The following is a 72089-nucleotide window of genomic DNA, read 5'->3' on the forward strand; positions in this document are numbered from 1 at the left end:
AAAAAAAAAAGGGACAGTTTGCACTGATCACTTTTTTCCTTTTCACTAGTGATTGACAGGGGCAAGAAGGGGTGATCAAAGGGTTAATTGGGTGCTGGGAGGTGATCTGGGGGCTAAGTGTGGTGTAGTGGGTACTCACAGTGATGTGTGCTCCTCTGCTGGAACCAACCGACCAAAAGAAGGAGCAGAGGAGCACAGCAGCCATATAACCCCATCATATTTACTAATATGATGGGCTATGTGGCTTCTGATTGTTTTTTTTGAAAATCATCAACCTGCCAGCCAATGATCGTGGCCGGCAGGTTGATGACGAACTTCTTCTTTGAATTTTGCCGGCCCGCGAAGGGCATGCGCGGGCCGGCTTCCCCGGAAATCTCGCGTCTCGCAAGAGGACGCACCGGCGCGTCCACCCAGAGCTGCACGACCGCCGAGAAGACGCAATCCTGCGTACGGCGGTCGTGAGGAGGTTAAAATAAATAAACTAACTCACCTGGGGCCGCACCGCCAATTAGGCGAAGTGAGGCAATCGCCTTAGGCGGCGCGACCCTGTTAACAAGTGGGAGGCGGCAGCAGCAGGGCAGGGAGGACAGCGATACAGATGGATGCGTGCGGGGCAGGGGAGAGGCGTCTCCCTTCCCCGCTCCTCTTAGGCTGCAGGCACTAGGCGTGATGACGTCATTGTGCCGTCTGAGCGTTACAGAGCGGGACACGGGCCGGAAGAGCCCTGCATTGCATCGCGGTCAGCCTCAGGTAAGTATAAGTGTTTATTTTTTTTATATGGTACACAATGCAGAGAGGAGCGCTATGGGAGCATCTAGGGAACTCTCTACTGGCACATTATTGGAGGGCACTATGTGGGCACAAAAGTGGTATTTTATATGGGGGGCACTATGGGGGCATCTAGGGGCACTTCTTTCTGGCACATTATTGTGGGGTCCTATGGTGGGCACAAAAGTGGTATTATATATGAAGGCCATTATGGGGAAGGGGGGGGGGAGGAATCTTATAAGGGCATCTAGGGGAACTTCTTATTGGGGGGCATCTACTGAGGGCACAAAGAAGGGGTATTTTATATGGGGGGGCTCTGTATAGGGGCATTTTATACTTGGACATATTATGGGGGTACTATGAGGAAAGAGGAGCACTATGAGGGCATTTACTGGGAACACTAAGAAGGGGTATATTATACTGTCAAATTATGGGGGACACTGAGGGCATCTACTGGGGCATTTTATACTGGTACATTATGGGGTCACTATGGGGAAGGGGGGAGAGGAGCACTATGGGGGCATTATATGGGATATTTCATACTGGCACATTATGGGGGCACTATGAGGACATTAGCTCAACTGGGGGCATTAAAAGGGGGTATTTTTTGCACTGGCACACATTATAAGGAGGCATTTTTTGTACTTGTGCTCATTTTAACCCGTTAGGGACTTAGGGCGTACCGGTACGCCCTGTTTCCCGAGTCCTTAAGGACCCAGGGCGTACCGGTACGTCCTGTGTAGTTTTGATCACTTCCGCACAGCCGGCAGTGATCGGAACAGGGTGCCTGTTGAAATCATTCAGCAGGCACCCTGTGACAATGCCTAGGGGGTTCCTGTGACCCCCCCGCATCGCTACAAACCGCAGGTCAATTCAGACTTGCGTTTTTTAGCGCTTATGCAAGTTTCTGATCCGCAGGGATCAGAAACCCCAAAGTGCCTATATTTCTATGTTAACCCCCCCCCCTGCAGCCCTCTGTGTTTTTGTGCCTGCGGGTGCAGCGGGGGGAGGATTGCGGGCGGTGCGTGAGGCGGACAGGAGGCGTGCGGCAGTGTGGGGGTCGGGTGAGCGATCTTCCGCCTGCCCCCCCGTTTATTTTCAGCATGGCCGAGCAGTTGAATCAGAGTGTCAGCTCATTGCTGAGACTCCGATTCAAACAGCAGACATCTGTGCAGATGTCCGCCGTTTTAACCCCTTCCATGCCGCGGTCCGTAGGGACCGCAGTATGGAAGAGGTGAAGAGGGAGGGAGCTCCCTCCCTCTCCCATCGGGGGGCTGCTGTGCCTTATGCAGCCCCCAGACAGGATGGGGTTGACAGAGGGAGGGAGTCCTCCCCTTCCCCGTCTGCTCAGTTGTGGCAGACGGGGAAGGTTCCCATGGCAACAGGACGCCTTCTCAGGCATCCTGCTGTCCATGGTGCTGAACAGATCTGTGCTAAAGGCAGAGATCTGTTCAAAGTGTGAATAAAATACAGTGCAGTACACTATATAGTGTACTGTACTGTATTATACAGATATCAGACCCACTAGATCTTCAAGAACCAAGTGGGTCTGGGTAAAAAAAATATTTATCCCTGATTAAAAATAAAAAAATTAAATTCCCTACACATGTTATATATAACCGCGTCCGTAATGACCCGATCTATAAAACGGTCATGTTACATTTCCCGCACGGTGAACGCCATAAAAAATAAAAACTATAATGAAATTGAAATTTTGCTCACCTTACTTCCAAAAAAAGGTAATAAAAGTGAACCTGCTCTATAAAAATATCACATGATCTAACCCCTCAGATGAACAACGAAAAAATAAAAATGGTGTAAAAAAAGCCATAATTTTGTCACCTTACTTCCAAAAAAAGGTAATAAAAGTGATAAAAAAAGACGTATGTACCCCAAAATCATACCATTAAAACAGTCATCTCATCCTGCAAAAAATGAGACCCTAACTAAGACAATCGCATAAAAAATAAAAAAAACTATGGCTCTCAGACTATGAAAACACTAAAATGATTTTTTTTTGTTTCAAAAATGATATTATTGTGCAAAACTTAAATAAATTTAAAAAAGTAAACATATTAGGTATCCCTGCGTCCATAACAAGCGGCTCTATAAAAAATAGTACATGATCTAATCTGTCAGATGAACGTTGTAAATAAAAAATAAAAACGGTGCCAAAACAGGTATTTTTTGGCAAATTTTCAATTTTAATCAATTTTTTCCCATAACAAAGCAAGGGTTAACAGCCAAACAAAACTCAATATTTATTGCCCTGATTCTTTAGTTAACAGAAACACCCCATATGTGGTCGTAAACCTCTGTACGGGCACACGGCAGGGCGCAGAAGGAAAGGAATGCCATACGGTTTTTGGAGGGCAGATTTGGCTGGACTGTTTATTTTGACACCATGTCCCATTTGAAGCCCCCCTGATGCACCCCTAGAGTAGAAACTCCAAAAAGTGACCCCATTTAAGAAACTTCACCCCTCAAGGTATTTTTTGTTACTTTGCTTCACAAAAAGTGTAATATAGAGCAACCAAAAATCATATGTACCCTAAAATATTACAAAAAAACTGCCACCTTATCCCGTAGTTTCCAAAATGGGGTCACGTTTTTGGAGTTTCTAATCTAGGGGTGCATCAGGGGGCTTCAAATGGGACATGGTGTAAACAAACCACACAGCGTTCCTTTCCCTCTTCGCCATGACGTGGGGCCGTAGAGTGGTGTACGACCACATATCGGGTGTTTCTGTAAACCGCAGTCAGGGCAATAAATATAGAGTTTTGTTTGGCTGTTAACCCTTGCTTTGTTAGTGGAAAAATTGATTAAAATTGAAAATTTGGGAAAAAATTTAAATTCTGAAATTTCATCTCCATTTGCCATTAACTCTTGGGAAACACCTAAAGGGTTAATGATGTTTGTAAAATCAGTTTTGAATACCTTGAGGGGTGTAGTTTCTAGAATGAGGTCACTTTTGGGTGGTTTCTATTATGTAAGCCTCACAAAGTGACTTCAGACCTGAACTGGTCCCTAAAAAGTGGACCAGTGCACAAATTTTTAAGATTTGCATCTAAACTTCTAAGCCTTGTAACTTCCCCAAAAAATAAAATGGCATTCCCAAAATGATCCAAACATAAAGTAGACATATGGGGAATGTAAACTAATAGCTATTTTTGGAGGTATTACTATGTATTATAGAAGTAGAGAAATTGAAACTTGGAAATTTGCTAATTTTTCAAAAATGTTGGTAAATTTGGTATTTTTTTTTATAAAACAAATGAATTTTTTTGACTCCATTTTACCAGTGTTATGAAGTACAACATGTGAGAGAAAAAAAAAACAATCTCAGAATGGCCTGGATAAGTAAAAGTGTTTTAAAGTTATCAGCACATAAAGTGACACTGGTCAGATTTGCAAAAAATGGCCTGGTCCTTAATGGGATTCTGTCACCAGGTTTCACCCCCTCCAGATAAAAATATGGTTATGTTCAGGGAGCTTTAACCATTCCTAATGTGGTCTTATAAATGTAATCTGTAGGCTCATTTTGCTAAAAATACGATATTACTAACCTGTCATTCATAAAAATAAGGTGCCCAAGGGGATGTAAATGGATCCAAGCTCCCGCCCGCACCCGCCGCCGTTCGTGCCCAGCTCCGCCTTTCCCGACCTCAGCGCCGCCTCATAATCTTCTGTGACGACTCCCGCTCTCCCTCCCTCCTCCTCCTGCTGTAACATCGCTGTGACGCCTCCTCCTGCTGTAACATCGCTGTGACGCCTCCCCCTGCTGTAAGATCGCTGTGACGCCTCCCCCCTCCTCCTGCTGTAAGATCGCTGTGACGCCTCCCCCCTCCTCCTGCTGTAAGATCGCTGTGACGCCTCCCCCCTCCTCCTGCTGTAAGATCGCTGTGACGCCTCCCCCTTCCTCCTGCTGTAACATCGCTGTGACGCCTCCCCCCTCCTCCTGCTGTAAGATTGCTGTGACGCCTCCCCCCTCCTCCTGCTGTAAGATTGCTGTGACGCCTCCCCCCTCCTCCTGCTGTAACATCGCTGTGACGCCTACCGCTCTCCCTCCCTCCCCCCTCCTGCGATGTTACAGCAGGAGGAGGGGGGAGGGAGGGAGAGCGGGAGGCGTCACAGAGGATTATGAGGCGGCGCTGAGGTCGGGAAAGGCGGAGCTGGGCACGAACGGCGGCGGGTGCGGGCGGCAGCTTGGATCCATTAACATCCCCTTGGGCACCTTATTTTTATGAATGACAGGTTAGTAATAGGGTATTTTTAGCAAAATGAGCCTACAGATTACATTTATAAGACCACATTAGGAATCACTAAAGCTCCCTGAACATAACCACATAACCATATTTTTATCTGGAGGGGGTGAAACCTGGTGACAGAATCCCATTAAGGTGAAATAGGGCCGAGTCCTTAAGGGGTTAAGGGGGCATTTTTCTACTGTCACATTATGAGGAGAATTAGTACTACGGGGGGGCATTTTGGTGGGCTTTATTACTACTCGGGGATTGTGGGGAACATAATTACTAGTATAGGCAGTATGGGAGCATTATTACTTCTGGGGCACAGTGGGGACATGTTGGGGGCACTGTAGGAGCAGTATTACCACCAAGTGTGCTCTGGCAGAGAATTATTTGTTGGGACTTTTGAGAGCACCATAGGGGCACCCTGGGTTTATCTGTTTCTGCAGTATAATACTGGGGAGCACAGCAGCACAGTATTGGGGGTGGTAGGAGGATTTGTCCAGAAGATGAGAGGATGATGGAAAAGTAGTAAACTAAGATGTTTTTGTCAAACTGCAGAGACGAGAGATGGCTGAAAGAAATCATCATGGCGGTCTGTACTGACTGCAGAAGATGAGGAAAGAGAACATCTACATCAGAGGAGACATCACTGGATATAAGAGGTATGGGGCATATACCCTGTATGTTCTGTAGTGATATATGTAATGTTAGGAGGGAAGGGGTTAGATTGAGAATTCAATTTTCACCTCAGGCAGCAGAAAGGTTAGGTGCACCCCTGAACTTACCTCTCCTTCTCTGCCGCTCCACTCCAGGTCCGGTGGTCTTCCCTGCATTCTCAGCTCCTGGTCTTCTCAGGGCCAGTGCTGCACTGTGAACTGACCACCTGGAGCGTCAGGTCATAGTACACGCACTACGTCCTGACTGCTGTACACAGTCAGGACAGTGCGGCACCCGATGAAGATCAAGCAGGGCTAGGTGAGTGTCGACAGCGCTTCACTCCCTCCGCCTCCTGCAGACTAATGAGCGCTTCCATAGTATAAATGAAAAATACAGCGCCACTGGCCCCTGTGGGCTCCCTCGCTTAGGTGTCCGGTCGGAACTGGGACCGCTGAAACCCCTATAGCTACGCCACTGGGTGCAGCACAGTCCTGTTCAAGAGAATGAACCTCGGGCTGCAATACCAAGCACAGCCACTTTACAACAGACAGCGCTGTGCTCGATACGCTGAGGAGGTTGCAACCTCTTGAAACAGCTGATCGGCGGGGGGTGCTGGGAGTCAGACCTCCACTGATGGCCTATCCTGAGGAAATGTCATCCGTATTTTGCCTACCAGAAAACTCCTTTGGGGGACATTCGTTCAGGGCTTTATGCTGCCTGCATTTAAGTGCGGACTCTGCCCCAAAAGTCCGGCAGTGGCCAAGTGGTATCTGCCTCTCATTGTTTTCAATGGGAGTCAGCGCTGAAGTTCGCACAGCTGGCAGTTTAAAGCTGTGACTGCGCCAAAAGGGGACATATCTTGGCATGGTGTCTGGACAGATGGCGCTTGAATCTGCACTTTTTCGCGGTTTAGCGCCATTCAAAAGAACTACACCATGAGCGGGTCTGCAGCATCTAAAATGAACAAACATGGCTGTTACTGCCTCAGAGAACAGCATCAAAATCTGCAGCGTGAACGTAGGCGTAACGCCTCACAGTTATTTTACGTAATTACCTCTCTGTGGTAACATTTTGGGGAAGGCCCTTTTCTGTTCCCGTGTGAATGTGCCTCAGTCCATGAACACATGGTTGGCTGAGTTTGGTGACCGGTCCGCACAGAGCCCTGACCTCAACCCCATTAGGATGAATTGAGAGCCGAATGTGAACAATGCCCTCTAGCCCAACATCAGTGAATGATCTCACAAATGCTCTTTTGACTGAATGGACACAAAATCCGACAACTGTCTGACAACCAGCGTGTATCCAGCATAGGAACTGTGTCTCCGTGTGTTGGATGGTTGTTTCAGCAACTGTCACAGCCACCATAAAGCTGTGTCTCTTCATGTCCGATTCGGTGGGAGACCATCCTTTTCACACTACACGATTCTTAAAGGACCCCTGTAGCTATGACACTGGCTGACCTGTTACATGCGCACTTGGCAGCTGAAGGCATCTGTGTTGGTCCCATGTTTATATGTGTCCGCATTGCTGAGAAAAATTATGTTTTAACTCTTAGGATACTGGAGTTTTTTTCATTTTCATTTTTTTCTTTGTTTGCAGCAAAACGGAGTCCTTTATTCTCCGGGTCAGTACGATTACAATGATACCACATATGTATAGGTTTTTTATGTCTAAATAGTCTAAAAGTATATGTAAAGTTTATTTTTACATCCCCATAACTTTTTTTATAGTTACATCTACTGAGCTGTGTGAGGGCTCATTTTTTGCGGCACAATCTGTACTTTTTATTGATACCATTTTAGAGGGTGTGTGACTTTTTGATCACAGTATATTATATATTTTTAGAAAAGAGAAGCGATGGAAAAAATGGCAAATTAGCCATTCGCCGTATTTAAAAAATATTTTCATATTTTAATAGTATGGGAGTTTTCAGACATGGTGATGCCCATGATGTTTATATTTTTTTGTTATTTATGTATTTTTTTATTTTACAGAAAGGGGGCTGATTTAAACTTTTATATTTTTTACAATCTTTTATATATTTTTAAAGATTTTTAATTTTATTTTTTATTATTTTGAAGCTCGCATTTGAGCCTACAATATTCTTTTATTTTAATTCTGAACAATCATGGGTCTTTTAGATCGACTATTTGTACAGAATTGCTCATTTCCTTTCTTGGCCTGCCACCTGCTGGCCAAAATAAGAATTGCAGCTTCAATACCCTGGGTCTCTTCAGAGAGACCCAGGGCATTGAATTCAATTACCAACATCCTCATTTATCGCAGAAAATACCGGTAAGTAGCCCGGGAGCGCAAGCTTTCAGGTTTTTCACCCAATAGATCACGGCATTTAAAGGCTTTAATGACCGCGATCGGCATTATTGCTGGTAACAATCATTAGCCGCGGGTCTCTGCTGTTTGAAACTGTGGAGCGAGCGCCATGTTTGGACTCGGCTCCAGCGCTGTATCAAAGGGTTTAATATATGCAAATGAGCCTCTAGGAGCAACACAGGTGCATTACTGTTGCACCTAGAGGCTCTGCTCTCTCTGCAACTACCTTCTGCACTTTATTTGACAGATGCCTTCAGCTGCCAAATGCAGACAGGTAACAAGTCAGCCAGTGTCATAGGATCACATCCGCTGAAGCTGCCCTTTAAATGATATGGGATTATTATGCAGGATATCAGAGTTGCAGTATAGTCACAGACAGGCTGCAGAGCCTAGCCCCTATTTCCTTTCCTGTCCCAGTTTTTAGGATTGGCTTGTAGCCGCCTTTGCTGACAGCTGCGGTCCCACAGGGTGAGGCTCAGGGCACCTCCGGGAGCGGACGGCGCGGTGACCACGCTCAGCCCCTGTGACTACAGATACGGGCGGCGCTCGGCGTGACGTCATCAGCGCTGCGACGTTCTCCTTACACGGCCGGCCAGTGAATCAGTGCGCTCCCGCCTGGGCTGCAGTACGAGCCGGAGCTGCGAGGTAACAATAGCGGGGCAGAGGAGGCCGGGGGACAGTGCTGGGAGGGATGGGGGTGATAGTCCTGCCGGCTCTGGAGACATGGACGGGAGCGTTATAGTGCCCCCTCCCCCCACCCGGCATATCATAACATGTATGACACCCTGTCATCCATATGTACCGGGGACATGTATGTAATGTTACCTGTGTACGTACACTTCTGTATACAGGGGGTCATGGCCATTGTATACCCATCTACCCTCATAGATAGAGAAGGGTATAGGACCCGGGATATATATATATATATATATACACAGACATACATGACGCTAGATACCCTGTATTTACTATATGTAGATATGTACACGCACATACATGACGCTATATACCCCTGTATTTACTATATGTAGATATATACACCTGTATTTACTATATGTAGATATATACATGCACATACATGACGCTATATACCCTGTATTTACTATATGTAGATATATACACGCACATACATGACGCTATATACCCTGTATTTACTATATGTAGATATATACACGCACATACATGACGCTATATACACCTGTATTTACTATATGTAGATATATACAGACATACATGATGCTAGATACCCTGTATTTACTATATGTAGATATATACACGCACATACATGACGCTATATACCCCTGTATTTACTATATGTAGATATATACACGCACATACATGACGCTATATACACCTGTATTTACTATATGTAGATATATACACGCACATACATGACGCTATATACACCTGTATTTACTATATGTAGATATATACACGCACATACATGACGCTATATACACCTGTATTTACTATATGTAGATATATACACGCACATACATGACGCTATATACACCTGTATTTACTATATGTAGATATATACACGCACATACATGACGCTATATACCCTGTATTTACTATATGTAGATATATACACGCACATGCATGACGCTATATATCCTGTATTTGCTATATGTAGATATATACAGACATACATGACGCCATATACACCTGTATTTACTATATGTAGATATATACACGCACATACATGACGCTATATACCCTTTATTTACTATATGTAGATATATACACGCACATACATGACGCTATATACACCTGTATTTACTATATGTAGATATATACACGCACATACATGACGCTATATACACCTGTATTTACTATATGTAGATATATACAGACACATACATGACGCTATATACACCTGTATTTACTATATGTAGATATATACACGCACATACATGACGCTATATACACCTGTATTTACTATATGTAGATATATACACGCACATACATGACGCTATATACACCTGTATTTACTATATGTAGATATATACACGCACATACATGACGCTATATACACCTGTATTTACTATATGTAGATATATACACGCACATACATGACGCTATATACACCTGTATTTACTATATGTAGATATATACACCTGTATTTACTATATGTAGATATATACACGCACATACATGACGCTATATACCCTTTATTTACTATATGTAGATATATACAGACATACATGACGCTATATACCCTGTATTTGCTATATGTAGATATATACACGCACATACATGACGCTATATACCCTGTATTTACTATATGTAGATATATACATGCACATACATGACGCTATATACCCTGTATTTACTATATGTAGATATATACACGCATATTCATGACGCTATATACCCCTGTATTTACTATATGTAGATATACACTTACATACATGACGCTATATACCCTGTATTTACTATATGTAGATATATACACGCACATGCATGACGCTATATATCCTGTATTTGCTATATGTAGATATATACAGACATACATGACGCTATATACACCTGTATTTACTATATGTAGATATATACACCTGTATTTACTATATGTAGATATATACACGCACATACATGACGCTATATACCCTGTATTTACTATATGTAGATATATACAGACATACATGACGCTATATACCCTGTATTTGCTATATGTAGATATATACAGACATACATGATGCGCTATATACCCTGTATTTGCTATATGTAGATATATACAGACATACATGATGCTATATAAACCTGTATTTGCTATATGTAGATATATACATGCACATACATGACGCTATATACCCCCTGTATTTACTATATGTAGATATATACACGCACATACATGACGCTATATACCCTGTATTTACTATATGTAGATATATACATGCACATACATGACGCTATATACCCTGTTTTTACTATATGTAGATATATACACGCACATACATGACGCTATATACCCCTGTATTTACTATATGTAGATATATACACGCACATACATGACGCTATATACCCCTGTATTTACTATATGTAGATATATACACGCACATACATGACGCTATATACCCCTGTATTTACTATATGTAGATATATACACGCACATACATGACGCTATATACCCCTGTATTTACTATATGTAGATATATACACGCACATACATGACGCTATATACCCCTGTATTTACTATATGTAGATATATACACGCACATACATGACGCTATATACCCCTGTATTTACTATATGTAGATATATACACGCACATACATGACGCTATATACCCCTGTATTTACTATATGTAGATATATACACGCACATACATGACGCTATATACCCCTGTATTTACTATATGTAGATATATACACGCACATACATGACGCTATATACCCCTGTATTTACTAAATGTAGATATATACACGCACATACATGACGCTATATACCCCTGTATTTACTAAATGTAGATATATACACGCACATACATGACGCTATATACCCCTGTATTTACTAAATGTAGATATATACACGCACATACATGACGCTATATACCCCTGTATTTACTAAATGTAGATATATACACGCACATACATGACGCTATATACCCCTGTATTTACTAAATGTAGATATATACACGCACATACATGACGCTATATACCCCTGTATTTACTAAATGTAGATATATACACGCACATACATGACGCTATATACCCCTGTATTTACTATATGTAGATATATACACGCACATACATGACGCTATATACCCCTGTATTTACTATATGTAGATATATACACGCACATACATGACGCTATATACCCCTGTATTTACTATATGTAGATATATACACGCACATACATGACGCTATATACCCCTGTATTCATTTAAGCACATGGTCCCATAATATGACTGCTGTATCCGACCACATAGTCAAGGGTTGTTTGTAGTCTGTTACCATGACGACCCTTGGGTCTGCACAGGAGCTATAGAAACGAAACAGTAGGAGAATTATAGTTTATGCATTGATTTTCCTCACTTATATAGCGCTGACATATTCCGCAGAGCTGTACCGACCTCCTCATCGCTTGCTGCCTCCAGTAGTGGTCACAGCCTAATAATTGGTTTTGTGGTTTTTAACACAAAATTCATCAAGGCTAAAAAAAAATAACCTAAAGAATACTCCGACCTCTGCATTACTGTCTGTAACCCTGGGTTCATACCTGAGCGTTCTGAAAGGAGCGCTCTGTATGCGCGATTGTACGGGCATTTACCATCGCGCATACAGAGACAAGCGAACGCCCATTGTCGCGCATTCCCGAAAGTCTATGTACGGGAACGCGCGACAAAACGCCCCAAAGAAGCTCAAGAACTTTTTTGAGCATAAGGCGTTTTTCAACGCGTTCAAACGCGCTGTAAAACGCTCACATGTGAACCAGGGCCATAGGGAAGCATTGGTTTTCATGTGTTGAGCGTTTTACAGCGCGTTTGAACGCGCTGTAAAATGCTCAGGTGTGAACCCAGTGTAAGGCTCCATTCACACGTCAGTATATTTTCTTTCCAGATTTACGTTCCTTTTTTTTTGTGGATCCGTGTTCCGTTTTTTTTTTTCAAAAGTGCATCCGCATCTTTTCTGTGGTTACGCAAAAATCAGAAAAAGAAGGCGGAAAATGTCACATGGGGCAGGATTCCTTTTCTATTTCCTGCAGATCCGCAATTCATGATCCACAATTGCGGATGACATTTGACATCTTTCCGCATGTCATCCGTTTTTTTGCGGACCCATTCTCTTCAATGGGGCGACGGTCCACAATTTGCGGACAAAAGTAGGACATGCGGTACTTATTTGACGGATCCGCATTGCGGAACGGTACGGAATTGCGGATGCGGACAGCATACTGATTGCTGTCCGCATCTTTTGCGGCCCCATTGAAATGAATGGGTCCGCATATATTCCGCATCTTTTCCGCATTTTTGCGGAAAAAAAATGCGGACGTGTGAATGGAGCCTAAGACTATAAATTATCCGCTGTTGATTGGTCACAGGAGGGAGATTTATCAAACCTGGTGCACAAACACGGTGGCGGGTTGGATTGGCCACTGCTACCAATCGGATTGCGTTTTTCATTTTTAAGGGGGGGGGCGTCTGATAGGTGAGAGCCTGGAGCTGATTGGCTTCTAACCAGTTTGACCTTTTCTGCTTCCTTGTATGTTCAGAACTGTAGAACCAAAGAGGACGCCACCAGCGGAGAGGCCGCGATCCTATACATCTGGTAAGACTACGGACGTCGTCACCTCCTGCTACATATTTTCTGCGCCCCGTGATTAGTCCTCATCCAGACTTGTAAGAAATAGGATTTAAAAAAATCCTCACGTGTTTTCTGCTCTGTTCTTTTGTTGTTTTTTTTGCACTCATGTACAATTCACTGTAAGTGAAGTCTGTGTCGATTGTGTTTAGTTCTGCGCCATTGGAGCACCACCATGACCTAAACCTGCTTAAAATCCAGTCCTTTTTTTTAATTTTATTCAGACACATGAGCTGCAGCTCTGTCCCTACCTTATGCTTTACACTGCAGCACGTTTTATATCAAACTTTGTGGCTACCTGCCTCTTTGTGCTGTAAATAGGGTTCCCAGCCCCGTCGTCTTTAAAATCATAAATCACAGCAGAAGGTTTCTTTTGTAGATTTTATTTGCAATGGATTGCGGCGTGAGCGCTGCACTTATAGCAAGGACACAGCGATTATTAATGCTAAACATTGAAGATGCTTTGGCATTTCACTTAAGGTGGGGGGGGGGGGGGTGGCTAGGGGATAATGTAATGGTTAAGTGGTGCTGTAGGAGACTAGGTCACTAGGCAATCCCCTTGGTGCTCCAAACACCTCATTAGCATATGTATCTACAACGGGGCCTCCAATTTGAGATCCATTGGTATGGTTTAACTCCGCATGATGAATCCTAACAGGGAGTATGTCTTGTTTAATAGGGTTGCCCTAACGTTCAGCGCCATACATGTACGGCGCACTGATCGGGCGGGTGCAGGAGCTGCGCCCATCCGATTTGTGGCAGGGGTCCGGCAGTCACCGATAGCTGGACCCCTGATGTATGTGCCGGCATTGGTAAAATCACCGATGCGGCGCATTAACCCAGGGCTGACCGCAGCACATGCGATGTCCCTGCAAGGAGGGAGCAGCCTTCGGGTCCTTAGGCATCGTGGCTGCCATCCCTCTTAGGGTCAATTCACACATCCGTGGTGTGTTGCGGACCCGCAACACACCCGGCCGGCACCACCTATAGAAATGCCTATTCTTGTCCGCAGCTGCGGACAAGAATAGGACATGTTCAATCTTTTGCGGAGCTGCAGACCGGAAGATCAGGGCCGCGCTCCGCAAATGCGGATGCGGACAGCACACTGTGTGCTGTCCGCATCCATTCCACCCCTATAGTGAATCAATGGGTCCTCACCCGTTCAGCAAAATTGCAGAACGGATGCGGACCCATTTGCGGACGTGTGAATGGTGCCTTATCCTGTGAGATCCAGCCCCCTGGATTACAGTCTGTAATACACTTACAGCCAATGCATCACAATACAGAAGTATTGTGATGCATTGTAAAGGGGATCAGACCCCCAAAAGTTGATGTCCCAGAGTGGGACAAAAAAACTAAGTTTAAATAATGAAGTTTTCAAAAAAAATAAGAGCATCTTTTCCCCAAAATAAAGTAAAAAAAAAAAAAATAGGGAAAAAAAGAAAAGTAAACATATTAGGTATCGCCGCTGTATTTGAGGCATGGGGGTCTCATCTGAGGTTTGAATGGGGGGAGGTCTTATTTATATTGGGGGTCATTCACATTGGAGTCTGTGGGTCTGCTCTGAGGTCTTATAGGGGTATGATTAATATTGGGGTCTGATTGAGGGTCTTATTAATATTGGGCGTCTTATTGGGGCAGTGAGCTGAGGTCTGATTAACATTGGGGGTCTGATTGCTGGTCCGATCTGAGGTTTAATGAAAAATATCTTTTTTTTTTTTTTATTCTCCTCCTCTAAAACTTAGGTGCGTCTTATGGGGAGAAAATATGGTACTCCGCTTTTCTTTCTTGACTATATAATGTGTTAAATGTAAAATGGTGTTCACACATGCACTTAGGACATTGTATGTAGGGCTGGGAGATTAATTTGTGTTTTAGTGCCCCATGATATGTACCATATGATTTTTTTTTTTTTTTTTTTAAATAATCGTATTAATTTTTTTCTCTACCACCTGTTTGACATGGCAGTACTTTTCGGATGGGGTGACAGTCACCTGCTGTCCCTGTCATTAGACACACAGCACAGTGCATTACGAGTAAGAGGAGACGCTCCCCACATGTTAAAAGCATTATGGCTGCTACCTGAGGTTTGGCTGGGTAACTACTCGGATGCCAGGGCACCTACTGGGAGTCATGTGAGGCAGGAGGACCAAGGAGGCGACTTATCTAGGCCAGAGAGGAGCGTGCCTGGGGCTGTGGGGTGGGAGCAGGTCATGTCCTAGTGTTGTACTGGCAGGGCCTGGGAGGTGTGGTGACTGGAGACTGCCGTCATCCCAGTGCTGGGAACTGCTCCAGTGTGGTAATAAAGGTGTTACATCATCCTGAGCTCACTGTATACATACATTATGTGTACCTGTGTGCAGTTTTACACATACAGACTATATGTTGGTAAGATGTGCATATGTAAACGTTTCTCTGTGTGTGCATGTAAGTAAACGTGTACACACAGTTGCAAGAAAAAGTATGTGAACCCTTTGGAATGATATGGATTTCTGCACAAATTGGTCATAAAATGTGATCTGATCTTTATCTAAGTCACAACAATAGACAATCACAGTCTGCTTAAACTAATAACACACAAAGAATTAAATGTTACCATGTTTTTATTGAACACACCATGTAAACATTCATAGTGCAGGTGGAAAAAGTATGTGAACCCTTGGATTTAACCTTCTTTAGCAGCAATAACTTCAACCAAACGTTTCCCGTAGTTGCAGATCAGACGTGCACAACGGTCAGGAGTAATTCTTGACCATTCCTCTTTACAGAACTGTTTCAGTTCAGCAATATTCTTCGATGATAGCAATCCGGCCAGGCCCTGACGCAGCAAAGCAGCCCCAAACCATGATGCCCCCACCACCATACTTCACAGTTGGGATGAGGTTTTGATGGTGGTGTGCTGTGCCCCTTTTTTTCCACACATAGTGTTGTGCGTTTCTTCCAAACTACTCAACTTTGGTTTCATCTGTCCACAGAATATTTTGCCAGTACTGCTGTGGAACATCCAGGTGCTCTTGTGCAAACTGTAAACGTGCAGCAATGTTTTTTTGGACAGCAGTGGCTTCCTCTGTGGTATCCTCCCATGAAATCCATTCCTGTTTAGTGTTTTACGTCTCATAGATTCGCTAAGGGATGTTAGCATATTCCAGAGACTTTTGTAAGTCTTTAGATGACACTCTAGGATTCTTCTTCACCTCATTGAGCAGTCTGCGCTGTGCTCTTTCAGTCATCTTTACAGGACGGCCACTCCTAGGGAGAGTAGCAGCAGTGGTGAACTTTCTCCATTTATAGACACTTTGTCTTACCGTGGCCTGATGAACAGCAAGGCTTTTGGAGATACTTTTATAACCCTTTCCAGCTTTATGCAAGTCAACAATTCTTAATCGTAGGTCTTCTGAGAGCTCTTTTGTGCGAGCCATCATTCACATCAGGCAATGCTTCTTGTGAAAAGCAAACCCAGAACTGGTGTGCGTTTTTTATAGGGCAGGGCAGCTGTAACCAACACCTCCAATCTCATCTCATTGATTGGACTCCGGTTGGCTGACACCTCACTCCAATTAGCTCTTGGAGATGTCATTAGTCTAGGGGTTCACATACTTTTTCCACCTGCACTGTGAATGTTTACATGGTGTGTTCAATAAAACCATGGTAATTTAATTCTTTGTGTGTTATTAGTTTTAGCAGACTGTGATTGTCTATTGTTGTGACTTAGATGAAGATCAGATCACATTTTATGACCAATTTGTGCAGAAATCCATATAATTCCAAAGGGTTCACATACTTTTTCTTGCAACTGTATATGTGTCAACCCATAGAATAAAATGCTAGTTATGCGTTGCCGTGAGTTTAACGGTCAAAAAACAATGGAGGAACTGCTCGATATGTTATATGTACCCCAGAATGGTGTCACAAAAAAATGTAATTTGCCCCACAAAAATCAAGCTTTCATATGGCTACATCGGCAAATAAATAAAAAGGTTATGGCTGAAATAGAACGTTAAAATATACCGTTAGAAAATGACATTCTTTCAGTTGGTTTTTATTACAAGAGTTCTTTTTCTTTTAATGTATTGCTGCTTTTTTCTGTAGAGCACTTGTCAGCTTTGCTGTTCAGATTGGGGCAGGGTCAGCGGAGGCGTCATATTATCATAAGAGAATAGGAGCTTAATAAATGCCTGAGACAATCCCTTTAAAGGCTATGTACACCTTATGGGGGCTTTTTTTTTTATGATTGCATTTTACAAATTTTAAGCTAAAAATCTTTTACAAATATTCAGCTGTTCTGTCACAAAGGGTTAGCAGTTTAGCTGTGCGCATCCTACTTTCACTTTGTGCCAGTCATGTAATAAACCTTATCTCTTTAAATCACTGTGAAAGGTGCACCACACTGATATGCAGCTGACAACCTCAGGCTGATGTTAAGAACTGAGACTTTAGCCAATGTATTCCACTCAGGAACACATCGGTGCCCCTTTTGCACCACCGTCAAGGTATCTGAGTGTGACATGGGTTCCTACCACTAAACTACCTATGGTGTGTGAACACTGTCTGAGAGGTGCTAAGTCTCAGTTCTTAACATCAGCCTGCAGGGATTAGCCAGTGTTGCCAGTTGCATATCATTGTGGTGCACCTTTCGCAGTGATTTATGTATTTTTATATTTGCATCCACACATTATCCCATCTTGTGTAGGATGCCTTTGTGGTGCATGTGGTCCGCTGCTGACATCCTGCATTTTTGCTGGGGAATGCCATTAGCAACGGATCACGTGCGGAGGAATTGCTCCCCCGGTTATAAACACGCCCCAGTTTTTTTTTTTTTTTTTTTTTTTTTTTAGCATTTCCTCCCATTTAGGCCACTTTATTTAAGTGATTTTTCTTGAACTATGTTTGGAATGTGCCATTGCGTACTGCTGGTAGCGTTCTGTTGCACCTGGTGGCCTGTGTCACATGACCTGTTATAGGCGGGGCTTACAGCCTTCAGACCGTGGAGGAATTGCGTTTTTTCTTTTTTCCACTTCCACCCCATTTGGAATTTTTTTCCCCGCTTCCCACTGCATTGTATGCCATATTAAATGGTGGCATTAACCTCCTCAGGACCGCCGTACGCAGGATTGCGTCCTGGCGGCGGCCCTGCTCTTCTGGGTGGACGCATATACGCGTCCTCCCGCGAGAGCCGAGATTTCCTGTGAACGCGCGCACACAGGCGCGCGCGCGCGCTCACAGGAACGGAAGGTAAGCGAGTGGATCTCCAGCCTGCCAGCGGCGATCGCCCGCTGGCAGGCTGGAGATGTGATTTTTTTTTTAAACCCCTAACAGGTATATTAGACGCCGTTTTGATAACGGCGTCTAATATACCTGCTACCTGGTCCTCTGGTGGTCCCTTTTGTTTGGATCGACCACCAGAGGACTCAGGCAGCTCACTAAAGTAGCACCAAACACCACTACACTACACTACACCCCCCCCCTGTCACTTATTAACCCTTTATGAACCACTGATCACCCCATACAGACTCTCTGATCACCCCCCTGTCATTGATCACCCCCCTGTCATTGATCACCCCCCTGTAAGGCTCCATTCAGACGTCCGTATGATTTTTACGGATACATGGATCGGATCCGCAAAACACATGCGGACGTCTGAATGGAGCCTTACAGGGGGGTGATCAATGACAAGGGGGTGATCACGCATATAGACTTCCTGATCACTTCCCTGTCATTGATCACCCCCCTGTAAGGCTCCATTCAGACTTCCGTATGATTTTTACGGATCCATGGATACATGGATCGGATCCGCAAAACACATGCGGACATCTGAATGGAGCCTTACAGGGGGGTGATCAATGACAGGGGTGATCACACATATACACTCCCTGATCACCCCCCTGTAAGGCTCCATTCAGACGTCCGCATGTGTTTGGCGGATCCGATCCATGGATCCGTAAAAATCATACGGACGTCGAATGAGCCTTACAGGGGGGTGATCACCCATATACACTCCCTGATCACCCCCTGTCATTGATCACCCCCCCTGTAAGGCTCCATTCAGACGTCCACATGTGTTTTGCGATCCGATCCATGGATCCGTAAAAATCATACGGACGTCTGAATGGAGCCTTACAGGGGGGTGATCAATGACAGGGGGTGATCAGGGAGTGTATATGGGTGATCACCCCCCTGTAAGGCTCCATTCAGACGTCCGTATGTGTTTTGCGGATCCGTAAAAATCATACTGACGTCTGAATGGAGCCTTACAGGGGGGTGATCAATGACAGGGGGGTGATCAGGGAGTCTATATGGGTGATCACCCCCCTGTAAGGCTCCATTCAGACATTTTTTTTGGCCCAAGTTAGCGGAATTATATATTTTTTTTTTTGTTTGTTTTTTCTTACAAAGTCTCATATTCCACTAACTTGTGTCAAAAAATAAAATCTCACATGAACTCGCCATACCCCTCACGGAATCCAAATGCGTAAAATTTTTTAGACATTTATATTCCAGACTTCTTCTCATGCTTTAGGGCCCCTAAAAAGCCAGGGCAGTATAAATACCCCACATGTGACCCCATTTCGGAAAGAAGACACCCCAAGGTATTCCGTGAGGGGCATATTGAGTCCATGAAAGATTGAAATTTTTGTCCCAAGTTAGCGGAAAGTGAGACTTTGTGAGAAAAAAAATAAATAATCAATTTCCGTTAACTTATGCAAAAAAATAAAAATTTCTATGAAGTCGCCATGCCCCTCATTGAATACCTTGGGGTGTCTTCTTTCCAAAATGGGGTCACATGTGGGGTATTTATACTGCCCTGGCTTTTTAGGGGCCCTAAAGCGTGAGAAGAAGTCTGGGATCCAAATGTCTAAGAATGCCCTCCTAAAAGGAATTTGGGCCGCTTTGTCCATCTAGTCTGCAAAAGTGTCACTCATCTGGTATCGCCGTACTCAGGAGAAGTTGGGGAATGTGTTTTGGGGTGTCATTTTACATATACCCATGCTGGGTGAGATAAATATCTTGGTCAAATGCCAACTTTGTTTAAAAAAATGGGAAAAGTTGTCTTTTGCCGAGATATTTCTCTCACCCAGCATGGGTATATGTAAAATGACACCCCAAAACACATTCCCCAACTTCTCCTGAGTACGGCGATACCACATGTGTGACACTTTTTTGCAGCCAAGGTGGGCAAAGGGGCACACATTCCAAAGAGCACCTTTCGGATTTCGCAGGCCATTTTTTACACATTTTGATTGCAAAGTACTTCTCACGCATTTGGGCCCCTAGAATGCCAGGGCAGTATAACTACCCCACAAAGAAGACACCCCAAGGTATTTTGTGATGGGCATAGTGAGTTCATGGAAGTTTTTATTTTTTGTCACAAATTAGTGGAATATGAGACTTTGTAAGAAAAAAAATAAATCATCATTTTCCGCTAACTTGTGACAAAAAATAAAAAATTCGAGGAACTCGCCATGCCCCTCACGGAATACCTTGGGGTGTCTTCTTTCCAAAATGGGGTCACATCTGGTATCGCCGTACTCAGGAGAAGTTGGGGAATGTGTTTTGGGGTGTCATTTTACATATACCCATGCTGGGTGAGAGAAATATCTCGGCAAAAGACAACTTTTCCGGTCATTTTTTACAGATTTTGATTGCAAACTTCTTCTCACACATCTGGGCCCCTAGAATGCCAGGGCAGTATAACTACCCCACAAGTGACCCCATTTTGGAAAGAAGACACCCCAAGGTATTTTGTGATGGGCATAGTGAGTTCATGGAAGTTTTTATTTTTTGTCACAAGTTAGTGGAATATGAGACTTTGTAAGAAATAAAATAAAAAAAAATCATCATTTTCCGCTAACTTGTGACAAAAAATAAAAAGTTCTATGAACTCACTATGCCCATCAGTGAATACCTTAGGGTGTCTACTTTCCGAAATTGGGTCATTTGTGGGGTTTTTCTACTGTCTGGGCATTGTAGAACCTCAGGAAACATGACAGGTGCTCAGAAAGTCAGAGCTGCTTCAAAAAGCGGAAATTCACATTTTTGTACCATAGTTTGTAAATGCTATAACTTTTACCCAAACCATTTTTTTTTTTTACCCAAACATTTTTTTTTTTAATCAAAGACATGTAGAACAATAAATTTAGCGAAAAATTTATATATGGATGTCGTTTTTTTTGCAAAATTTTACAACTGAAAATGAAAAATTTCATTTTTTTGCAAAAAAATCGTTAAATTTTGATTAATAACAAAAAAGTAAAAATGTCAGCAGCAATGAAATACCACCAAATGAAAGCTCTATTAGTGAGAAGAAAAGGAGGTAAAATTCATTTGGGTGGTAAGTTGCATGACCGAGCAATAAACGGTGAAAGTAGTGTAGTGCAGAAGTGTAAAGTGGCCTGGTCATTAAGGGGGTTTTAGCTAGCGGGGTTGAAGTGGTAAAGAAAGTACAACTTGTCCCGCAGAAAATAAGCCCTATACGGCTATGTGAACGGAAAAGTAAAAAAGTTATGGCTCGCGGAAGATGTGGAAGAAGAATGAAAACGCTAAAATGGAAAAAAACCTCCGGTATTCCTAAGGGTTAAAGGGGTTGCCCAGTATTTTTATATTGATGGCCTTTTCCTAGGTTAGGTCCTTGATGTCTGGTTGGTGGGGGTCTGGACATAGCTGGTTATTGCAGTGCTGCTCCCATTGAAGTGAATAGGAGCTGCAGTAATCGGCTGCATCCACTGTACAATGGATAAAGCGCTGGAATCCCAACCGATCAGATATTGATGGCCTATCCTTAACATAGGTCATCAATATAAAACTGGGCAACCCCTTTAAGGTGCCATGCCAGGACATGTTATTGGGGCTGTGCTACACTGCGGGCACTTTATTTGTAACTGGCAAGCTGCCAGCAAGACCTGCAAGCATCTGGCCGTGTGATCATGTACACACTGATAGATTGGCATGCTCGGCGTCCTTTCAGGATCTCATATTCTGCTGCTCCGAAGGTAAACTGCGATGAAATGTTTGCTCCTATCAGCTGTGCGTTATATTCTCACTTGGCCCCCGAAATGGAAGCTGTCTGTCACTATTCAGATGCAGATGCTTACAGGAAATTGTGCTCTTCACTCCTAGAAGGCCGGGGGCACACAGGGTCTTAGTGCCATCTGTTATAGTACTTGGATACAGAGGCTGTGCCCGTCAAGAGGTGTATATGAAGCATAGTAAGAAGGAATTATCACACACAACAGTAATGTAGTATAGGCTCTGAATTAGCTTTTTTGCATTCATTAACTCTATTCCTGGTGCATTTTGGCCACTAACGTTCCTCAATTTTTTTTTTTTTAATGTTTTTTTGGGGGAATTTAAAGAAAATGTGTCACCAAAAATGTTATCTGCCAGTTAAAACCAGATAGTAGTATATCTTTTTTTTTTTTTTTTTTTTTTTATAATCTGTTTTTATTTTCTGAATACAATTATTCTTTTTAATTGTATTGCCTGAACCTGATTATGGGGGCGGCCATCTCGCCTGAGCTGTTCTTAACATTTAGAAACCATTAAAGGGAATCTGTCACCTATTTTTGACCATATAAAACCGTTACCATAGCAATGTTCAATAAAGTGCCTTTATTCCTGCATGTGTCTTTTTTGTTTTATTCAACTTTTCATTCTTATTAAAAAGCGATTTGTCTGATATGCAAATAAGGTCTCAAGGAGCCCAGAGGGGCATTATTACTCTGCTCTAGTGCCCAGTAATGCCCCCCTGCAGTGCCCAGACGGCCTTTCTTCCAAGCCCAGCACGCCTCCTAAGAAATAAATGTCCTCCCACATACTTGCCGAACGGCGCCGCCCCCTCCCCACTACGTCATTTAATTTATTCACTGCATCGGCCCTCGCTTCCTCCTCTCTTGGCCTATGGCGCCGCCCCCTCCCCACTAGGTCATTTAATTTATTCACTGCATCGGCCCTCGCTTCCTCCTCTCTTGGCCTACGGCGCCGCCCCCTCCCCACTACGTCATTTAATTTATTCACTGCACCGTCGTGCTTCCTCCTCTCTTGTCCTCCGAAATCCCGTGCAGGCGCAGTATCGGTGAGTGCCTGCGCCTGCACGATACTGCTGCTCCAGAGGGCAACAGCTTCACTAGTGTCACTGGGCATGCGCCGAGCCCAGTGACGTAATCGGAGCGCTGTTGCCTCTGATAGATTCTAGAGGAGGAAGCGCACAGGAGAGGACCAGCTTCAGGCAGTACCCACATAATATCCCCGAAAAAGTGCCCTGAAAAAAGAAGTATAAAAGAGGATGTGGACACATATGGGGTATATGCTATGATGCGGACACGTCTGGGGGTACATGCTATGATGCGGACACGTCTGGGGGTACATGCTATGATGCGGACACGTCTGGGGGTACATGCTATGATGCGGACACGTCTGGGGGTACATGCTATGATGCGGACACGTCTGGGGGTACATGCTATGATGCGGACGCGTCTGGGGGTACATGCTATGATGCGGACACGTCTGGGGGTACATGCTATGATGCGTCCGGGACAGAGCGAATTTGTCGGGACTATTTCTGAAAATCGGGTACAGTCCTGGCAAATTAGAGGCGGGTGGCAACTATGTTTTAGGAGAGGGAAGAAAGTCCTGCCAGACACTTCTGGGGACAGCTTATCTCCTGTGGCAGTTGGAGAGAGCAGAGCCTCTAGGTGTAAGGGCAACGCCCCCATTGCTCCTAGAGACTAATTTGAGAGAAAAAGGCTGTGGCCCCCTTTTGCTTTTGGTGCCTGATATGCTAATTAATAGCATTGATACAGGGGGAGGAGAACCAAACCCGAGTTTGGGAAATGGTTTTTTACAGTATAAATCAATTTCTGAAGTTATTATGCGAAGTCTCGCGAGACTTCACAAAGTAATTACTTCGGCTCATCGGAGCCAATACATTCTAATACTGTACGGAGCACTCGCTCCTTACAGTATTGAAACAAAGTTTTATGCAAATCAACTTCGGCTGTTTCATCCACAGTCAATTGGCTCATCCCTACACATGACTTTCTCCCATGCCTCCTCTGCTTCACTTAGATGGTCATTGGCGAACTCCAAACGTTCCTGGACATGTGCTGGCGTGAGCAGGGGGACTTTGCGTGCCCTGCAGGATTGTGTGCTCCAGCTCTGTTCAGGTCATTGACCAGGTCCTCCCATGTAGTTCTGGGTTGATTCCTGACCTTTCTCAGAATCATCCTTACCCAACGAGGCGAGCTCTTGCCTGGAGCCCCAGACCGGGGGAAGATTGACAGTCATCTTGTGTTTCTTCCATTTTCTAATAATTGTGCCAACAGTTGTTGCCTTCTCACCAAGCTGCTTGCCTATTGTCCTGTAGCCCATCCCAGCCTTGTGCAGGTCTGCAACTTTGTCCCTGGTGTCCTTAGACAGCTCTTTGGTCTTGGCCATGGTGGAGAGGTTGGACTGTGATTGACTGAGTGTGCGGACAGGTGTCTTAATACAGGTAATGAGTGCAGAGTAGGAGGGCTTCTGAAAGAAAACCAACAGGTCTGTGAGAGACAGAGTTCTTACTGGTTGGTAGGTGATCAAATACTTATTTCATGCAATAGAATGCAAATTAATTATTTGAAATTCATACAATGTGATTTTCTGGATTTCTTTTTTTTTTTTTAGATTCTGTCTCACAGTTGAAGTGTACCTACGATAAAAATTACAAACCTCTCCATTCTTTGTATGTGGGAAAACCTGAAAAAATCACCAGTGTATCAAATGCGTATTTTCCTCACTGTATCCTTAAATGTCATTTTCTCCACTTTATTTTCTAGACTTCCTTCATTATACTTCATTCATCACCTTGTGAAAATATGCCTGTGAAGAAAAAGAGAAAATCCTCCGCTTCCGAAGAACTGAACCTGAAGAAATGTAGAATAACTGGGTATGATGATGCTGCGTCGTGCTGGTTTGCGGTCGTCACAAGGGTGTTGTTCGCTGAATACTTTGTTTTCTCTCAGGTATTGCAGGACTCAGACATCGAATAGAGTAATCAATGAAGACCTGTTCTCCAGCAAGAAGTGCCTGGCGTGGTTTTACGAGTATGCAGGTCAGTGTGGTGGTAACGGTGGAAGATGCTACTTTCCATGCACTGCACCTGCCATATTAAAAGAACAGGGTGTTGTAGGTGGGGGGCTTTAATAGTACTTCTGCCAATGAATCCAGGTCTGTAGTTTGTGTGTAGATGCCCACCCCAATTCCCCCACTGTGTGCCCACAAACCGGCATTGGAAACATAACGAGGACTCATGAACCTGCTCACGTAATGGAGTGGACCTAAGGAGAAGTCCCCTCAACGTATTCCATGTCCAGGCATCACTTAAAGGGGTATTTCTATCTGGACATTTATGGTATATTTACGGGATTTCTTAATAGGTGCATATGGGACCTGCTTCTGTCTGGGAAAGAGGGTCCCGTTGTGCACCACCAGAAATGGACACCATAACAGCATTTGGAGATGAGCTTTACAGCAGCCACCAAGGGCTATAGACAAAATGGACAGAAGGGGACTCATTGACTTCTGTGGGAGAGGTTTCTAGGCATGCTATGTAACTTGTGCAGAGGTCCGGAGGGAGTAGTTAAGACATTGTGAATTGTGGATCCCGTGTTATTAATATATAGGGGATACCTGTCATTGTAATCCTGGCTGTGATAAGGAGATCACTGAAGAAAAGCCATCTGCACAGAGCAAGAATAGGCGCCTATTATTAGGCTTAGTGGCCATGCAAAAACTCCAGAATATTCGATATTTTTTTTTTATATAGATAATGACTTCAAATATTAAAAATAACCACCAAAAATTGTTTTTAATATTTTAAAATAATATTTAAACAATAGGTCATTTTCTGATGACACATTCCCTTTAAAAATAACTTCATTTTTTTTACTCAAGCTTTCTAAACCACCTGCACTGCAGTGAGATTGAGCCATTTTTGTGTCTTTTTTGAAAGTCACATTTGATAAATCCGCTGCCCAGCTAACACTCTCCTACCCACTTTTAAAAAAAAGCTGTGGTGTTGCAGATGGCTGTCCATCCTGGTGGTTTTTGTACCCCCTTGTGTACATATAGTAATGAATGGTCACCTCTCTGCTATGTAGATAGCTAAATGTTATTATGCTATATAAATTCTTCTTTACTCGCACAGGTCCAGATGAGATTGTTGGTCCAGAAGCTATGGAAAAATTCTGTGAAGACATTGGTGTTGAACCAGAAAATGTAAGTACCGTAATGCACATATTTTGTTATTTTAAGGCTGTGAACACCTTTGGGGGAAAGTTTGACTGCTTTTTACTCATTTTGGGCCAAAAATCTTTTTTAGTTGGTCCTTATTAGACACTTTCAGCAGTTTTTGTACTAAGGGTTAAATTTCCGCTTAGCTGTGGAACATCTTACTTTCAGTTCTACACTGAGTCCAACCATGTTGCTGTTCTGAAGGCTCAGTCTGTAGCCCTGATCTCTGAACTCCTGACCACTCATTACACTCATTTAAGTCATACTCTTCTAAAATTAATAATCGCGGAGGGAGTTGGGAGAGAGAGCTGTCAGCTGAACGATTGCTTGGGCGACGGCTATTAAATATGTATGGGCAGCATTACACAGAGAACGCTATCAATCACTGATACCACCTCCCCTGTGTACAGCTATGAGTGACTGACAGCCATCTCTGTATACACACACAGGGAATGCTATCAATCGCTGATACCACCTCCCCTGTGTACAGCTATCTCTGTATACACACTTGCACAGAATGCTATCAATGACTGATACCACCTCCCCTGTGTACAGCTATCAGTGACTGACAGCCATCTCTGTATACACACTTACCCAGAGAATGCCATCAATCAGTGATAACACCTCCCCTGTGTACAGTTATCAGTGACTGACAGTTATCTATGTATACACACACAGAGAATGCTATCCATCACTGATAACATGTCCCATGTGAAAAATGAAATCCATAATAGAAAACTATATATCAATCTGCTCAGCTCCTCCTGCTCTAACATGCACTGCATTTTGTGGTGACAGGTCCTTTTTAAATACCCACAAATATGTGCTTTGAATTACTACTACTTTGCCATCAAATAACATTTTCATCTAAAATGAGGGAGGGTGAGAAATCGGTCCCATACTAAAGTCATATTTTATCTCCTATACCAGGCCATATTTAGTCCTTTTAAATAAAAACTCTTCCTTACAATTATATGGCATCATCTACAGATCCCTTCATAATATAACATTGCCACCTTGTATGGCTCAGAAGTTCACAGACACATAATATGGCTTGTACATAAGGTCTAACTATAAATCCTTGAGTTATTTCTTCTCCCATGATCTCAGAAGCGTTCTGGTGGCAACAAAGCTAGCTGCTAATTACAGCACCCACACGAGGGAGCGAGTGGTGTACAGCACCCACACGAGGGAGCGAGTGGTGTACAGCACCCACACGAGGGAGCGAGTGGTGTACAGCACCCACACGAGGGAGCGAGTGGTGTACAGCACCCACACGAGGGAGCGAGTGGTGTACAGCACCCACACGAGGGAGCGAGTGGTGTACAGCACCCACACGAGGGAGCGAGTGGTGTACAGCACCCACACGAGGGAGCGAGTGGTGTACAGCACCCACACGAGGGAGCGAGTGGTGTACAGCACCCACACGAGGGAGCGAGTGGTGTACAGCACCCACACGAGGGAGCGAGTGGTGTACAGCACCCACACGAGGGAGCGAGTGGTGTACAGCACCCACACGAGGGAGCGAGTGGTGTACAGCACCCACACGAGGGAGCGAGTGGTGTACAGCACCCACACGAGGGAGCGAGTGGTGTACAGCACCCACACGAGGGAGCGAGTGGTGTACAGCACCCACACGAGGGAGCGAGTGGTGTACAGCACCCACACGAGGGAGCGAGTGGTGTACAGCACCCACACGAGGGAGCGAGTGGTGTACAGCACCCACACGAGGGAGCGAGGGTGTACAGCACCCACACGAGGGAGCGAGTGGTGTACAGCACCCACACGAGGGAGCGAGTGGTGTACAGCACCCACACGAGGGAGCGAGTGGTGTACAGCACCCACACGAGGGAGCGAGTGGTGTACAGCACCCACACGAGGGAGCGAGTGGTGTACAGCACCCACACGAGGGAGCGAGTGGTGTACAGCACCCACACGAGGGAGCGAGTGGTGTACAGCACCCACACGAGGGAGCGAGTGGTGTACAGCACCCACACGAGGGAGCGAGTGGTGTACAGCACCCACACGAGGGAGCGAGTGGTGTACAGCACCCACACGAGGGAGCGAGTGGTGTACAGCACCCACACGAGGGAGCGAGTGGTGTACAGCACCCACACGAGGGAGCGAGTGGTGTACAGCACCCACACGAGGGAGCGAGTGGTGTACAGCACCCACACGAGGGAGCGAGTGGTGTACAGCACCCACACGAGGGAGCGAGTGGTGTACAGCACCCACACGAGGGAGCGAGTGGTGTACAGCACCCACACGAGGGAGCGAGTGGTGTACAGCACCCACACGAGGGAGCGAGTGGTGTACAGCACCCACACGAGGGAGCGAGTGGTGTACAGCACCCACACGAGGGAGCGAGTGGTGTACAGCACCCACACGAGGGAGCGAGTGGTGTACAGCACCCACACGAGGGAGCGAGTGGTGTACAGCACCCACACGAGGGAGCGAGTGGTGTACAGCACCCACACGAGGGAGCGAGTGGTGTACAGCACCCACACGAGGGAGCGAGTGGTGTACAGCACCCACACGAGGGAGCGAGTGGTGTACAGCACCCACACGAGGGAGCGAGTGGTGTACAGCACCCACACGAGGGAGCGAGTGGTGTACAGCACCCACACGAGGGAGCGAGTGGTGTACAGCACCCACACGAGGGAGCGAGTGGTGTACAGCACCCACACGAGGGAGCGAGTGGTGTACAGCACCCACACGAGGGAGCGAGTGGTGTACAGCACCCACACGAGGGAGCGAGTGGTGTACAGCACCCACACGAGGGAGCGAGTGGTGTACAGCACCCACACGAGGGAGCGAGTGGTGTACAGCACCCACACGAGGGAGCGAGTGGTGTACAGCACCCACACGAGGGAGCGAGTGGTGTACAGCACCCACACGAGGGAGCGAGTGGTGTACAGCACCCACACGAGGGAGCGAGTGGTGTACAGCACCCACACGAGGAGCGAGTGGTGTACAGCACCCACACGAGGGAGCGAGTGGTGTACAGCACCCACACGAGGGAGCGAGTGGTGTACAGCACCCACACGAGGGAGCGAGTGGTGTACAGCACCCACACGAGGGAGCGAGTGGTGTACAGCACCCACACGAGGGAGCGAGTGGTGTACAGCACCCACACGAGGGAGCGAGTGGTGTACAGCACCCACACGAGGGAGCGAGTGGTGTACAGCACCCACACGAGGGAGCGAGTGGTGTACAGCACCCACACGAGGGAGCGAGTGGTGTACAGCACCCACACGAGGGAGCGAGTGGTGTACAGCACCCACACGAGGGAGCGAGTGGTGTACAGCACCCACACGAGGGAGCGAGTGGTGTACAGCACCCACACGAGGGAGCGAGTGGTGTACAGCACCCACACGAGGGAGCGAGTGGTGTACAGCACCCACACGAGGGAGCGAGTGGTGTACAGCACCACACGAGGGAGCGAGTGGTGTACAGCACCCACACGAGGGAGCGAGTGGTGTACAGCACCCACACGAGGGAGCGAGTGGTGTACAGCACCCACACGAGGGAGCGAGTGGTGTACAGCACCCACACGAGGGAGCGAGTGGTGTACAGCACCCACACGAGGGAGCGAGTGGTGTACAGCACCCACACGAGGGAGCGAGTGGTGTACAGCACCCACACGAGGGAGCGAGTGGTGTACAGCACCCACACGAGGGAGCGAGTGGTGTACAGCACCCACACGAGGGAGCGAGTGGTGTACAGCACCCACACGAGGGAGCGAGTGGTGTACAGCACCCACACGAGGGAGCGAGTGGTGTACAGCACCCACACGAGGGAGCGAGTGGTGTACAGCACCCACACGAGGGAGCGAGTGGTGTACAGCACCCACACGAGGGAGCGAGTGGTGTACAGCACCACACGAGGGAGCGAGTGGTGTACAGCACCCACACGAGGGAGCGAGTGGTGTACAGCACCCACACGAGGGAGCGAGTGGTGTACAGCACCCACACGAGGGAGCGAGTGGTGTACAGCACCCACACGAGGGAGCGAGTGGTGTACAGCACCCACACGAGGGAGCGAGTGGTGTACAGCACCCACACGAGGGAGCGAGTGGTGTACAGCACCCACACGAGGGAGCGAGTGGTGTACAGCACCCACACGAGGGAGCGAGTGGTGTACAGCACCCACACGAGGGAGCGAGTGGTGTACAGCACCCACACGAGGGAGCGAGTGGTGTACAGCACCCACACGAGGGAGCGAGTGGTGTACAGCACCCACACGAGGGAGCGAGTGGTGTACAGCACCCACACGAGGGAGCGAGTGGTGTACAGCACCCACACGAGGGAGCGAGTGGTGTACAGCACCCACACGAGGGAGCGAGTGGTGTACAGCACCCACACGAGGGAGCGAGTGGTGTACAGCACCCACACGAGGGAGCGAGTGGTGTACAGCACCCACACGAGGGAGCGAGTGGTGTACAGCACCCACACGAGGGAGCGAGTGGTGTACAGCACCCACACGAGGGAGCGAGTGTGTACAGCACCCACACGAGGGAGCGAGTGGTGTACAGCACCCACACGAGGGAGCGAGTGGTGTACAGCACCCACACGAGGGAGCGAGTGGTGTACAGCACCCACACGAGGGAGCGAGTGGTGTACAGCACCCACACGAGGGAGCGAGTGGTGTACAGCACCCACACGAGGGAGCGAGTGGTGTACAGCACCCACACGAGGGAGCGAGCGGTGTACAGCACCCACACGAGGGAGCGAGCGGTGTACAGCACCCACACGAGGGAGCGAGCGGTGTACAGCACCCACACGAGGGAGCGAGCGGTGTACAGCACCCACACGAGGGAGCGAGCGGTGTACAGCACCCACACGAGGGAGCGAGCGGTGTACAGCACCCACACGAGGGAGCGAGCGGTGTACAGCACCCACACGAGGGAGCGAGCGGTGTACAGCACCCACACGAGGGAGCGAGCGGTGTACAGCACCCACACGAGGGAGCGAGCGGTGTACAGCACCCACACGAGGGAGCGAGCGGTGTACAGCACCCACACGAGGGAGGGAGGGAGCGAGCGGTGTACAGCACCCACACGAGGGAGGGAGTTCCAGGTTATCCTAAAACTATTTGTTCTGATGTTCCTAACATTTTTATAGTATTTTCTCTTCTATTATTTTTCCCCCCAGATTATTATGTTAGTTTTGGCTTGGAAACTAGAAGCAGAAAGCATGGGTTTCTTCACAAAGGAAGAGTGGTTAAAAGGAATGACTTCATTACAGTAAGTTTATTTTCTAGTGTTACCTACGGTGATAACTGACCCTGGTCCTTCGCCAATCACTCCGTAGGGACTAGTGCAGGAGTACTCTTCATTATATTAGGGGGAAAAAAATGTATGTAGTGTGAGCACCTATCAGCAGGATCAACCCTGTTAATCAGTTGCAGTGTTCACAAAATGCAAATGAGGGTTCAGTGCACCAAGGGATGGGGCCTCAGTGAAGTCAAAGATTTGGCCAATCTTCTAATAGCAGCAGAGATGGCTATTTCAGGAACCCCCATAAAAGTGGATGCATAGTGCACCGCGCAAGCCTGGCCACCTCTTCATTCACCTCTGTGGGAGTTCTGGAAATAGGCTCAGCTATTTTCGGCTCTCCCATACAAGGGAATAGTGAGCACACTGTGCATGCTAATTGCTCTCTCCATCGTTTTGGGGGCCCTGATCTAGAGATACCTGCACTCTGGGACCTGCTTCTATAAGACATTGGTGACATATCCTAGAACAGGGATCAGCAACGTCCGGCACTCCAGCTGTTTTGATACTGCAACTCCCAGCATGCTCCATTCACCTCTATGGGAGATCTGAGAACAGACGAGCAATTGTGCATGCTGGGAGTCGTAGTTTCACCACAGCTGGAGTGCTCCGGTTGTAAACCACCAAAGTGTTAGATGGCCAACCCCTTTAAGCTGTGTAATACTACAGTTCTTCATCAGCAGGAAACCGTCAGCTCATGAATGTCGAGGATACCAGAATATGTTCAGCTACTCTGGGATTTTATGAAAACTACTTCATGAAAAAATAGATGTGACCCATTGGTGGAATCGGGTTATCTGTTACTGCTTTATGTTGTCCCCAGATATGGCAGCACAGATTCAGTTTAAAGGGATTGTCTGAGTGTTTAATATTGATAACTTATCCGCAGGATAGGTCATCGATATCAAATCCATGGGGGTTCGACTACCAGCACCCTTCAATCAGCTGAGGAGGCTGTGGTGCTCTCATCTTACCAAGCACAGCACTGTCCATTTGATATTGCAGCTCAGCCCTATTCACTTAAATGGGACTGAGCTGCACCTAAGCCATTTGACTGATGAACGTGATGTCACTGGCCGAGGAAGACGTCGAAGTGCTCACTGGAGTGCCACAGCTGATCAGCAGGGCTGCCAGGAGTTCCCCACTGATCAGATATTGGTGACCTATCCTGAGGACAGGCCATCATTATGAAAATATCGGAGAACCTCTTTAAGGAGCAGATAAAACCAGAATGACCAGTCCCCATACTAAGTGATATGTCCTCTGTTAAATTTTGATCTGTGTTAACCTGCTTCTCATGCTTGTGTTTAAGATGTGACAGCACAGAAAAGTTACAGGGCAAATTTGATTATCTACGCGCTCAACTGAACGATAACACTGCCTTTAAGAATATTTACAGATATGCTTTTGACTTTGCTAGGGTAAGTACATGCAACGTCGCATGTCCACAGTTGCCAAGCTTCTGTGAGGTTCAGTATCTCCTGCCTCTGTGTTCTCATATTACATAATTCTGAATGATAAAGGGTAAGGTGTCTGATATTCTACAGTGTCAGTACACTGAACATCTGACATCAGCGCATGACAGGGGAAACAGGTACTGTCACGACGGGGAGTGGAGGAGAACCCCCCCACCGTACAATGTCAGGGGAGAATGGAATGCCACCAGGCCAGGATACCGGGATAAAGGAGCAGGAGACCACCTAATGCCACCCTAATCCAATCCCTGACCTCCTAACTGTATGAGCCAGCCTCGATGGTAGGGGGGCTCATACTCCGTAACCTGGGTCCTTCTGACCATAACGATCCCTGAAATAGGGAGTCTCCCACAGGCCTAGCAACAAAGGGAAAGCCAGTTAGCAAAACCCAGATTGGCAGATAAGCCCCAGCGTCCACAACACACATTGGATCAACAGCACTTACCTGCCACAACGACTGGGTGGAACAACATGTTGCTTGCTGACTTTAGGTTCCCCCTCCGGGAAACCCCTAAGACCCCCTTCCGGAGGAACAGACAAACGGGAACATCTAGCATCCATGCCGGACAGAATACACCAAACACTGACCAGACACGGAACAACAACTAGACGTACAACAACCCCAGAACATACACCACCACGAAACATAACAACAGGTAAGGTAGAGGATAAGGAGGAGAACATGGGAAAACATCGCTAAAGACCTTGATGTTCCACAAGAAGGCCCTCATGAACAGGTGAAACATCCAGAGAGGAGCAAAGCTCCTTCTCAAACAAAGGCAGACATACAAATGCCCTCAGGCTCACAACACTAGTATAAGAAGAGCCATGAGGCCACACCCAGCTCTACCTTGCACACAACTTAACCCCGAACACACCAGTATGGGAAGGAACACAAAACTTAAAGGTGAGATGTCAAAACATGCTTAAAGGGAACCTGTCACCAGGATTTTGCGCATAGAGCTGGGGACATGGGCTGCTAGATGGCCACTAGCACATCTGCAATACCCAGTCCCCATAGCTCTCTGCGCTTTTATTGTGTTACAAAACAGTTTTGATCCATATGCAATAACCTGAGATGAGTCAAGCGGAAAGGAGCCCAGCACCGCCCCGCGTCCTCCGAATCTCCTCCTTGCTGGCTGACGTCACAGAGCTGGAGCGCCGAAATCTCGCGATGCGCGAGCTAGCGCATGCGCAGTGTCGGCATCATGTTCATTCCCTGTACTGGCATCAGCACAGGGAACGAACTACGCATGCGCTAGCTCGTGCATCGCGAGATTTCGGCGCTCCAGCTCTGTGATGCCAGCAAGGAAGAGATTCGGAGGACGCGGGGCGGTGCTGGGCTCCTTTCCGCTTGACTCATCTCCGGATACAGGACTCATATCAGGTAATTTGCATATGGATCAAAACTGTTTTTTTAACACAATAAAAGCGCAGAGAGCTATGGGGACTGGGTACTGCAGATGTGCTAGTGGCCATCTAGCAGCCCATGTCCCCAGCTCTATGCACAAAATCCTGGTGACAGGTTCCCTTTAAACAACATGTTGCCACCGGCAACAAGCATGCATGGCAAAAGCGTCATGGTCCACTACACCAGACCATGACACAGCCGTGACAGGTACTTATAAATGGAAACCAGAACACAGGTCATACTCTGTGCTACATTGTAGAGAATTACCATATTTTTCGCTCTATAAGATGCACCTGCCCATAAGACACACCTAGGTTTTAGATGAAGAAAATCAATACTTTTCATCAGACCTAAGCTCAGACCCCCAATGTTAATTGGACCTCAGCTCAGAGCCCCATTGTTAATAAGACCCCCAGTCAGACCTTAAATCTGATCCCCATGTTTATAAGACCCCCAATCAGACCTCAGATCAGACCCCCAATGTAATTCAGACCTCAGATTAAAGGAAAAATAAATCAACTTCCCATGCTCCTGATGCCACCATACCTGAGGTCCAGCTCCTGCTATTTCTGCCTCGCTGTGCTGTGATTTGATGTCGCACAGTGTGAGGTCACATAGTGCACTGACATTTTTTAACGCTGTGCGCAGATCACAGCACAGTGTGCGGGCTGGCAGAAGAAGACCAGGGAGCTGCAAGTACTGCCAGCGCAAGGAGCGATGTATTCACCGGTCCTACTGTACTAATGAGCGCTTCCATAAAGGAAGCGCTCATTAGTATTCGCCCCATAAGACGCACTGACAGTTTCCCCCTCACTTTGGGGGAAAAAAGTTCATCTTATAGGCTGAAAAATACAGTATATTAGTAACTACAGCATATGAAGAGGTCCTTATTATATAGTTTTGCTGCATGGAATCTTTTTCTAATTTACATTTTATAGTAATTTTCTGCTTTATGTTAGGATAAGGACCAGCGGAGTCTGGATCTCGACACCGCAAAATCCATGTTGGCACTTCTGCTAGGAAGAACGTGGCCGTTGTTTTCTGTATTCTACCAGTATCTAGAGGTAAGAGAAGCAGGCACATTGGGCAGTGACTTCATTTTCCTGCTCTTTACCACCATCCTGTAGTGTGACCTTGTTTTGCTGCAGTACTAAAATTACATGTAGGAGCTGTAAGGACACAGGTTTTCTAGGACTTGGATAATGACATCCTATCTTCAGGATAGGTTATCAGTATCCTTGTACCCTCATCAATCAGCCGTTTCAGTTCTAGTCCATCCATTGTGTAGTTTTAAGTGCCGGAGTGCTGCAGATCGGCTCCAATTCATTTAAGAGGTTATCCCATGATTAATATAAAAAATAAAAAATCAGACATCGTATAGTACATGACAATCTCTTTCTAGCTAGAACCAGCCCTGTACCTGACATGGATCCAGAGATCTCCACATTTATTGTTCTGATTGAGTTAGATCACGCTGACCGCTCACGGGAACTGTCTTTTCTGCCTCAGCTCAGGGGGCGTGTCTCAGCTCTTCCTATCACAGCTCAGGGGGCGTGTCTCAGCTCTTCCTATCACAGCTCAGGGGGTGTGTCCATGCTCTCCCTATCACAGCTCAGGAGGCAGTTGACGGATGAAACTGAGCATGTGCGGCCTTCTCAGTGAGCAGGTCAAAGAAATAAGAAAAAGAACAAACTGCAGATGACGCCATACACATACATTTTATTGATTAGCTCAGAGACTATACAAAATGTGTAATTACATGCAATTACAAAAGTATTCAGATCCAGGTGCTGGTTTGAAAACTGTAGAATATTTTTCGTTGGACAACCCCTTTTAATTAGAGCTGAATGGCAGTAATCCAGCATGGCCACTACACACTGGATAGGACCTGGTGCTTGTGGCTCCATCGACTGTGTTGTTTCTGCCGTTAGCGACTGCCCAAAACAGCTGACCGGTGGGTTTGCTGAGTGTTGGACCCCCACTGACCTGATACTGATAACCTGTTCCGAGGATAGGCCATCAGTATCTTAGTATCAGAATACCCCTTTAACGTGGGGATGGGGCATCAGGTGGGGGCTATTGTTCCTTACAGATTCACAAAGTTCTTCTATTGCAACCATAGACAGTCCTTATGTCGGTTCCTCTGTGGAGTAAAGGGAAGTCACCACTTAGTTGGATGCAGATAATACACCAGTATGGAATAATTAGTGTGTGTATGTGGAAATATTTTGTTTTGTATTTATTGAGTAAGCATAAAGTAGTTTATATATAGAGATATAAATATATAGTTAGAGATATACAGAATCTCACAAAAGTCAGTACACCCCTCACATTTTTGTAAATATTTTATTCTATCTTTTCATGGGACCACACTGAAGATCTGATACAATGTAGAGTAGTCAGTGTACGGCTTGTATAACAGTGTAAATTTGGTGTGCCCTCAAAATAACTCAACACCAGCGATTAATGTCTAAACTGCAAAAGTGAGTACACCCCTAAGTGAAAATGGCCAGATTGTACCCAAAGTGTCAATATTTTGTGTGACCACCATTATTTTCCAGCACTGCCTTAACTCTCTTGGGCACGGAGTTCCCTGGAGGTTCACAGGTTTCCACTGGAATCCTCTTTCATCCTCCATGATGACATCACAGAGCTGGTGGATGTTAGAGACCTTGCGCTCCTCCACCTTCCGTTTGAGGATGCCTCACAGATGCTCAATAGGGTTTAGGTCTGGAGACTTGCTTGGCCAGTCCAGCACCTTTACCCTCAGTTTCTTAAGCAAGGCAGTGGTCATCTAGGAGGTGTTTGGGGTCGTTATCATTTCGGAATTCTGTCCTGCGGCCCAGTTTCCGAAGAGAAGGGTTTCATGGTTTCATCTCCTTAGTCTGCTGGTCTTCAGCAAACTGCGGGATTTCTTGTGCATCATCTTTAGAAGAGTCTTCCTTCTGGGACGACAGCCATGCAAACCAATTTGATGCAGTGTGCGGCGTATGGTCTGAGCACTGACAGGCCACCCCCACCCCTGTCACCTCTGCAGCAATGCCGGCAGCACTCATACAACCTCTGGATATGATGCTGAGCACATGCACTCAACTTCATTGGTCGACCATGGCGAGGCCTGTTCTCAGTGGAACCACTGTATGGTCTTGTCCATACATGCAGCTCAGTTTCAAGGTGTTGGCAATCTTATAGCCTAGGCTATCTTTATGTAGAGCAATCATTTTTTCAGATCCTCAGAGAACTCTTTGCCATGAGGTGCCATGTTGAACTTCCAGTGCCCAGTGAGAGCCATAACGCCAATTCTAACACAACTGCTCCCCATTCACACCTGAGACCTTGTCGTTGCCTTATTACCCTTTCTAATGCGGTTCTGAGCACTTTCCCGCTACGAGGAACCGTTCAAGAGTTTTGTTGAATTCGAATTGATTTGAGCAATGCAATTTATGGCTGGACGCCTTGGTGCGCGGCGACTGCAGCCGGAGAACGTTGTGTGGGGCTAATCCTGTGTCACACCGGTGGCAGATCGGCCTCTTCTTTCTTTTCTGAGCGCTTACTGATATAGTCAAATCTGAATGAATTTCTTATTTGTGTGGACGAGATAATAAAAACAACTTTTTTTTCCTTAAGGATTAAGTGAGCGTACAGCTTGCGCCTGCAAATGTGCGAGTTTTCAAAGGACCCCGTAGATTAATCTATTTCCAGCAATGAATGTAGATGTAGGAAATGCGTGGCGCATGGAGACTAAAAATAACATGTTTAATCAGATTTTTGGTGACTATCAGAGGTATTCAGACTGGAGCAGGAGTGAAAATGGCTGGAAATTAAAAATAAAATTATAATAATTAAAAAGAAAAGTATGCTCATCATATAAAATACCTTAAGGGAAACTCTAGGGAAGACCTTCTATAAATATTCATTAGGATTGTCTTTTGTCATTATGTATTATTGTAACTATTTATTCAGAGTCCTTATTTCCTAGGGGTCTGTACAGTAAGAGACCCTCAATCCATATGTATTAGGAGTCCCCTGTCATTATCTATGGGATTCACTACTGCCATTATTTATTAACCCCTACTGTCATTAATTGGATGCCTTTACTGTAATTACCCATTAGTAGTCCCTATAGTTACTGTTTATTAGAAATCCCCCTTGTTATTATTCACTATGTACACCATTGGAGGCAAACTTTTGTTTGATTGGATTTTAATCATTTTTTAGATAAAATCATATTTTCAATTGGCCTTTATTAAAAATATTGAGCCGTTCTGTCACAAAGGGTTAACTGCACTAGCAGGGGAGGGAAGGCGGCTAATTGGGCACACTTTGGCCATTGTCACTTAGGGGTGTACTCACTTTTGTTGCCAGCGGTTAGACATGAATAGCTGGTGTGGAGTTATTTTGAGGGCAAACCACATTTACACTGTTATACAAGCCGTACACTGACTACTGTACATTGTATCAAAGGGTCAGATCTCCAGTGTTGTCCCATGAAAAGATGGAATCAAATATTTACAAAAACATAAGGGGTGTACTCACTTTTGTCAGATACTGTGTGTGTGTGTGTGTTTATATACAGTCAGGTCCATAAATATTGGGACATCGACACAATTCTAACATTTTTGGCTCTATACACCACCACAATTGGAGGGTATTTACATCCAAATCAGGTGAACGGTGTAGGAATTACAACAGTTTGCATATGTGCCTCCTACTTGTTAAGGGACCAAAAGTAATGGGACAGAATAATAATCATAAATCAAACTTTCACCTTTTTAATACTTGGTTGCATATCCTCTGCAGTCAATTACAGCCTGAAGTCTGGAACGCATAGACATCACCAGACGCTGGGTTTCATCCCTGGTGATGCTCTGCCAGGCCTCTACTGCAACTGTCTTCAGTTCCTGCTTGTTCTTGGGGCATTTTCCCTTCAGTTTTGTCTTCAGCAAGTGAAATGCATGCTCAATCGGACTCAGGTCAGGTGATTGACTTGGCCATTGCATAACATTCCACTTCTTTCCCTTAAAAAACTTTGGTTGCTTTTGCAGTATGCTTTGGGTCATTGTCCATCTGCACTGTGATGCACCGTCCAATGAGTTCTGAAGCATTTGGTTGAATATGAGCAGATAATATTGCCCGAAACACTTCAGAATTCATCCTGCTGCTTTTGTCAGCAGTCACATCATCAATAAATACAAGAGAACCAGTTCCATTGGCAGCCATACATGCCCACGCCATGACACTACCACCACCATGCTTCACTGATGAGGTGGTATGCTTAGGATCATGAGCAGTTCCTTTCCTTCTCCATACTCTTCTCTTCCATCACTCTGGTACAAGTTGATCTTGGTCTCATCTGTCCATAGGATGTTGTTCCAGAACTGTGAAGGCTTTTTTAGATGTCGTTTGGCAAACTCTAATCTGGCCTTCCTGTTTTTGAGGCTCACCAATGGTTTACATCTTGTGGTGAACCCTCTGTATTCACTCTGGTGAAGTCTTCTCTTGATTGTTGACTTTGACACACATACACCTACCTCCTGGAGAGTGTTCTTGATCTGGCCAACTGTTGTGAAGGGTGTTTTTCTTCACCAGGGAAAGAATTCTTCGGTCATCCACCACAGTTGTTTTCCGTGGTCTTCTGGGTCTTTTGGTGTTGCTGAGCTCACCGGTGCGTTCCTTCTTTTTAAGAATGTTCCAAACAGTTGTTTTGGCCACGCCTAATGTTTTTGCCATCTCTCTGATGGGTTTGTTTTGTTTTATCAGCCTAATGATGGCTTGCTTCACTGATAGTGACAGCTCTTTGGATCTCATCTTGAGAGTTGACAGCAACAGATTCCAAATGCAAATGGCACACCTGAAATGAACTCTGGACCTTTTATCTGCTCATTGTAATTGGGATAATGAGGGAATAACACACACCTGGCCATGGAACAGCTGAGAAGCCAATTGTCCCATTACTTTTGGTCCCTTAACAAGTGGGAGGCACATATGCAAACTGTTGTAATTCCTGAACCGTTCACCTGATTTGGATGTAAATACCCTCAAATTAAAGCTGACTGTCTGCAGATAAAGCTCATCTTGTTTGTTTAATTTCAAATCCATTGTGGTGGTGCATAGAGCCAAAAATGTTAGCATTGTGTCAATGTCCCAATATTTATGGACCTGATTGTATAGGATATAGATATACAGTACAGACCAAAAGTTTGGACACACCTTCTCATTCAAAGAGTTTTCTTTATTTTCATGACTATGAAAATTGTAGATTCACACTGAAGGCATCAAAACTATGAATTAACACATGTGGAATTATATACATAACAAAAAAGTGTGAAACAACTGAAAATGTCATATTCTAGGTTCTTCAAAGTAGCCACCTTTTGCTTTGATTACTGCTTTGCACACTCTTGGCATTCTCTTGATGAGCTTCAAGAGGTAGTCACCTGAAATGGTCTTCCAACAGTCTTGAAGGAGTTCCCAGAGATGCTTAGCACTTGTTGGCCCTTTTGCCTTCACTCTGCGGTCCAGCTCACCCCAAACCATCTCGATTGGGTTCAGGTCCGGTGACTGTGGAGGCCAGGTCATCTGGCGCAGCACCCCATCACTCTCCTTCATGGTCAAATAGCCCTTACACAGCCTGGAGGTGTGTTTGGGGTCATTGTCCTGTTGAAAAATAAATGATGGTCCAACTAAACGCAAACCGGATGGAATAGCATGCCGCTGCAAGATGCTGTGGTAGCCATGCTGGTTCAGTATGCCTTCAATTTTGAATAAATCCCCAACAGTGTCACCAGCAAAGCACCCCCACACCATCACACCTCCTCCTCCATGCTTCACGGTGGGAACCAGGCATGTAGAGTCCATCCGTTCACCTTTTCTGCGTCGCACAAAGACACGGTGGTTGGAACCAAAGATCTCAAATTTGGACTCATCAGACCAAAGCACAGATTTCCACTGGTCTAATGTCCATTCCTTGTGTTCTTTAGCCCAAACAAGTCTCTTCTGCTTGTTGCCTGTCCTTAGCAGTGGTTTCCTAGCAGATATTCTACCATGAAGGCCTGATTCACACAGTCTCCTCTTAACAGTTGTTCTAGAGATGTGTCTGCTGCTAGAACTCTGTGTGGCATTGACCTGGTCTCTAATCTGAGCTGCTGTTAACCTGCGATTTCTGAGGCTGGTGACTCGGATGAACTTATCCTCCGCAGCAGAGGTGACTCTTGGTCTTCCTTTCCTGGGGCGGTCCGCATGTGAGCCAGTTTCTTTGTAGCGCTTGATGGTTTTTGTGACTGCACTTGGGGACACTTTCAAAGTTTTCCCAATTTTTCGGACTGACTGACCTTCATTTCTTAAAGTAATGATGGCCACTCGTTTTTCTTTACTTAGCTGCTTTTTTCTTGCCATAATACAAATTCTAACAGTCTATTCAGTAGGACTATCAGCTGTGTATCCACCTGACTTCTCCACAACGCAACTGATGGTCCCAACCCCATTTATAAGGCAAGAAATCCCACTTATTAAACCTGACAGGGCACACCTGTGAAGTGAAAACCATTTCAGGTGACTACCTCTTGAAGCTCATCAAGAGAATGCCAAGAGTGTGCAAAGCAGTAATCAAAGCAAAAGGTGGCTACTTTGAAGAACCTAGAATATGACATATTTTCAGTTGTTTCACACTTTTTTGTTATGTATATAATTCCACATGTGTTAATTCATAGTTTTGATGCCTTCAGTGTGAATCTACAATTTTTATAGTCATGAAAATAAAGAAAACTCTTTGAATGAGAAGGTGTGTCCAAACTTTTGGTCTGTACTGTATATGATATAGAGATATATCACTGCTGGAAAAAGTTTGTGAACCGAAGCGTTGCTACTGGTGAATAAACCTACACTTTTTTACTGAAGGAAGTGCCGTGGATACTTTTTGATTATATAAAAAGATAGAGATTTAGATATGTAGGTAGATATCAGATAATATATGAAGCAAATATCTTTGAAATCAAATCTCTCAAAAACTAATGCTGACATTCTCTATCCAATAGCAATCAAAGTACAGAGTTATGAACAAAGACCAGTGGTACAACGTGTTAGAGTTCAGCCGCACTGTTAATGCCGACCTTAGTAACTATGATGAAGACGGTGCCTGTGAGTATTCATGGGATTTTCAGTGCATGAATTAGGGGGATACCATCGAAACTGTGAACCTGTGTATTCACACGTGTGTGCATTTAATAGATTTGAGGGGGCATTTATTTTGTTATTTGCAGAATTTGTTGTACACGATATATGTGGCAAAATCTGCAACTTTACCTCTTCTCACCGCTTTTCTGAAGTGATGAGCAAAGAGGTAAGCGTGGCGCAAATTACCAGAACAAACTCCGTAGAGATGATGGTGGGAGATTTCAACTTGAGAGCATGCAGAATTGTGAATGCAGCTCTGGAGTACAGTACCAGCTATAAACCAGGACCAGTACAAGCCTGGTAATCCTAGGTTTTTAACAAAGTTGCTGTGTGTAAGTGAAGCTGCCTGTGGGTGTTGGTGCAGCCTTTGAATAGGATGCACTTACGCTATGCTAGCTGTACGCTAGTTTGGCCACAGCTATTACTGCTGATCCTGAGCATGCGTTCTCAGACTGGCTGGAAGTGTGATTTGCCGACTCCCTGCACGTAACTGCTGCTGCAAATCAGTCGCCTCAAAGTGGACGTCTGCAGGCACATCGCTTAACGTGTAGGTACGCCACACTTCTGGCCAGGCGGTGACTGAAAGCATCGGGGATGGAGACCCCCTTTTTAGCAATGAATATTTCTTGGCTGATTGGCCAAGAGTGATCATGTGACTAGCATTTCACGTATATTGCTTGGGTAGGAATAAGCTGAATGAGCAGAATGATGTGGAATCTGACAGGAACAAATCTTATTTGTTTTTAGAGGCATGTAGAGGTGCTGGGGCCTACCTAACATGGCTGTGTGCATGAAACTGTTGCCTTTTAATCCGCCGTGTAGTTTTGCTAAAAATCGCTTTTATCTAACCTGTCAATCTTCTGGATAAGGTGCCCAGGGCGTTTCTGAAGGTCTGAATCTGCCGCTCTCCGCCGCCGCCGTTGGTGCCCAGCTCCTCCCATGATCCTTTCAGCGCCACCTGGATGTAATGAAATCCGCCTCCGGCTCTCCTCAGTGCCCCCTCCTCCTTTTCAAAGATCGTGCGCACAGGCCTGTGCCTGATGCGCCCGTGTGGACTTTTAGATTCTGCCTCGTTGAGTGAGGCGCGTGCGCGTTCGCGCATGTTCGCGCGCGTGCGCACGCATGCGCACTTCGCTCAACGAGGCAGAATCTAAAAGTCCGCACGGGCGCATCAGGCGCCTGTGCGCACGCGCGGGATCTTTGAAAAGGAGGAGGGGGCACTGAGGAGAGCCGGAGGCGGATTTCATTACATCCAGGTGGCGCTGAAAGGATCATGGGAGGAGCTGGGCACCAACGGCGGCGGCGGAGAGCGGCAGTTAAAATCATTTTTACAGAAAAAAATATTATTTTGCAACAACTGTGTGACGATCCCTCTCAATCTTTCTAGGGCCCGTGCTCCTTGATGAATTTGTTGAGTGGCATAAAGTCCGCCAGATGTCATTATAGCAAAAGATATTCTGGAAAAAGGAAAAAAAAAATAGGAGAACTTTCTGGTGACCTAACACAAAGTATTTGAAGAATACTTTCATCTTTACCGAAGCCTTTTTTTTGTTTTGTTTTTGTTTTTAATGGAACTGAAGTTTTCTTGTTACACTTGGAGTCAGGAAGAAGCCGCGTCAGACTCGTCCCTGAAGTTACTGCTTCGATGGCGTTCACACTTGTCTTGGTCCACCAGACAAGTCTACCAGCGATGGCGAAAGCTCTTGGGTTCCTGGGTCACAAGTATCTCAGCCATTTCACTGGCACATTGTGTCCTCAAACCACTTTACGTACACGAAATGTGGAGAGACTTTTCTGTGCCCCAGAGCGTCTTGGATGAAACCTACTACTTTGGGTTAGACGTCACATCTGTATTGTAAACACGTTGTGTTTTTTTTTTTGTTTTTACATCCCGCATTTTTAATTGTGAAATGCTATGGAGAGGCAAATTTAATAACTGGACACAGAGGGCTGTCTTTACATTTCTATAGATGTTGGGATATCAGTGGCTTGTCACATTGGAAAGGGTCCTTTGATTAATGGTAGAAGTACCTGAATAATACGCTCACGTGAAAAGTTTTTAAAGGAGCGGTCCAGGATTTGAAAAAAAAATTTCTTTTTTTTTTCTTTCCCAGAAACAGAGTCACTCTGTCTGAGCTATGTCTAGTGTTCCAGCTTGGCACCTTTCAAGTTAATAAAGATGAAGTGCAATACCAGATACAGCCACACATGGACATGGGTGGCACTGTTGGTGGAAAAATGCAGGCTTTTTTTTGTTGTTGTTTAATCTGGGACTGCCCCTTTAAAAGTATGTTTGCATGGTCAGCCCATGCACCATTGAAAATTCTTCATGTAAGCATTAATCTTTATCTTTAGTGCTCACCCTAAGCATTTCAATGTCAAGGGGTTATATCGGATAGAAAGAGCAGTCTGTATTTTTTTTCCCCTCTCTCATTGTAAACAGCGCCACTATTGTTCATTGGTGGTGTCTGGTATTGCAGCTCAGCACCAGTCAAGTGAACAGGGCAATACCAGAAACAGCCCATGGGTAGGAGTGGCGCTGTTTGTCTGCTTATCTCATGCAAACTCTTAACAGCATAATGATCCTCTTTTGTTTCTGGACGCATTGCTGAATTAAAGCTATTAAAGGGCCCCTGTCAGCAGGTTTGTACCTATAAAACTGGCTGACCTGTTACATGTGCTTTTGGTAGCTGAAGACATCTGTGTTGGTCCCATGTTCATATGTGTCCGCATTGCTGAGAAAAATGATGTTTTAATATATGCAAATGAGCCTCTAGGAGCAACGGGGGCGTTACCATTACACCTGGAGGCTCTGCTCTCTCTGCAACTGCTGTGTCCTCTGCACTGACAGTGTAAATCCAATCACACCTGGCTCTGTCAAAGTGCACAGGGTACAGCAGTTGCAGAGAGAGCAGAGCCTCTAGGTGTAACGGTAACGCCCCCATTGCTCTCAGAGGCTCATTTGCATATATTAAAACATTATGTTTCTCAGTAATGCGGGCACATATGAACATGGGACCAACACAGATGTCTTCAGCTGCCAAGCGCACATGTAACAGGTCAGCCAGTGTCATAGGTACAAATCTGCTGACAGATGCCCTTTAAGTCGTCATTGTAAACTTTTTATGTACATATTACATTACATACATAAGGATATGGACTTGTGATGAAATGGACATAAGGATATGGACTTGTGATGTGCCCCCTTTAACCCCCACCACAGGTATTGCTGTACCTGCACAGGAAATATCCAGTGCGGTCCCATTAGTTTCCTCCAGCCATAGCGTCCATATGACCAGCCGTAATATTGTCCGCTGTGATGGCTAGCTTTTCAGTGACCCCAGTGATGTGAACTTCTAACCTGACTAGTAATGAATTAAAAAAGAAAATATTGACAGTCAGTAATGGATAAGTAGTTTCATATACAGTAGGTGTGTGGCTGCAATGCCGGCAGTGTAGGTGCAGTTTGCACCATGTTACTCCATAGGCTCGGATCTATGTGAGCCTTGAGAGATTTGGGGATCATTTTCGGGGGTGGCAATCGTCTTTATTTTTGAGCTGTGACATTTCAGAGTCTAGTCTTCTCCTGGCCCCCATTCCTCCACTCGTCACTCAGATTTTCTAGTTTGCCAAAGTGTTCTTCTAGTGTCATTTATTTATTGTCCATAAGTACATTATTAAACTCTGCAGCGACCCCCTCCCCCACTGGGTTTACATACAAGTCTAGGAGTGGGTTATAAAAGGGAGATTAAATATGGTGTATATCACTTGCGCTTAACTTTTTTATTTTTATTTTTCTCCCATAGGTTATGTAAATTGTCCAAATGTTCAATTTTCATGCCACATTAAAGATTTTGTTTTTGGAATCGTTACAGACTTGTACTCTTTGTGTTTTGTATGCTTTTATTGTGTCCTCTCCACCAGTTTCTGTCCTTCAGTATGAGCCATGTTTAGAAGTGATTCAGCAGCAGGAGAGGAGTGTGATGACCTTGTGGGGGGGGGCACTGACCTGCCGAGGAAGATCAGGATGGCCTATTCAGTATGGATATCAATAGTAATCGCCATGAGGGAGGAAAAGAGAGGAACAACTTTCGAGGGCACTCAATCGTGTGAATTTAACAGTAAGGCCACTTTCACACGGTCAGTAGTCTGCCGATCAGTGGTTGTAAGCCAAAATTAGGAGCTGGAACCTACGGAGAAAGTCTAATGGAAAGATTTGGGCCTTTTCTGGTTTTGGCTTATAATACTGATGCAGATAATGACTCCATACTTACAACGTAAAAGTGGCCTGTTGCCTTAAGGGTCTTTTACACGGGCCGAGAATCTTAAAGATAATCGCTAACGAACATTCATAGGAACGCTACTTTCACACTAGAGCTTTGGCTTTCCGTTTGTGAGATCCGTTCAGGGCTCTCAGACGCGATCCAAAACGGATCAGTTTTGCCTTAATGCATTCTGAATAGAAAAGAATCCGCTCAGAATGCCTCAGTTTGCCTCCGTTCAGTCACCATTCTGTTCTGGAGGCGGACACCAAAACGCAGCCTGCAGCATTTTTCTGTCTGCAAAGTGGTACGGAGCAAGACGGAGCCGTCCTGACACACAGTGTAAGGCCTCATGCACACGAGCGTTGTTTTGGTCCGCATCCGAGCCGCAGCTCGGATGCGGACCTATTCACTTCAATGGCGCCGCAAAAGATGCGGACAGCACTCCTGTTTTGCGGACAAGAATAGGAATTGCAGAAGGCACATGGGCGGCTTCAGTTTTTTTGCGGACCGCAAAAAACTGAACGGTCGTGTGCATGAGGCCTAAGTCAATGGGAACAGATCTGTTTTCTCTGACACAATAGAAAACTGATCCGTCCCCCATTGACTTTCAATGGCGTTCATGACTGATCCGTCATGGCTATAGAAGACATATTACAACCGGATCCGTTCATGACGGATGCATGTGGTTGTATTATTGTAACGGAAGCGTTTCTGCAGATCCATGACGGATCTGCAAAAAAACGCTAATGTTAAAGTAGCCTCAGTGATGATCTGGAGTTGTAAATGTACCGCCGATTACCTAAAAATCGATCGTTTGTACGTACAAACGATCGTTTGCTGGCAGCAGATGGTGCTGTGTTATCACGATCTGCTGCCGGCAAACAACGAGTCAGTATGGGGAAGAACAATGACCTTTAGCGATCACCACTCCCCATACTCTGGAGGAGATCGCTGCATGTAATCGCAGTGGTCTCCTCCACCAGCGAACGGCAGATTGTCAGGAAGGAAAGCTTCCTTCCTGACAATCTGCTGCTGTGTCGTCCCATGTACAGGGACCTAAATTCACGTCACAGATTTGCACCGGTGATTGTGAGCCGAAACCATCAAAACGCGGGAAAGGTCTAAAAATCTTTTCATTATACCCTATAAGGGCTCATGCACATGAATGTATTTTCTTTCCGCTTCCGTTCTGTTTTTCCGTATGCAGGACCATTCACTTCAATGGGGCTGTAGAAAATACAGAAGTTACTCCGTGTGCATTCCAGTGCATGTCCTATTATTGTCCGCAAATCACGGTCCGAGGGCCCATTTAAGTCAATAGGTCGCAAAAAATACAGAACGCACGGAACACATCCGTATGTCATCCGTATTTTGCGGATCCATACTGTAGAAATGCTATGCCCAGCGCATATTGCTCATGTGTTTGGTGATTAATAAGTTACTGTTTCTGTATACGATCCGCAAAAAAACTGATCAAATACAGAAACCATACGGATATGTTTTGTGCACTAACGAAACGGAAGAGGATTTGAATCGGGGGGGGGGGGGGAAATAAATAAACTCAGGATACGGAACAACGGATCAGTGAAAAACGGACTGCAAAACAACAACGGTCGTGTGCATGAGCCCTAACTGACCAAAAACACTGAAGGTGTGAATTAGGCCTCAAGCTGAGCTCCACAGCGACACAGAGTAGGGTGCATTTTGGAGGGTTCCCACAATTTGTGGGTGACGTTTCAACTCTCCCGACCTGTCTGTTTTAATAGCTTCATGCATTCCCCATGTAATAATTCTGGAGCATCTATTCTTATGGCTCTATGTTGTGCCGTTCCTCTATTATTCCTACTAGATGTTTATGAATGCATTGCTAGCAGTCTACACCAAAGGTCCACCTGGGTGTTACCGGGTAGGTGTGTGCCCCTGCACAGTTTGACACTGGCAGCACTGATTATCAGTATTTAAGCTTGGCACACTACCCAAACTGTTAAAATTCGGGATAAACACAGGTTCTTGGTGCTTACTGTATTAAAGTGGAACTAGAATTTATTGAGGGGGAAACAAGCCAAGGATGAAACGCGCAATGCGGTACGTTTTCTTTATCGGGCACTACAATGAATGCGTACCACTTATTAAACGTGTTTAATGTTTCACCTACAGGCAGTGATGGCTAACCTCCGGCACTCCAGCTGGGGTGAGACTACGACTCCCAGCATGCTCCATTCATTTCTGTGGAGTTCTGAGAACAGTCACGCAAGTGTGCATCTTGGGAGTTGTAGTTTTATCACAGCTGGAGTGCCGGAGGTTAGCCATCACAGACCTACAGTAAATGGCCAGGCACCTGTTATTATCACATGATTTTAACCATTTTCACTGTTTTAACAGTTTATCACCAAGCAGTCTCTCCTATGAGACGTCTGAACCAGGAGGGAGATGTTGCTGTTACCCCATTGGATTTGGATATACAATGTCTTGAAAAACTATTTATACCCCTTGAACATATGAGCATTTTTTCACTTTACACCCGCGAACTTAAAGGGGTTTTCCCGAGAGATTTTTATTGATGACATATCCTGAGTATATATAGGTCATCAATATCAGATGGGCAGGGGTCTGACACGTGGCACGCCCCGATCAGCTGGTTGAAGAGAAGGCCTACGCGTGTTTACCTGCTCAGCATTACAGCAGTGAGCAGGTGTAATTAGAAGAAGCTGTCCCATTCACTTCAGTGGGACAGCTCTGTAGTATACTGCACACTTGTATAGGAACAAGCTGCCCCATAGAAGTGATCAGCAGAGGTGCCAGGTGTCGGACGCCGATCTGATATTATTAATGACCAATCCTAACCATAGGTTATCAATAAAGATATCTCGAAAAACCCTTTTAAATGCATTTCATTGGGCTTTTATGTGATAGACCAACACAAGGTAGCAAGTATGTGTGAAGTGAGGCTACTTTCACACTCGCATTTGGTGCGGATTCGTCATGGATCTGCACAGACGGATCTGTTCAGATGATACAACCGTTCAGAACGGATCCGTTTGTATTATCTTTAACATAGCCAAGATGGATCTTGAACACCATTGAAAGTCAATGGAGGACGGCTTCCGTTTCTATTGTGTCATAGAAAACGGATCCGTCCCCATTGACTTACATTGTGTGTCAGAATGGATCTGTTTGGCTCAGTTTCGTCAGACGGACACCGAAGCGGAATGGAGACGGAACGGAGGCAAACTGATGCATTCTGAGCGGATCCTTTCCATTCAGAATGCATTAGGGCAAAACTGAGCCCTGAACGGCTCTCACAAACTGAAAGCCAAAACGCCAGTGTGAAAGTAGCCTGAAAAGAAAGTGATGCATGGGATTTCCAAAGTTTTAATACAAATCTAGAAAGTGCAGTGTGCATTTATTTTCAGCCCCCCTGAGTCAATACTTTGTAGGACCACCTTTTGCTGCAATTAGGCTACTTTCACACTAGCGTTCGATCGGATCCGATCATAATAATGCAGACGGAGGCTCCGTTCAGTACGGATCCGTCTGCATTATTTTAGCATATAACAGCCTAAGTGTGAAAATAGCCTAGTACGGATCCGTCCAGACTTTCAATGTAAAGTCAATGGGGGACGGATCCGCCTGAAGATTGAGCCATATTGTGGCATCTTCAAACGGATCCGTCCCCATTGACTTACATTGTAAGTCTGGACGGATCCGCACGGATCCGCACGCCTCCGCACGGCCAGGCGGACACCCGAACGCTGCAAGCAGCGTTCAGCTGTCCGCCTGTCCGTGCGGAGGCGAGCGGAGGCTGAACGCCGCCAGACTGATGCAGTCTGAGCGGATCCGCTCCATTCAGACTGCATCAGGGCTGGACGGCTGCGTTCGGGTCCGCTCGTGAGCCCCTTCAAACGGAGCTCACGAGCGGACCGACGAACGCTAGTGTGAAAGTAGCCTTACAGTTGCAAGTCTTTTGGGGTATGTCTCTACCAGCTTTGCACATCTAGAGGATGACATGTTTGGCCCATTCTTCTTACTAAAATAGCTTAAGGTCAGTCAGATTGGTTGGAGAGCGTCTGTGAACAGCAGTTTTTTCAAGTCTTGCCACAGATTCTCAGTGGGATTGAGGTCTGGACTGTGACTGGGCCATTCTAACACATGAATATGCTTTCATCTAAACCTTTCCATTGTAGCTCTGGCTGGATGTTTAGGGTCATTGTTCTTCTGGAAGGTGAACCTTTGCCCAAGTCTTTTGCAGCCTCTACCAGGTTTTCCTCCAGGATTGCCCTGTTATTAGCTCCATCCATCTTCCCATCAACTCTGACCAGCTTCCCTGTCCCTGCTGAAGAAAAGCATCCCCACAGCATGATGCTGCCACCACCATGTTTCACGGTGGGGGTGGTGTGTTCAGGGTAATGTGCAATGTTAGTTTTCCACCACAGATAAACTTTTTGGCATTAAGGCCAAAATGTTATTATTGGTCTCATCTGACCCGAGCACCTTCTACATATTTGTGGTGTGCCCTACATGGTTTGTGGCAAACTGCAAACTGGACTTCTTATGGCTTTCTTTTTGCCACTCTTCCATAAAGGCCAGATTTGTGGAGTACACGACTAAGGCCTTATTCACACTTCAGTGTTTGGTCAGTGATTTCCATCAGTCATTTGTGTGCCAAAACCAGAAGTGAAGCCTACACAGAGATATATAATGGAAAGATCTGCACCTGTTCTGTGGTTTTGATCTGCACCTGGTTTTGGCTCATAAATCACTGATGGAAATCAACGACCAAACACTGAAGTGTGAACGAGGCCTAATAGTTGTCCTGTAGGACAGATTCTCCCACCTGTGGATCTCTGCAGCTCTTCCAGAGTGACCATGGGCCTCTTGGCTGCTTCTCTAATTAGTTCTCTCCTTGCCTGGGCTGTCAGTTTAGGTTGACAGCCATGTCTTGGTAGGTTTTCAGCTGTGCCATACTCCTTCGTTTTTCGGATGATGGGTTGAACAGTGCTCTGTGAGATGTTCAGAGCTTGGGATACTATTTTTTTATATTTTATTTTTTTATAACCTAACCCGGCTTTACACTTCTCCACAACTTTATCCCTGACCTCTCTGGTGTGTTCCTTGGGTTTCATGAAGCTGTTTGATCACTAAGGTCCACTAACAAACCTCTTACAGAACAGCTATAGTTATACTGAGAATAAATTAGACACAGGTGGACTATATTTACTAATTAGGTGACTTCTGAAGGCAATTGCTCACACTGGATTTTATTTAGGGGTATCAGGAGTACCGGGGGGATAAATACAAATGCACGCTGCACTTTCTAGAATTGTATTTATAAAAAAATTTGAAAACCATGTATCATTTTCTTTTCACTATACACATACTTGCTACTTTGTGTTGGTCTATCATATGAGATCACAATAAAATACACTTAAGTTTGTGGGTGTAACATGAAAACATGTGGAAAAGTTTTCAAGGCACTGTATGCTTTTCAGAGTTGTGCCTGTGACTGCACAACCGGATATGGTAAATGCCAATATGTGCTGCCTTATCCTGGGGAGCGCCCATAGTGTTCCTAACTTGGTACTGTGGCTCAGTTGATCAAATTTAACCACTTGCTAACCGTCCATTGACTATATATACGTTGAGGCAGTCGGCACATATCTCTCCGTGCAGAGACTGCAGCTGCACACTAAGCGTGGGCTCCCCACGGAGAAGGCAGGCATGGTTTTTCACCATTCTTGCGTTCCCCATTGCTCTAGTCCAGGGATGGGCAAACTGTGGCTCTCCAGCTGTTGTAAAACTACAAATCCCAGTAGTGCATGATGGGATTTGTAGTTTTACAACAGCTGGGGAGCTGCAGTTTGCCCATCTCTGCTCTAGTCTATACACTGTGTATAGAGATCAAGAAGCGGCAGCCAAAAGTCTGCACAAGCTGCTGGGTCTTCGGCAGATCCAGGTCAGCTCTGCATTGGGGCTATAAAGGCCTTGTGCAACCTCTTTGAGGCCTGTATTCAGCAATTAATTTTAAAAAGTGTCATGTAAAATGTCTCCCTAAGGTCTTGTATGACATTATGGGTAAAACATCACCACATGCCACACAGCAGCTTCTAGCAATGCCATCATAACCATACATTAACGACCATTATGGAAATGGATTATAATTTTTTTTTAAACTATTTTTAGTTGCACAACTTTTAGGTTAGTGCTACACTATGACTTTTTGTAGCACGACTGAATGATTTTAACTATGCTACAAAAAGTCAGTGTTGCTCTAGCCTTAGGTGCTAACAAAAGTTTATTTTTTTTTTAAATGTGAAAACACTATTCCTCCCCCCCCCCTTTACTTTTACTTTTTTTTTTTTCCATTTTATGTAAAGTAGAAACAAATGCTAAAATAAAAATGTCAAAAATAAAGCCTCATGTACGACTGGAAAAAGGCACAAACATTATTTACATAACTGAACGGCAAAAAAGGTTATGGCTTTCAAAGAAGCAGGTTCTAAATGGCCCTGAACTGGTTAAAAATGCTAACAGTTTGGATATAAAGGGCCTGTTATCCAGTGTGAAAGACAGCACAATGTGTATGACAAGTCCACACCACCAGATGTCGCTGTGCTCCTTTTTATTAAGGACTTCTACCTACATCTGAGAAAACATGTACCTCTTCTGTGGGATTGTTCCTGATGGGCTAGGCCTCTGGTACTCCAGCTGTGGTAAAACTACAACTCCCAGCATGCTCCATTCATTTCTATGAAGTTTTGAGAACAGCCAAGCAAGTGTACATCTTGGGAGTTGTAGTTTTAACACAGCTGGAGTGCTGGAGGTTAGCCATCACAGGGCTAGGCTTTTCTTCCCTTGTGCATTCTAACCTTTTCCCTCTAAGTACCCCCTAGTGACAAGAAATTTGAACCGAGTTACCCCCAAGCAAGCAAATAGTGATCAATGTTGGCAAAAAAAAGGCTATTCTCACTCCGCTGTCATAGGCTCTGTTCTAAGCCTCTGTCAGCAGTTCCTTCAGATTTGACAGAGAGAATTGCGCAGCATGCAGCACTAATCTTCAAAATAAGACCCCACATTAGGACCCATGAAGGAGGACTATTCCTTCTCCATTTGAACCAGACCACCATGGTGACTGGTGGAAAATAACAAATAGTGACATGGACTACTTATCTGCAGTACTACTCCTGTATCGGCGTGACAGATTCCCTTGAAGGACAAGGACAATAATTATTTTTGCATTCTCGTTTATTCCTTTCCACCTTCCAAGAGCCAGAGGAACAGCCTGCTGGAAGATATTATATTATACTGTGTTTCCCGATAATAAGCCCTAGCACTATTTTACAGGGTTTTTGGAGTAGGCTTAAAATATAAACCTTACTCTAAAAATAATCCCTTGATACAGACGTATTTTATTTTATATAAAGGGAAGGTGGGGGAAACGTGCGGGCTGCTGCAGCTCAGGAGCGCTCGCTAATGGCTTCTGAGCTGCCATGAAACTAGGTGGGGGGGCAGCGATGGCTTCCGTGAATTAGCCTTCAGTGAAGCTGCCAGCCCGCGCATACACCGCGGCACTAAGCAGTACCTGATGGGCAGGCCCGCGCTTCCCTTCACTATCACGCTGGGCAGGCTGGACGCTTCCCTGTATGCCCTGTACTGCCGCCAGCCCACACCGTCTTACTTACATGAAGGAGGCAGCAGGAGGATATCCTTCTCCTCTGCTGCCTGGAGGAGCTCCCTACATCTCTCCTGTGCCGTATCTGCCCTTCCTGGTACCGTAGATTGCTGCCTAGGGGCAATTTACGGTACCAGAATGAAAAATGTGTGGCAAATATACTATAACCCTCCTCATCCATAGGAATGCACCCATGTACTGCAGTATATGGGTGAGGGGGGTTATAGTCATATTTAATATAAACACTGTCCACGGACTGTTCTGTAATTGGCATGTGTCTATATAAAATATGTTCATGGAGCCAAAATAAACCCTACCCCAATAATAAGCCCTAACCCTTTTTTCGTAGAAAAAAACAATATAAGACCCTGTCTTATTTTCGGAGAAACATGCTAGTTTACCCGGCCAGAGCCCATTGACTATAATGAGATCTGGCCTGTTTCCAGCATTAGTCAATGGGCTTTGGCGGGGTCAGGTAGTATCTGGCTATGCTGTATATAATGTCTTCCAGCAGGCTGTTCCTCTGCTCGAACAGCCTGCCAGAAGAATTTACCGCTAGTGTGAAGGTAGCCTAACCCTAATGACGTATGGGTACAGTGGGTTAAGGGGTTAATGAGGGGGGGAGGAAATCATCCTTGTGATATATTTTTTTTTTTCCATTAAAGCATTCATTCTATTGACTTTAACATGGAAAAATGCAAATATATCTGATTAAAGGAAGTAAGGCTCTGTTCACATCTGTGTGAGTTTTCGAACAGAAGGATAATGCTGTATGCATGCACCCAATATTAAATTCTCTAAGGCCTCCATAAAGGGGTATTCTGGTTAGAAGTTATCCCATGTCCACAGAATAGCGGATAACTGTTTGTGCTGTGACCCCTTATGATCCAGGGAATGAGTGCCCCACTCCCCTAGGAGCAGCAGGTGAAATATATATGCTGTTCCTCTATTGGTTCTCTATGGGACTGCTGGAGATAGTGGGGGACAGCGCTCCGTCGGTCCCATAGAGGTGAATGTAGCGGCACTCTGTACTTTAAAATAAACATCCTGGAAAGCACCACAGTGAAAGACGAGTGCGTATACATACAGATGGGTAAGTGCCAGCTACAACAGAAAATGAGCGGGTAAGCTGTTCCTGGGTCGTATGACTAGATGTTTTTAGAAATCCAGCTGACCTCAGGACCTGCACATCCTGCAAAACCACTTCAGTCATATGCCAAACCAACATCATTCTGATTCTTTTTTGGTTTTGCAGTTGGCATGGTCATCCTTCCAGAACAGTTTAGCACACAGCTGATATTTCCCATCGAGGTCACCTTTGTCTTCAGGCGATGTGTGAATTATGCAACCGGAGCCTCTAACATCTGTAACAAACATCTCCATAACCAGATGTTAAAGGCTGACCGCTGGGGACACCAATCTAGAGAACGAGGGTCCTATGTTCTCCTGCTTGAATGGAGCATTGGTCCCTGATGCACACTGCTGCTCCATTCAGCTCTATGGCAGACATAGCACAGTACAAGTTGTGGCTATCTCTGGCAGTCCCATGGACAAGAGGACACCTCTTTTGTGCTTTGTTGGGTGAATGGGGGCCTATGGATAAGTTTGATGTATACACCGGGAGCTTTCCTGGGCAAAAACAGCAAATGGACAATGCAAACCTGGTGTGATTTACCCTAAATACTCTTCTTCCTCCCACTGTTTACCCTGGTCTTCAAATGAAGAGGAACTTCTAATGAAGACCTCAGATGCTCTATAGCTGGTCTAGACGATGGCTTGTGTGCTGTGACGCAGTGGCGTAGCGTGGGTTGCCAGCACCCGGGGCGAGCCATGTATTGCGCCCCCCCCCCCCCTCCCAACCTGTGGACACGCCCCTTTTACAGCTAATGTAGCAGTCCTATGTAACACCACAGATAACATGGTGACAACGCTCTAAGTACAGATGATGTAGTAGATGGGTATAAGGCCCCAGAATTCAGAACACGCACAGTGTGACCTGAAGTCTGGGGCCAGGATGCAGCAGGGATGCGCCAAATTCTCAATCCACCCCCCCCCCCCCCCAACCCTACCGTATAACAAATATGTGTTTGGACATTACATACATCACTACAAAATATACAGTATAATACAGCACCACATACCTCATCCATCCAGTGACGTCTCCTGTGATGTAGACTTTCCTCAGCATCTTCATTCAGAGATAAGACCGACATGACACCTTCTTTCAGCCACGTCACATCTCTGCAGAGTTTTATTAATATTAGTTATTATTATTATATATAATGCCCCACTCTGTATAATGACCCCTCTGTAATATTAGGATATATAATGGGCCATTATATATCCTAATATTACAGAGGGGGCCATTATATATAATAATTATCCAGAGGGTCCATTATATATCCTAATATTACAGAGGGGTCATTATATATAATAATTATACAGAGGGGCATTATATATATATAATATTAATACAGAGGGGGCCATTATATATCCTAATATTACAGAGGGGTCACTATATATAATATACAGAGAGGCCATTATATATTATAGTTATACAGAAGGGGCCATAATAAATAATAATTATACAAAGGAGCCATTATATATTATACAGAGGGGCCATTATAATAATACAGAGGGGCCATTATATATTATAATAATACAGAGGGGCCATTATATATTATAATAATACAGAGGGGCCATTATATATTATAGTTATACAGAAGGGGCCATAATAAATAATAATTATACAAAGGAGCCATTATATATTATACAGAGGGGCCATTATATATTATAATAATACAGAGGGGCCATTATATATCCTAATATTACAGAGGGACCATTATATATTATAGTTATACAGAGAGGCTATTAATAATGGGCCCTCTGTATAATTATTATATATTATGGCCCCTCTGTATTATTATAATATATAATGGCCCCTCTGTATTATTATAATGGCCCCTCTGTATAATATATAATGGCTCCTTTGTATAATTATTATTTATTATGGCCCCCTCTGTATAACTATAATATATAATGGCCTTCTGTATAATGTATCATGGCCCCTCTGTATAATATAAAACGGTACCCATTCTTTAAATATACTGGCCACCTCCATAGTGCCCCCAGTATGGCCCCCAGTACTTACATAAAAAAAAAAAAAAAGTACTCACCTCTCTTCATCACCTCTTGCAGTCTTTGCTTGGGCGTCCCGGCGCAGGCAGTCAGGAACACATCACCGTGGCCTCCTGCGCCGCGTCATCGCGTCATCTCGCGAGACCCGGCGCAGGCAGTCAGGAACACATCACCGTGGCCTCCTGCGCCGCGTCATCGCGTCATCTCGCGAGACCCGGCGCAGGAGGTCACGGTCATATAATCACGATCTCCTGGACTCCTGCGCCGCTCTACTGCGTTTTAAAGCTTGATGCCAGGCGGAACGGAGGGGATGGGAGCCATAGGCTTCCATCACCCTCATTTTACTGCCTTCTGCCTGGCGCCCCCTACAATTTGGCGCCCGGGGCAACGGCCCCCCTGGCCCCCCCCACGCTACGCCCCTGCTGTGACGTATACATCCATCACTTTAGGTTCTGAATTATTGCCCCATTGTGATTTTGCTATATCATGTGCAGTATGTTCCTATGTGGTTATATGAAATGGTATATTTAACATACTTATTACATGTGATTTAGCAATGTACAGTGATCCCTCAAGTTACAATATTAATTGGTTCCAAGACGACCATTGTATGTTGAAAACATTGTAACTTGAGTAATTGGTTCCAAAGCCTCAAAATGTCATCCAAGGTAAGAGAAAATTAAGATTTAAGAAAAATAAGCAGATAACTAAGACAGATAACACAAGTCCTTACATATAACAGTCAGGAATAGCTGCTCACTAGCTACTACTACAGTTATTTTACCAGAGAAGTGGCCTTGATTGGTTGGATCTGAGTTCAAGGCATTGTATGCTGAGTCTAGTTTCAATTTACGATGGGTCAGAAAAGACCATTGTATGTTGAAAATATTGTATCTTACAAGGTCAGGATAGTTGATGATTTCCAACATCTGGTAATGTTTAGTTTGGTAACTATGAATAGGTGAGCTATCGGGGTCCTACAAGATCTTGGAATGTCCTGCATATCCATGAAAAAGAGGGCCCAATATGGTTAAGCTTTTAGGACTAAGCCGCAAAATTTGGAAGCTAGGTCAAAAACCTCCTCCCATAGGTTCGTTAGCCTGGGGCAGGACCATAGTATATGCAAGAGTGTACCTTTAGCTCCGCATTGACGCCAGCATAAGTTAGATGTTCCAGGGAAAAGTCTGTCAGGGGTTAAATACCACCTTAGGCAACTTTTATTAAGTTTTAAGATAAGATGTTCCACTTCTTATGTAGGGTCACTGGCAAGGATATTGTGTATCATATCTAATGTTTGGAATCCCGCATTTTGTTATTTCATTAATTGTATATTTGTAAAACCCAATAAAAAAAATTATTGAAAAGAAAATATTGTATCTTGAGGGACCACTGTAGTCTTATGAGATCTCATTGCAGGACTTTGCATGCAATGAGCTGCTGTGGCGCCAATGGCATTGTGACCTTACTTGAGGCTGGACCCACTAGATTCTGTGTGTGATAAGTGTATTCATATGCGATATTGTATAACAAAACATGCAATGCAACAGCTCTCTGCAAACCAAATAAAGTACAAAAATGCAGAATAATTGCTAGTGCTATACTTATAAATTAGAGATGCTTGGCAAATCATTTTGTACAAAATTATTTGAGCCCGTCTGCCACACGTCAAGGCGATCTCTGTAAGATGGGAACCTAACACTAAATTCTACCTGTTATGTGCCATGACGGCTACCATACAATTCAGGGAGTGTAGGTTACAGCAACGTGCCCCTGCGCATTGGAATGTGCTGACTGACCCGCAAAACACGGACATCGGCGATGTGCGTTTTGCAGACCGCACATCGGCCGCTCTTAATAGAAAATGCCTATTCTTGTCCGCAATTGCAGACAAGAATAGGACAGGTTCTATTTTTTTCGGGATCGGAATTGCGGACCCAGAAGTGCAGATCCGCAATTCCGGATCTGGGCAGCACATTGTGCTGCCCCATAGAAATGAATGGGTCCGCAATTCAGTTCCGCAAAATGCAGAACAAAATTGCGGACGTGTGAATGGACCCTATAGCTTAGCCTGCTCTCCCTCATTTACTGGAAGCCATTTGGCACCAGGAGAGGTATAGTGTGGACTCTCATTGCATTCTTTGGTGGCCATTTGGCACCAGGAGAGGTGTGGAGTGGGCCCGGCATGCATGTTGGTACCTGCATTTGTAGTGTCCCACTAGGTAAAGGTGGGCACTACACAAGTTAATGTGTTGTATTGCATTTGTGTATTTTCCCTGTGTTATCTGGGTGTCAGGCCTGTCAGGGTGCAGTTTAGCCTCCCAGACGTTAGAGGGAGCTAGGGAGCCCTAGAGATATATAGGAAGGCCCAGACAGGGGGGAGGTAGTGTATTCAGGGGACTAGAGGAGTTACCTCGTCAGCCTGAAGCTCCTGAGGCTAAGGATAGCTCAGTTGAGACACCCCAGTGGTAGGACAGCACCTCCTGGGAGCAACCTGCAGTCACCTGTCAGCGGAAGCAGAGAGAGAGAGATACAGCTAGGAAGCAAAGGTATTTGTAACCTTAAGCAAGCGCTAATACTGGAGGAAGGAATTCATACCAAGGATTTAAGCCAGCGAATAGGCATCCGGGCCTTGGGATCCAGCCAGCTAGATTAGCTGTGGGGATAGAGCAGCATAGCACTGCCAAGCATTAATTATATACCCTCCACGTATCTTGCAAGATTGCATCCTGCTGTGATATAAACCTGCTGTACTCTTGGAACTGTGAAGGACTGCATTAACCCCTTCTGTACTTGATGTATAAAGTTGGACTGTTAAGTAAAGCAACGTTTGGTTCACTATACTACCTGTGTACCTCACTTATTCCAACTATCAACCGGTGTGCCACCGTTAAAGGCACTGGCGTCACGAACCTTAAAGGGACCTTGCCCCAGGCACTCAAAATACCCGTAACATCCAGGGCACCTCATCCACCATCAGGCCTGGTCCCTACATACAGAGTGTGCCCCAGAGGAACCGTGTCTACCTCTCCTTCACTGCCACATGCCTGCCCAGGTTTCTCCAATACAGTGAGCAACCCTCGATTGCCCATAACCGTGACCTCACTTCGCTATACCCTGCAGGTCTGGCGTGTTGCATAAATTGGCGTCACGAACAGGATACAAACATTCCTGCGCCATTGCGGATACAAAAACTGTGTGCTGTTAATTGCCTTAAAGTGACAAGCCCTAATTGCTTTATTGAAAATTGCTGGGCCAAAGTGAACTGTGATTGCGGTGTGAAGATTGTATTATCTGGACTGTTTGCTGCCGATTTAAGTCACCGCTTGCTGTCAGTGAATAGACAGCCATATTGCCCACTTAACCTGATTGGATTACAAGCGCGCCTCGTGGAGCTGTTTGGCGCGAAAAAGAGGACTTTGGCGCGAAAAGAACCAGGCGGAGTCATCGCCCAGCCAACAAGGAAGAAGAACGCCGCCCTGTCTGGAGGAAAAGGTGCCGCCTACCTGAGTCCCGGAGCGACGAGAGGCCGCGCCCATCTGCTGACGCGGTACGCAGGACGTCCAACACCCGTAGCTGCGCATCTCGCGAGACCTGGAGCGAGCACCACCGGAGTAAGTACAGACTTTAAAAAACTTATGCAGGCTTCTCCGCTTACCTTACCGGAAGCTTCCCGACCCCTGCCAGGGCACCGGAGGGACCCCCGTTAGTAACCAAAGACTTGTCTGAAAAAAAGTTATTGCCATTGCCGCTCCGGTCCACTCCGCTACATTTAAAGGGCCATACCCACCTAGCAACGCCATGTGCAGCTGAGGAAATCGGACAGGCAGCCCCAGTCGTGCCTGCCGAGGTACCCGCAGCCGACTCTAGGGCCCCTGCCGCCGCGGCACCGCCAAGCCTGATGCCGCTAACCATGCCGTACTATTTCGGGGCCCCCTGGTTCCCACGTTATTCAGGGAAAGCCCACAAGTTAAAAGACTTCAGGGAGCAGATACTGGCCTTGTTCCGGCTTTATCCCATAACTGCTGAACAACAAATGGAGATCCTCTTCGCTCAGTTAGAAGGGGCCGCCCGCAGGGAAGTAATGTCATGGCCCCGTTCTGAGAAGAGTAGCCTGGAACAGATCTTTGAACGCTTGGGCACCACATTTGAGGCCAGAACGGTGTCAGAAGTTAAAATGTGTTTCTTCAGCAGAAAGCAGCAGCCTGGAGAGTCGCTCCGCGAATTTGCCCTGTCCTTACAAGAGACACTGAGAGCTGTAGTCCAAGTGGATCCTAAAGAAGCTGAGTACCAGGACCGAACTCTTAGAGAGCAATTCATTGCGGGCATCGGTACTGAACATTTAAAGGGCCAGCTACGCATGTTGTCAGCTCAACACCCCCACTGTACATTTCTGGACTTTAAGGAATTGGCCATCAGTATACTAGGCCAGAACCCTGCTCCAGGGCCAGCAGCCTTCCCTGAACCTCAGGCTTGCCAGCCAAAGACTGTTAATGTGGGGCCGGCAGGAGTCAGTCAGGCCACCCAGGCTCCGGTCACAGATGTGGTGGCCGCACTAATGGAGCAAGTGAACCATCTTACTCTAAGCTTGGAGAAGGTGTGTAAGAAAATAGAGGAGTGGGAGAGACCTCTGTTACTGGAAGATGAAGGTCCTTTTCCTCCAAGGCTCCCACCTGCATATGGAGATGTATATCCAAAAGAGCCTGATGGGCGACCGAAGTACCGGCCCAGAAGTAGAAAACAGCCTGTCTGCCACCACTGCAAGAAATATGGACATACTGAATCAATGTGCTGGCAGTTAAACGGGCAACCCCTGAGGCAGAGGACTGCCCCTCGGGAGGTAGAACAGTAGGTCCAAAAGATCCAAGCTGGATGCCTAAGTATGTAGGATCCCGTCCAAAGATTTATATATGTATCAACGGGATACCCTTTGAAGCCCTATTGGACACTGGGTCGCAGGTCACCACAATTCAACGGCCTGCCTTTCACAAGTTCTGGGATCCAAGTCTCCTCACCCAGCCACCAGAGTCCTGGCTAGATATCATCGCTAGCAACGGTAAGCCAGTGAAAGTGCATGGGTATTGGGAACCTACCCTTCAGGTGGGAGAAGCCACCCTGCCACAGCAAGGCGTCATTGTGGTACAAGCAGGAGATAAAGGAGGACACCCTGTGATCTTAGGGACTAATGTTCTTAAAAATTGTTACTCCGAAGTGCTTGAAGCATTGAATCAAACCATATCTTCAGCCTCACCTGCTTCCAGAAGAGTTATTCAAAAGACTATTAGTGTGCTATGTGCTCAACAAAGGTTCGCCAACAAGAAAGGAGAAATTTGTACTGTCCGGATCCGGGATAACCGGCCGGTAATTTTGCCTCCAAATTCCCAGATCATCCTGTGGTGCCGTGCTGTATTAGGGATCCAGGGCCAGGACTATCAAGCCCTAGTAGAACCTATTCCCATTGAAGATCATCACTTCATACGGACAGCCAAGAGCCTGGTGACCGTGTCTCAAGGTAAAGTGCCTGTCCGTTTAATCAACTTTGGTGATCATCCCGTTACTCTCTTTAAACACTGCCCCGTTGCTCAGCTTTTCCAGGTGTCTTGCCAGGATGTGATCCGTCTGCCTGCCGCGGAGGCGTTCCAGACCACACAGAGCAGCAGCACCCCAACGGCATCCTGGTGGGAAGAACTACATGTGGGGAACGAATCCACCCCAAAGGAGCAAATGGAGGGAGTCCTGAAGCTGGTGAAGGAGCACCACCAGGCTTTCAGCAAACACTCCATGGACTATGGAGAGGTCAGTGTAATCAAACACACCATACCCACTGGCTCTCACCCTCCTATTAAGGAGAGGCACAGACCCATACCACCTACTACCTATCAGTCTGTGAAAGAGATGATACAAGAGATGAAAGACTCTAATATAATCCGGGACAGTCATAGTCCCTGGGCTGCGCCCCTAGTACTTGTTCGAAAAAAAGATGGCAGCATAAGGTTCTGCGTGGATTACAGGAAAATTAATCAAATCACCCACAAAGATGCATATCCCTTGCCACGCATTGAAGAGTCCTTGACTGCCCTGGGGTCATCAGCCTATTTCTCCACCTTGGACTTAACCAGTGGGTACTGGCAGGTACCCATGGCCCCAGAAGATCGAGAAAAGACTGCTTTCACTACACCTATGGGCCTGTTTGAATTCAATTATATGCCGTTTGGACTGTGTAACGCACCAGGAACGTTCCAGAGGCTGATGGAACGTTGTTTAGGCCATAGGAATTTTGAGACGGTACTATTATACCTGGATGACGTCATTATATACTCCAAGACGTATGAGGACCATCTAAAGCACCTGGGTGAGGTATTTCAAGTTCTTACCAAATATGGCCTCAAAATCAAGCCATCCAAGTGCCACCTGCTGAAACCAGCCGTCAAATATCTCGGGCACGTTGTCAGTGCCGAAGGAGTACAGCCTGATCCTGATAAACTTGCTGCTGTCCGTAACTGGCCTACTCCAACAACCGTGAAAGAGGTGAGAAGCTTTCTCAGTTTTGCAGGGTATTACAGGCGTTTCATCCCGCATTTCGCACAAATTGCGGATCCCATCCAGGAACTCTTGAGGGGGCATCCAAAGAAGAGCCAAAAGACTCCTATTCCTGTTGAGTGGAATGAAGAGCGGGAAATTGCCTTCCAACTCCTGAAGAAGAAGTTGACTGAACCCCCTGTTCTGGGTTACCCAGATTATCAGAAGCCATTCCACCTCTACACAGATGCCAGTAAAAGAGGCCTGGGGGCCGTGTTGGCTCAAGTGCAAGATAACAAAGAAAGGGTGATTGCCTACGCCAGCAGATCCCTGAAGGGAGCTGAGAAGAACGACCAGAATTACAGTTCTTTCAAGCTAGAGTTTCTTGCCTTAGTGTGGGCTGTGACTGAAAAGTTTAAGGACTATCTCGCTGCCACACCATTTGTTGCCTTCACGGATAATAATCCCCTGGCGCATCTGAATACAGCCAAATTAGGGGCACTGGAGCAAAGATGGGCCTCCCGCCTTGCCAACTATGACTTTACTGTGAAGTACCGGGCAGGCCGCTCCAATGATAACGCTGATGCTCTGTCACGACTCCCCACTACAGAAGCCCCAGATGAACCAAAAGATGCCTGGGAAGAGGTGGAGATGCCAGCGTTCTACAATAAATTTACCCAGCAGGATAATATCCGTACTGAAGGTTCCCCTGCTGCTGATCCTTCCTCATCAGATGGTACTGAGTCCAGAGGCGATCAAGAAAGATGGATTAAGCTCCAGTCCGAAAGTAGAGTCCTCGGTGAACTGCTTGACTTCCTTACCAGTGGGAGAATCCCTGAGAGGATCCGCAGGAAGAGTGCAGACCCAGAACTAGTGAGACTGTGGAGACATCGCCACCAACTATTCCTTCAAAAAGGCCTGTTGCTCAGAAGGAGTCTGGATCCAGTGTCCTGTGATAGAGTTTATCAAATTCTCCTGCCACGTCGGGATGCCAGCCTGGTACTGGACATGTACCACAACCAGTCCGGACACTTCGGTGTGCAAAAGACTGAGGCCACCATACGGAGGAGATTCTATTGGATTGGGATGAGAGAGGATATCGAAAAATGGTGCCGAGAATGCACTGCCTGTGCTGTGGGGCGAACTGAACGCCATGACCAGAGGGCGCCTCTCCATCCTATCGTAAGTAAGACTCCGTTAGAACTTGTTGCCATTGATCATGTAAAGTTGGAGCCGAGTCGCTCAGGGTACACGTATGCCATGACTATAATTGATCACTTCACCAAGTTTGTCGTAGCAGTGCCTGTGAAAGACCTGACAGCCAAGACTACAGCGGAGGCATTCTGGAAGCATTTCCTGCTGCCCTACGGCTGCCCAGAAAGGATCCTCACCGACCAAGGGTCTGCGTTTGAGTCACAGCTGTTTCATGAGATGTGCCTGCTACACAACTGCCAGAAGGTCCGGACCACCGCTTATCATCCGCAAGGTAACGGACTCTGTGAGAAAATGAATAAGACTCTCATTGAAATGCTGAGAGCAGTACCCCCTGAGACGAGGGGTGATTGGCCTACTCTGTTGCCGCAGCTTATGTACACTTACAACAACACCATCCATTGTTCCACCGGTTACACCCCGTTCTATTTGATGTTTGGCCGACAAGGGAGATTGCCTGCGGATCACTCCCTAGGGGTACAAGTGCCGGATATGATCAACCCACTGCCCAGGACTGATTGGGTAGTGGAGCACCAAAGGCGTCTCCTCGATGCTAAGGAGATCGTCCAGGGACGAATGGAGATTGTTCGGGAGAGGCAGCAAAAGGACTATGATCAGGCTGCCCATGCGGAACCCCTGGCCCTCGGAGACAAGGTGTGGTTAAAAACAACCACCGGACCAGCAAGTTGGACAGCAAGTGGGAAAGGATTCCCTATATCATTACTGCCATTCCCAATGCTGCAGCCCACATCTATCAAGTCTCCAGAGACGGAAAAGGTTCCCAAGTCGTCCACAGCAACCGCCTCAAGCCTTGTATGGAAGGAGAACCCGCGGCAGAGGATATGGAGCCTGAGCCTTCTGAAGTAGAGTTGCCAGCTCCACCTATGGACCCTATGCGGGCTGTGGAGAACTTAATCCATGATAAAGAGCCGCTCCACTGGGCCCTCACGCCTTGGTTGAATTTATTGGTTCCTGCTCCTGTTCCTGTTAGCCCTCAGCCTCAGGACACCTTACCCCAGAGAGCTCCTGAAGAAGCTCCAGAGGCGGTGGGCTCCTCTGACATTCCGGAAGCCAGGCAGGAAGAATCCCTGCCAGTAAGGAGGTCCACCCGTTCTACCAGGGGGCATCCACCTGTGAGGTTTGGGGACTACATTATGGGCCCAGGTAGCCCCTCACGGGAAACCCCTGTTTAACCTTTGCAAGCCTGGGTATGGACTCATGTGATTCTTTGAGCCTCCAAGGACTTATGTTTATTTACATTTATATGGACTATCCTGGTTATTTGATATGCTGTGCCAGGTCAGCGCCCCCGTTCCCTTATGTTATCCTGAGAGAAGAGAACGACGCCCCTTGTCACCACTCCTTTCAGTGATCCTATTTGTCAACTGTTGTATTGTTAATGTGGTGAATGCTGTATATGCATATTCTCATCTGTCTTTCAGGTTGCCGCTTCCAGATGGGCGGACCCTCCATGTTGCGCCGAGGACGGGCAACGTCATAGCGTGGGGGTATGTAGTGTCCCACTAGGTAAAGGTGGGCACTACACAAGTTAATGTGTTGTATTGCATTTGTGTATTTTCCCTGTGTTATCTGGGTGTCAGGCCTGTCAGGGTGCAGTTTAGCCTCCCAGACGTTAGAGGGAGCTAGGGAGCCCTAGAGATATATAGGAAGGCCCAGACAGGGGGGAGGTAGTGTATTCCAGGGGACTAGAGGAGTTACCTCGTCAGCCTGAAGCTCCTGAGGCTAAGGATAGCTCAGTTGAGATACCCCAGTAGTAGGACAGCACCTCCTGGGAGCAACCTGCAGTCACCTGTCAGCGGAAGCAGAGAGAGAGATACAGCTAGGAAGCAAAGGTATTTGTAACCTTAAGCAAGCGCTAATACTGGAGGAAGGAATTCATACCAAGGATTTAAGCCAGCGAATAGGCATCCGGGCCTTGGGATCCAGCCAGCAAGAATAGCTGTGGGGATAGAGCAGCATAGCACTGCCAAGCATTAATTATATACCCTCCACGTATCTTGCAAGATTGCATCCTGCTGTGATATAAACCTGCTGTACTCTTGGAACTGTAAAGGACTGCATTAACCCCTTCTGTACTTGATGTATAAAGTTGGACTGTTAAGTAAAGCAACGTTTGGTTCACTATACTACCTGTGTACCTCACTTATTCCAACTATCAACCGGTGTGCCACCGTTAAAGGCACTGGCGTCACGAACCTTAAAGGGACCTTGCCCCAGGCACTCAAAATACCCGTAACATCCAGGGCACCTCATCCACCATCAGGCCTGGTCCCCTACATACAGAGTGTGCCCCAGAGGAACCGTGTCTACCTCTCCTTCACTGACACATGCCTGCCCAGGGTTCTCCAATACAGTGAGCAACCCTCGATTGCCCATAACCGTGACCTCACTTCGCTATACCCTGCAGGTCTGGCGTGTTGCACATTCCTTGGATATAATGGAGGCCATTTTGGCACCAAAGATGACAGAAATGAAAGCATGCATGTGTAACCTACACTCCCTGAATTGTATGGTAGCCGTCATGGCACATAACAGGTAGAATTTAGTGTTAGGAACCCGTCTTACAGAGATCGCCTTGACGTGCGGCAGACGGGCTCAAATAATTTTGTACAAAATGATTTGCCAAGCATCTCTAATTTATAAGTATTTTCAGCCATAGCAACATGCCCCTGCGCATTGGGATGTGCTGACGGACCACCTTTTTCTTTGCAATTGTTATGCTTTGTGCATCGGATGAATGGTTGTCCATGTAATACTTGGACAGCTCAAGTCCACCAGAGTAGAAGCTACTCCAACGACTGTGTTCTGGCTCTCAGATGGTGGTCATGAGTGAGGCACTATCCTCTATGACACTGCCGCATAATCGGCTAGTGCATGCCCTACTGCAACATCCTCCTCTGTGGCCTCCCTTCTAGTACTCTTGAACCCCTGCAATCTATCCTTAATTATTTTGCTTAGTAAATCCACCTCTCCCCTCTGCCAGTCCCTTCACTGCCTCCCCACTGCCCATAGAATTCAGCTCAAAATACTAACAACTTTGTATAAGTCCGTCCACAACCTGTCCCCTCCTTACATCTCTGACCTATTTTTCCTATATATATTTCCCTGGGGCGGATTGGCCATAGACCTTACAGGGAAATCTCCTGGTGAGCCGATGCCCAGAGGACCACCTGGGCCCTCCTCACGGCTGACCAGTGGAAGTTTTTGGGGATGTATTTTGTGCTGCTGGTGTAACGGTCCCTCAGGTGACTGATGTCAGGAAATCAAGGAGATTGGCTGAGCGTGGAGGAATATAACAACCTCCTTGATTTCTCTTTATTTAGTGTTGATAGGGTTAATGACTACTTCCCTTTTCTCAGCTGTTGCTAAGTGGTCATCATTTCTACCCTTTATAGTCTGACCCCACCCTTCTGACTATACGGCTGATAGATTCATTTGGGTTTGGCTGAGCTGGTGTGAGATCCTCTTTGGTGTTCCTGTTCTTCCATCTCTACAGAAGTTAAGTGTCGTGTTTGTTTGTATTTGTTATATTCCCTATTGTTGTATCTGGGCCTGAGACAGAGACTTCCATTCGTCCATCTGGGTAGGAATGGGTTGTCTCTGGTCCTATACTTATTTTAGGGCCTTATAGGGAAATCAGGGCCTAGGTATCCTGCTTATAAATATTCCTAACTTCAAGGTCTATTCATATTGATAGGTAGTCAGATCCCGGATTAGGGTTATCTAGGAGGTGACCTGTTTCTTCTCTAGTTTCCAGGACCAGTTCCCCTTCCCTCCTGTGTTCAGTGTGGAGATTCCCCCCCACATTGATCGTGACAGCTGGCAGTATTTTGTGATGGACTGAGATATTTGGCTCTGTCGGGGTGGTATAATGTGCCACATCATGGTATTACTGGCCCTGTCTTCCATCAACTTGGACCCATTTACAAAATGGGGCCACTTTTAGTATTTTTTCCAGGAACACTAAGTTCCCAGTCTGCCCCTGATATTCCCACACATATCCTCATTCTCTGGAACTCGCTACCCCAACATCCAAACCTTCAAAAGCAACCTCTAAAGGGAAGTCTAAACCCTGCTGACACTACACCACCATTTGAGCAGCTTCTACCCTGACATACTTCCACCTTCCTCTGTAGATTGTAAGCCCTGGCGGGCAGGGTCCTTTCCTCCTCTGAACCAGTCTGTCACTTACTTCATGTTTTTCTACGATATTATGTATGAAACCCTTTTCATATGTACAGCTCCCTGTAATTAAAGGGGTTGTATTATCTCAAGCATTGGTGGAATATTGCTAGGATATGCCTAGCTCTGGCTCGGCTATTTCCATCAGCTCAATAGAAGTGAATGGAGTGGTGGCCATGTTTGCAGGAAGCACTTCCCATTCATTTCTATGGGACTTCCGAAAATAGCCGTGCATGGCGCTCAGATATTTTAGGCACTCAAATACATGTAGGAATGAATGGAGGGAAGGTTCCATTTTAGAGATAACTGCAGGTCCTAGAGGTGGGATCCACAGTTATCAGACATTGGTGGCATATCCTGTCCAAATGCCACCCTTTGAAACTGCTTTAAAATAATAAAAGTGATGATAATAACATAGAATAAAATAGGGCTTAGGGACAGGGGTTGTCTTCATGAGATTATCCCTTAGCAGGATGCCAAACGCTTACCTATTTACTGAGTAAGCAACACAACGGGAAAAAATATATATTCAGTTTCGTCAGCCTAACTCCTGTCTTCGGAGGATGCGGAGATCTGAGAAGTGTTATTCTAGGATCCTGAGGCCAAGGCAAAATAACAAAGCGCAGGATCTCACCGGGCATCTGAAAACATGGAGGCACTGCCATAACATGTCCTGTTTATGGATGTGGTCACGGCCATTATTATGGTAACCCCAGACATTATGGTTAACCGCACTATTACTGTAGAGGGAAAGCTGGGGTTAGAGCTGAGGTTATCGTGGCTGCTGATGAGAAGTGGACTCTTCACTTCTTGTAAATGACACTTTGATGATGTGCAGCGATGCGCAGGGGAGAGAGCCTGGAGGAGGGGAGTTGTAGTAGTGGCACTGATAGGAGTGATGGTGGCTGTCCTAACTACAACACTTCGAGGGGCCGTGCAGTGAATGAAGTGTTGTAACCCTTCTTCCCCTCTTGGAACACCTGATATTGGGGTTCTTGCTTGATGGTGGCTGGGATGCCCTTGATGTTTAGTGTGTGTGGTGACAGGGTACAAGGCAGGAGGCCTGGGCCTGGGCCTGGTAACGGCTGGTGGAGGTGCCAGACAATGACCAGGCCTGTTTTATTAAAATAAATAAAATGTCTCTTTACTGAACTGATGATGAGAGTTGCAGTACATATAGCATCAATAGGCATAGTTGCAAAGTATGTTACAGAATAGTAGTTTCCTAATAGCTGTCTATAGGTTGACGTAATGATGGCGGTAGTCCTCCCTGAGTCTCTCTCTAAGTATGCTTTGCAATCTTCCCAAATAATCACAAGCGTGCAATCCCATTCTCCTTGACGCTTTCTGCAGTTCTTAGGCTGCAGGGAGCAGTTCTTAGATTGGATGGCCAGTCAGTCTCAAAGTGTGGTGGGCACCAAAGCAATATTCCCAGACCACAAAAAGTAAAGTCTTTTTGCAATAGACGTCTGGTACCTTATTGTCTTTCCAGGCAGGGCCTTGGTTTTCTACAATCAATATGGATTTTAGGCTTTCTTTTTCTCGGGGGTAGTCTCTCAGTTCAGTTGCTTTTCCTGGCAGCTTTCAGTTTCAAGGATGAAGGTTCCTTGGACTAGGCCCAGTTTTCAGGAGCTCATGCACACATGTCCTTTCTGTAGTCTTGCTCAGACCCTGGTAGGTTGTCACAGGTATCTGGAGCCATGCTAACTGCAGTGCATCCCACAACTGCTGGAGGGTGTGTGGAGGGAGGATCTACAGAGATAAAATAGAGATTGAGGTGGTCCCACAGATGCTCAACTGGGTTCAAGTAGGGAACCAGGGTAGTACTTGAAAGTCTTGGTCATGCCCTTCCAAGCAATGTAGGACATTTCTAGCCAGTGTGACATGTCGCATTGTCTTGCTGGAAGATCCCATCCGCCTCATGGAAGACAATCACCATGTATGGGTGTATGCGATCTGCAAGGATGGATTTATACACAAATCGGTTCAGAGTGTTTTCCACATGGATGAAAATGAAAATGTGATGAAAACATTTCCCAGAACATAATGCTACGACTACCAGCATGTGTTCTTCCAGCAATGGTTGCAAGTTGTTTGTTCTGTGATGTTTCTCACCTGACACTCCAATGTCCATCTATTTGATAAAATAGAAAAGGTGACTCGTGGAAGAAGGCAACC

General features: G+C 45.8%; 1 protein-coding gene across 2 annotated transcripts; it reads left to right on the top strand.

The window, feature by feature from the left end:
• The first annotated feature begins 8556 nt into the window (after nucleotides 1-8556).
• Nucleotides 8557-44375, top strand: DCUN1D5 (defective in cullin neddylation 1 domain containing 5). Of its 2 annotated transcripts, XM_044286903.1 has the most exons (10): nucleotides 8557-8651; nucleotides 13224-13279; nucleotides 25120-25229; nucleotides 25306-25394; nucleotides 26490-26560; nucleotides 31729-31820; nucleotides 33163-33271; nucleotides 35696-35800; nucleotides 42770-42872; nucleotides 44296-44375. In XM_044286903.1, the coding sequence occupies exons 3-10, from the start codon at nucleotides 25159-25161 to the stop codon at nucleotides 44352-44354; spliced, it is 699 nt and encodes a 232-aa protein (XP_044142838.1). In that variant the 5' UTR covers nucleotides 8557-8651; nucleotides 13224-13279; nucleotides 25120-25158; the 3' UTR covers nucleotides 44355-44375. The 2 variants fall into 2 exon arrangements, with proteins under 2 accessions (XP_044142838.1, XP_044142839.1); XM_044286904.1 differs by lacking the exon at nucleotides 8557-8651 and having other exon boundaries at nucleotides 13224-13350.
• The last annotated feature ends 27714 nt before the right edge of the window (nucleotides 44376-72089 follow it).

The sequence above is a fragment of the Bufo gargarizans genome, chromosome 3 (assembly GCF_014858855.1).
Source record: "Bufo gargarizans isolate SCDJY-AF-19 chromosome 3, ASM1485885v1, whole genome shotgun sequence".
NCBI classification, from domain to species: Eukaryota; Metazoa; Chordata; class Amphibia; order Anura; family Bufonidae; genus Bufo; species Bufo gargarizans.

What these genes read in the sequence shown, in the direction of transcription:
- DCUN1D5 (XM_044286903.1), top strand. Translation starts at nt 25,159, where the DNA reads ATGCCTGTGAAGAAAAAGAGAAAATCCTCCGCTTCCGAAGAACTGAAC. An exon ending in GTGGTTTTACGAGTATGCAG is followed by an intron (nt 25,395 to 26,489) that starts GTCAGTGTGGTG and finishes TTACTCGCACAG; the next exon opens with GTCCAGATGAGATTGTTGGT. An exon ending in AAAGGAATGACTTCATTACA is followed by an intron (nt 31,821 to 33,162) that starts GTAAGTTTATTT and finishes CTTGTGTTTAAG; the next exon opens with ATGTGACAGCACAGAAAAGT.